At 42.8% G+C, this 55706-nt stretch overlaps 2 protein-coding genes and 1 pseudogene across 2 annotated transcripts in view; 1 reads left to right on the top strand and 2 right to left on the bottom strand.

The window, feature by feature from the left end:
• Positions 1-1755: 1755 nt before the first annotated feature.
• LOC115119303 (macrophage colony-stimulating factor 1 receptor 1-like) lies at positions 1756-14013 on the bottom strand. Its single transcript, XM_029648079.2, has 21 exons — positions 13849-14013; positions 10157-10417; positions 9695-9973; positions 9457-9593; positions 9164-9323; positions 8234-8444; positions 7999-8114; positions 7742-7853; positions 7399-7556; positions 7076-7203; positions 6857-6983; positions 6677-6784; positions 6371-6481; positions 6094-6256; positions 5132-5211; positions 4840-4949; positions 4615-4737; positions 4409-4520; positions 4104-4203; positions 3912-4017; positions 1756-3714 (listed from the first exon to the last, which is right to left on the bottom strand). The coding sequence occupies exons 1-21, from the start codon at positions 13895-13897 to the stop codon at positions 3562-3564; spliced, it is 2904 nt and encodes a 967-aa protein (XP_029503939.2). The 5' UTR covers positions 13898-14013; the 3' UTR covers positions 1756-3561.
• A 3912-nt stretch (positions 14014-17925) lies between these two features.
• LOC115119299 (platelet-derived growth factor receptor beta-like) lies at positions 17926-42915 on the bottom strand (annotated as a pseudogene).
• Positions 42916-53804: 10889 nt separating this feature from the next.
• Positions 53805-55706, top strand: part of LOC115119308 (homeobox protein CDX-1-like) — a 6302-nt gene continuing 4400 nt past the window's right edge. The window contains exon 1 of the mRNA XM_029648083.2: positions 53805-54356. Coding sequence (XP_029503943.1) covers positions 53939-54356 — 418 coding nt within the window. The 5' untranslated portion in view covers positions 53805-53938. The remainder of the gene's footprint in view (positions 54357-55706) is intronic.

Below are 55706 nucleotides of genomic sequence, written 5' to 3'. Positions count from 1 at the left end.
GCGGCGCAGGTCCTAATCCAGGCACTTGTCATCTCCCGTCTGGATTACTGCAACTCGCTGTTGGCTGGGCTCCCTGCCTGTGCCATTAAACCCCTACAACTCATCCAGAACGCCGCAGCCCGTCTGGTGTTCAACCTTCCCAAGTTCTCTCACGTCACCCCGCTCCTCCGCTCCCTCCACTGGCTTCCAGTTGAAGCTCGCATCCGCTACAAGACCATGGTGCTTGCCTACGGAGCTGTGAGGGGAACGGCACCTCAGTACCTCCAGGCTCTGATCAGGCCCTACACCCAAACAAGGGCACTGCGTTCATCCACCTCTGGCCTGCTCGCCTCCCTACCACTGAGGAAGTACAGTTCCCGCTCAGCCCAGTCAAAACTGTTCGCTGCTCTGGCCCCCCAATGGTGGAACAAACTCCCTCACGACGCCAGGACAGCGGAGTCAATCACCACCTTCCGGAGACACCTGAAACCCCACCTCTTTAAGGAATACCTAGGATAGGATAAAGTAATCCCTCTCACCCCCCCTCCCCCTGAAAATATTTAGATGCACTACTGTTCCACTGGAGGTCATAAGGTGAATGCACCAATTTGTAAGTCGCTCTGGATAAGAGCGTCTGCTAAATGACTTAAATGTAAATGTAAAATAATTTCAGCTGTTCCTGCCACAATATGGACTTGGTCTTTTACAAAATAGGGCTATCTTCTGTGTACTACCTTTTCACAACACAACTGATTGGCTCAAACAAATTAAGAAGGAAAGAAATTCCACAAATTAACTTTTAACAAGGCACACGTGTTAATTGAAATGCATTCCAGGTGACTACCTCATGAAGCTGGTTGAGAGAATGCCAAGATTGTGCAAAGCTGTCACCAAGGCAAAGATTGGCTACTTTAAAGAATCTGAAATATGAAACACTTCTTTTGGTTGCTACATGATTCCATATGTGTTATTTCATAGTTTTCATGTCTTCACTATTATTCTACAATGTAGAAAATAGTAAAAATAAAAGAAAAACCCTTGAATGAGTAGGTGTGTCCAAACTTTTGACTGGTACTGTACATTTCCTTAACTCTCATCCCTTTGGAACGAGCCAAAGCAAAACAAAACTAATCTCCAAAACAGCAAAACGTGTTCAAAATGAATTGTGAGCCAAGGCTACACACTGGCTAAACACAAAAGTTTGACTGCCCACCATAATATAAAAACCTTTTCGCAGTAACTATGTCTTGTGTTACTTAGGCATGTTGAAACGTCGATCTCAGTTCAGTAGACCTGGTGTTGAGAACTTTGAGTATTGGAAACAAATGAAACTGCATATGTAAGTGCCTCCATTCTCCAATCATTTTTAAAGAGATGCATTAAGCAGTGGCTCACTAAGCAGTATTCATGGCAGGCTTCACCAAAAAAAACGTACCAAGAAAAAAACATGAAACAATTTCCTTTCATCTGTCTGTGTTTCATCATTTTCTTTCCAGTCGCAAGAGGCTGAATGTGTCCCACCAGAGAAAGCATCCAAGCGAGTCAAACAGCGCCCCCTCTGTCTCTGTATGTGTAGCTCATCTATCTGATGCTGTCTGGTGAAGAAGACTATGACATTGTTGCCTCCCATAGCATTGAATACAAGGGAATACAGCAAGCAATTGACCTCTCTTGATAAAAATTCAAATGCAATAATAACCAATCAGCGGTGAGCTAAACTGAGTGAGCTCAACTGTGAATGGTCTTGGCACACACAAAAAAAAGCATCAAGGGAAGCCAGCTTGGATTTGCTTTACACAAATAACATCACATCAACAGCAAAACGTCATTGACAGAAACAACTTGAATTGTCATTGTTAGACTAGCGAGCAAACATTTTAGCCAGGTAGCCTAGAACAACTAAAAGCGTGTACTGTATGACAGAGTTATAGACCGTTTCCTCAACATGGAAAAGAGGAGGATGGTATTGGTGTTCTCTACAAGTAGGGTGAGTCAACATGTTTTTTTTCTAGTTGCACAAACAGAGGTTTTGTGATGAAACAAAGGTGTGGTTGAATTTATTCTGCCACTGTATCTTCTTATTGTCTCGGCCTCAGACCTATATATCACTGTGTCTTCTTATTGTCTCGGCCTCAGACCTATATATCACTGTGTCTTCTTATTGTCTCGGCCTCAGACCTATATATCACTGTGTCTTCTTATTGTCTCGGCCTCAGACCTATATATCACTGTGTCTTCTTATTGTCTCGGCCCCAGACCTATATATCACTGTATCTTCTTATTGTCTCGGCCTCAGACCTATATATCACTGTATCTTCTTATTGTCTCGGCCTCAGACCTATATATCACTGTATCTTCTTATTGTCTCGGCCTCAGACCTATATATCACTGTATCTTCTTATTGTCTCGGCCTCAGACCTATATATCACTGTATCTTCTTATTGTCTCGGCCTCAGACCTATATATCACTGTATCTTCTTATTGTCTCGGCCTCAGACCTATATATCACTGTATCTTCTTATTGTCTCGGCCTCAGACCTATATATCACTGTGTCTTCTTATTGTCTCGGCCTCAGGCCTATATATCACTGTATCTTCTTATTGTCTCGGCCTCAGACCTATATATCACTGTATCTTCTTATTGTCTCGGCCTCAGACCTATATATCACTGTATCTTCTTATTGTCTCGGCCTCAGACCTATATATCACTGTATCTTCTTATTGTCTCGGCCTCAGACCTATATATCACTGTATCTTCTTATTGTCTCGGCCTCAGACCTATATATCACTGTGTCTTCTTATTGTCTCGGCCTCAGACCTATATATCACGGTGTCTTCTTATTGTCTCGGCCTCAGACCTATATATCACTGTGTCTTCTTATTGTCTCGGCCTCAGACCTATATATCACTGTATCTTCTTATTGTCTCGGCCTCAGACCTATATATTACTGTATCTTCTTATTGTCTCGGCCTCAGACCTATATATCACTGTATCTTCTTATTGTCTCGGCCTCAGACCTATATATCACTGTATCTTCTTATTGTCTCGGCCTCAGACCTATATATCACTGTGTCTTCTTATTGTCTCGGCCTCAGACCTATATATCACGGTGTCAAGGCATATGAACTAACAGGTTATAGAGCAAATCATGCAAATATCACAACACACAGGTTGTAATGTGTTGTTTTTTCTCCCTGACTTGGGTTCTCCTAAGGATTTTCTACCCATGCATAGCTACCTGGCATTAAGTTGTCACAGTCCGATCAGAGTTTGTCAAATATCTTGATCTGTGTAAATATAAAAGTTAAATGGGTAGAATAATGTCTGGGGTTTATGGTCATTTTCTGTACATAATATGTTCAAGGCATACATGCTTAGTTCCTTTTAAAACGGTTGTTGCTGACTGGAACTGGACTTTGCACTTCGTAAAAAAGGTACTGTATGATACTAAAACCATGTTCTGTACAGTGAGAGTCAAGACATTTGGATTATTTGGTGTGTCTAGTCCATCCAACTCTTGGCTCTGACCGGCAGACAGTCATCTATGAACGTATAGTAATGGAGGATGGCCTGATGTGCTCTCAGCAGAACTGGTAGTTGTTATTCCTCATCATCAGGGGCTGTTCCTCTTCTTCGTGGTTCAGTGTCTGATCACAATCCTCACTAATCTTAGCTTGGTCACTCTGCTCTCCTGCCTCCTGCTGTGGCGTCTTATCCTGCACATTCCTGTAGGTCTGGCAGAAGAAAGGATACTTTGTGTCAAATTAAAAGTGTTGATGTCCCCAAACCATTTTACCCACAAAATGATATTATTCTTACTTCTAAATACATTTTAGGAGTACAGAAAGTCCTGTTAGCGGAATGCTAAGTGAGAGACTGTAAATGTGAAATGTAAAAAGACTCTACAGTGGGTCACTTAAGTCCATCTGACCTGGTCTGGCTGGTCAGGCAGTAGACTCTGGATAAGCTGACCAATGGTACTGAAGGTTGGACGCACTGTTGGTTCCATGTTCCAACACATCTTCATGATGGTGTATCTGAGGAGAACTCTCAGTTTCAGATACTGCAGCAGGTTGTCAGGTTACATCATCTCTTTTCGCCAATCTTGAGGTATAATACTCACATCTCTGGAGGGGCAAAGTCCGGCTGTGACATGTGGCATCCATCTTTGATCATCTTGTAAAACCGGGTGTCCACCACAATATTAGGATATGGGCTCTTACCTAGAAAGAACAACAAAACATTTATGGAAAAAAAAATATATATATATTTTCTAAAAGACTGATTCAACATAAGACATAATTTTTGTCATCACGTGCCAGAGTGACCTAGCCTGATCCCAGATCTGTTTGTGCTTTTACCGACTTCATTTTCATTGGCAAGCGAACAGACAGACTGGCACCCATGCTAAGTGCCAGAAAGACCCACCCAGAGAGAAGACCTCCCACAGCAGTATCCCATAGGACCAGACATCACTCTGCACTGTGTACACACAGTCAAAGATGCTCTCGGGGGCCATCCACTTCACTGGCAGACGGGCCTGGGAAGAAACATAGTTCACAATCATTGGAGAATCTGAGATTCCTTAACTAAAGTGATTTCTTTATTTCTTTATATTGTTTTTATTAACTCACATTTCCTTTCACCACATAGTTGGAGTCATTCTCGATGTCTCGAGCGAGCCCAAAGTCGCAGATCTTAGCCACGTGGCCACCGGTCAATAGGACGTTCCTAGCGGCCACGTCCCTGTGAATGCACTGCAAAGACAACATTGGTTTCACTCATATAGTCGTCATGTGTCAATCTGCATGTTACACTACACGCGTTGACTTTAAATTACAATGCCATTTTTCTATTACGTTTTTGGATGCAAGGAAGTCCATTCCCTGAGCCACCTGATAGGAGACCCTCAACAAGTCTTCTATGTCCAGCGACCAGGTGTCTGTCTCTGGATCCTCACATAAAGAACCTATGACGGAGAGAGAGAGAGGAAGAGAGAGACTATATGACACTTAACAGTGTATATTACCACCCTTCACTCCATAACCTAGCAGAGAGAGAGAGAGAAAGATGGAGGAAGAGTGTATAACGCCCTTCCACTCCACAACCCTCTCCGTGTTATACTGCAGTGTGTAGATGGATGTTAATTACCCATAGGGCAGTATTTGGGCCTCTGCGCTGGATGCATGTCCTGGTAGTTGTCTGAGCTGGAGCAGGAGATCCCACTGTCACTGCAGACACATAAAGGACTGAGAGGTTACTCTACGGTCTACACTAGACAGTTACACTGAGTGGACAAAACATTAAGAACACCTGCTCTTACCATGACATAGACTGACCAGGTGAATCCAGGTGAACGCTATGATCCCTTAGTGATGTCACTTCTTAAATATACTTACATCAGTGTAGATGAAGGGGAGGAGACAGGTTAAAGAAGGATTTTTAAGCCTTGAGACATGGATTGTGTATGTGTGCCATTCAGGCGATGAAGCGCCTTTGAACAGGGTGTGGTAGTAGGTGCCAGGTGCACCGGTTTGTGTCAAGAACTGCAACGCTGCTGTGTTTTTCACGCTCAACAGTTTCCCGTGTGAATCAAGAATGGTCCACCACCAAAAGGACATCGAGCCAACTTGACACAACTGTGGGAAGCATTGGAGTCAACATGGGCCAGCATCCCTTTGGAACGCTTTCCACACCTTGTAGAGTCCATACCCCGACCAATTGAGGCTGTTCTGGTGTTTCTAATGTTTTGTACACTCAGTGTATTCTGTGTAGAAATTAAAATGTACAGTCAGTGATAACGTAGAGACCATGACGTGCGTCAAGAGGCATGAATGCCTTGTTAGTATAGAATGTAGATTTTGATACGGCACCACAGAGAGCAATGCATAAAATGAGGGCAGGAGAGGTCACTGGCTAGATGAATACAAAGCGTTGTCACCTGGTTGACGGTATATAAAACATGTGTGGAGACTGAAACTTGTGCCTCACATCTATTTCTCATTTCTCGTTTTGGTGCACTTTCACTAACCCAGAAACCATGTCTCTGGTGGGAGAATGGAGAAAGGAGAGTGAGTTGAGACTAGAGGCATGTTAGTGATCGTTCAGCCCACCTCCTGACACGAGACTCCTGGCTACATGTGTTCTTGTAGTGATCACTATCCCCTGGAACCTCTGGTCCACTCAGGATGGAGTCCAGGAACAGCTTGGCCTTGCCACGCAGGAAGTTCAGCAGGTCGCCATGGCTACAGTACTCTGTGATCATCAGCATTGGGCCTGTGGTCGAACACAACAATGAGATTACCTATTTGGTTAACTAATGAAACTCACCCAACAAGTCATGTTACCTTCTTCTATGGAAATGCAAGTACAGAAAAGAGTTTGTCGCACCTCCTTGAGTACACGCCCCCAACAGGTTAACAATGTTGTCATGACATCCCAGGTGACTGAGGATCTTCAGTTCTGACATCAGAGCTTCTCTCTCCTCTGAGTGGGCGCTTGCTGAGGAGGAGTAGCAGCTCTTTCATTATTGCATTTACTGAGATACTGCTTCATCTATGATGGGAACTACTTTCATGCCAGCATGTATCCAATAGCAGTTATGTATTGTACAATCATTTTGACTTCCTTCTGTAAATTAAAAGCAATGCTGCAGGGTTAAAGATGTTTACGAACAGTATGAGGAGGCTAACTCACGCTTGAGCATCTTTACTGCCACACGGGTGGTCATGTTGTCATCGGTCCCCAGACCATAGGCAGTGGCCTCCACAACTTTCCCAAAAGCCCCTGCTCCCAGAATCTGGCCTGGAAGAGTCAGGCATTACTGTTTCATGTACTGATGTCTGTTTCAACCCCCAAAACTACAATAAAACATACCAAGCTTCAGCTTATCACGAGGGAACTCCCACTTCTTGTTATAAGGAAGTTGAGTAGGGTCAATAAAGGTGTAGTTATTCCCATCATTGGCCTCGATGATCTTCCACCGGACTTCATATTTGGGTTTCTATGAGAGAAAAACATATGTTGTGTAATGGTCTAACTGCAAATGTATTTGGGCAGTGAAAGCCAATGAACGAGTCAGTAAATGCAGCTCACCTGCTTGTATTTGTACAGAACGATGACAAGCAGAAGGAACAGAAGGGCTGATGTGCTGGTGGCTCCAATGAGAGTGGGGGTGAACAGCTCGGACATTACAAATGCTTTTGAAGTGGCAGCAACAACATCTAAAACAAACAACACAGTACATTTAAATGCCCTTGAAGTGATGACATTATTCAATACTGAACAGGGAAATGAGAAATAACACTACCGGTGGCTGTTTCAGTACTAGTCATAGTAAGAGACCACCGGCGCCACGTGAGAATCTCACTAAACGTTTGTTTGTGCAGTATACTATATAGCTGTAATGGCCGTCTTACGCGATATGAAGATGTCCCGATTTTTGCCAGCAAAGTTAAAGGCGACACACTCCACGGTGAACTCCTCAGTTGAGGGACTGAGGGTCAGCTCACTCTGCACCTCCATGGTGCTGGTGAAGAGAGGCTGCACCTCCACGGTGTCATTGTCCCCATCACACCTGAACACAGAGGAACGTCAAGATGAGCAGAGACAGTAGGCCTATTTCATTTAAGAGTGAAACAGCTCTCTCTGCATATTTTACTGTGCAAAACTCTTGGCTTATTGTTATCCAGTTAGAGAACCTACAATCAATCAAATTGAGTATATAGAGCCCTTTTTTACATCAGCAGTTTTTACACCTACGTGCTTTGTATTCCTGGGCACTGGTACCAGAGGATTGTGGGAGCTGGGTATCCAGAGGAGGTGCAGATCAGGGTGGTAGAATTCTTCAGGCTGAGCATCGCACTGGGTTTCTCTAATCAGTCAGAGAGGACAGACAGCATCACATTGTGTAAGTCATCATCACGTCACTCTCACAACACACGGAACAGTTTTGCTCCATAGTTTCTCTCTAGTTTGATAGTCGGTGTGACCGGTCACATTGGAATAAGATATTTTACGGTAGACTTGGATATTGAAGGTGATGGAGCTGTTGAGGCGCGTGCTCCTGGTGTGGAGGGTGTACTGGCCCCTCTCCTCAGACCTGACTCTGTGTAGCAGCAGGCTGCTCTCGTACCTACAGGATGACAGGACAGGATCAAATAACAGCACCGGCTCCTGTATTTATTCAGCATCTTTTAGAAATGATGTGGTATACACATTCAGAAGCAGGGTAATTATTGGGAAAATAATGACCTGTTATTGTCTTGGGCGGTCCATTTGTCACCATGAGTGGAGATGTTGTGACTGTGAGACATGGGCACGTCCCACCAATGCTTCTTGATTTGGGGATAGGCCTCGATCAGAATATTTATCTCAAGGTTCTCCCCTTCTTTCACATTGACTAAGGAGCCATTTTGGTATAGATTGGGTGACAGGCGGGGTATGAACCTAATGTAAGGCTCATCTGAAGAAGGGAGAAAGACAAACAGAGAGAACATTAAAGATAACATTATTTTGATCACAAACTTCAACAAAACTTAACATTTTAAATTATCACACCACAATTTCCTTTGAGGATGCTGAGCTGAGTTTCACTTTTAAAACAGGTTTCCATGTTTGGTGTTTGTGGAGATCAACACTAGCCTTGTACTACCATCCTGATCTCGTGGGCTTACATAAATATGTTCCCATGTAGCCAGACATATTAGATGCTAGCCAAACATATTAGATGCTAGCCAAACATATTAGATGCTAGCCAAACACATTAGATGCTAGCCAAACACATTAGATGCCAGCCAAACATATTAGATGCCAGCCAAACATATTAGATGCCAGCCAAACATATTAGATGCCAGCCAAACATATTAGATGCCAGCCAAACATATTAGATGCCAGCCAAACATATTAGATGCTAGCCAAACATATTAGATGCCAGCCAAACATATTAGATGCCAGCCAAACATATTAGATGCCAGCCAAACATATTAGATGCCAGCCAAACATATTAGATGCTAGCCAAACACATGACATGTTTGCCAAACATATTAGATGCTAGCCAAACATATTAGATGCTAGCCAAACATATTAGATGCCAGCCAAACATATTAGATGCCGGCCAAACACATTAGATGCTAGCCAAACATACTAGATGGTAGATCAACACCCCCTTTCCCTAATGCTTACCTACGACCTCCAGGTAGGTGGTGGACCTGTTGGCCCCAGCCTCATTGATGGCTGTACAGGTGAAGTTTCCTGTGTCAGACATGGTCACAGCCGGGATAGTCACAGTACTGGTGATGTGGACCTGCTTGTCCTGTATTACTTTATGAAAGACGTTCAATGTCTGCATATATAAAAAATATATAAAAAACAACATATCAGTTCAGATCTTCAGACATATATTGTATCATACAAGCTAATGGGAAACATATATGATTTAATGATAGAAATTGAGGACAGGTTACTGTTTAACTTACTTTGAGGGAGGAGTGTTTCCAGGTGACGTTGTAGAAGTGGTTAGGATTACTGGTGATGCAGGGGATGAGGAGCTCCTCTCCAACAATACTAACATACCCATCTACCTCAATTAACACAGACGGTGGCCAACGCAACCCTGGAACAGACACAAGTAGATGTGTTTAGATGCTTTGGGACTAATAACCTCAATGCAATGTCCAAAAAATACAAAATGCACAGACATCTACTTCATCTTACTTTGAACGACATTGATAGTGATGTCTTTGGAGCGTGTTGTGACCCCATTGACCTTTGCGCTGCATATGTAGTTTGCACTGTGGCTGGTCAGAAGGTGTCTGATGAGGATCCCTCTCCTGGGATTGACAGTGTAATTCATGTCGGGGGGTGTTGGGTCTCCGTTGGCCATATGGAGGGACATGTCTGTGGCACTGGGGTCTGTCAGCTGACAGAGGAGAAGATCCCCGCCCTCCTCAACATCTCTCATGTTGCGGGGGGTTACCAGGACGTTATTGGGATCTATAAGGAACATAACAGGTTGAGCAATGTTGACTTAATTTGTGACATATTAGCTGATAAACATACAATGTTGTGTGTGGCTTTGGCATCTGGACAGATAATAATAATGATAATTTATCATTTCTAGAGCGCGTTTCCCACTCTCAACGTCCATAAAAGATGTCCTGTCATGAAAACACTTACCTTTCACATAGATGTGGACCTCTGAGAACAGGTCTGGTTGGTTGTCATACACACACTTGTATGTGCCAGTGTAGTCTGCTGTAAGGTACTTGATGGTAATCATACTCCCCTGTTTAGAGTTCCTCCTTTTGAACGCTGTGGTAGACCAGGTGGCTGTGCTGTCCCCCTCGCAGGTCAAGGTGAATGACGTTCCTAAAAGCAAAGTCCTCTCAGCCTCCCTCAGCAACACAGAGTTCAGCCTGATTACTGGAGGACTTCGCTCTGTCAACAAACCAAAGACAGAACCAGGAATAAACAATAAATATTAACAATCCCTCACATGTCCATCACATGTTTCCTCACATGTCCATCACATGTTCCTCACATGTTTCATGGAATATAGACATAGACTACGGTAATAACAGATTTCAATGAATTATCACATTTGTAACTCTAAAACGGAGACCCAACACCCCCCGACATGAACTACACTGTAACTCTAAAACGGAGACCCAACACCCCCCGACATGAAACTACACTGTAACTCTAAAACGGAGACCCAACACCCCGACATGAACTACACTGTAACTCTAAAACGGAGACCCAACACCCCCCGACATGAAACTACACTGTAACTCTAAAACGGAGACCCAACACCCCCCGACATGAAACTACACTGTAACTCTAAAACGGAGACCCAACACCCCCCGACATGAACTACACTGTAACTCTAAAACGGAGACCCAACACCCCCCGACATGAAACTACACTGTAACTCTAAAACGGAGACCCAACACCCCCCGACATGAAACTACACTGTAACTCTAAAACGGAGACCCAACACCCCCGACATGAACTACACTGTAACTCTAAAACGGAGACCCAACACCCCCGACATGAACTACACTGTAACTCTAAAACGGAGACCCAACACCCCCGACATGAACTACACTGTAACTCTAAAACGGAGACCCAACACCCCGACATGAACTACACTGTAACTCTAAAACGGAGACCCAACACCCCCCGACATGAACTCCACTGTAACTCTAAAACGGAGACCCAACACCCCCCGACATGAAACTACACTGTAACTCTAAAACCTATCTTCTCAGGGATGAACATATCCAAGTGGATGCCCCACTGATTTGTATTTATTCAGTTTACATATTTCATCTTCAACTTCAATCATTACATTTTTTCTAAATATGTGAACAGTTTATTGTACAGATGGTTGTTTTTCAGGGTGTGGGTTGAAAAATATAACACTGATCCATCCTTGCATAAGGAGGGTGGAGTAATAGTCAGACGGAATTGAGTCATCAGCAGTAAATGCAGAGCCGGACAGATAGATAGAACAGGATCTACCTTGGACAGAAGAGGAAGAACAATTTAAAGCTACAATATGTAACTTTTTTGGGGCGACCCCACCAAACTCACAAAGAAATGTGAGTTATAGATCTGTAATTCCCATTGAAAGCAAGTCTAAGAAGCAGTATATCTGTTCTATGTGCTCTATTTCTATGCCTCCCATTCTTAAGTTTAGTTTTTGCGTCTTTTACTTTCTAATTTGTACACCATCTTCAAACAGCTGAAATTACAATATTGTTGGTTATTGAAAATAAATTTCACTGCAGTTTGGATTGTACCATGATTCTCTACATTGTTTGTTTTGCCACATTAACTGAAATTAGGTAAAGTATTAGAATTTTAGCAACCAGGAAATGGCGGCGCATCACAAAGAAGACCTGTAAAATAACTGTTATTTTGAATCTGTTTATTTGGTTTTTAGGCGATTCAGAGAGTGATACTATACATTGGTAATCAATCATGGATGTTATAATCTAAAACAGTAAAAAATAAACAAATCAGATAATGTGATTTAGTATTGGGATATCAGACTGTGATTGGTTCATCAGTTAATTGTTAAATCCATACAAGCAAATTGACTTGATCAATGCATTATATATTGTATGCCTTATTGACCAAATTTGGTTTAGTAGCATGTTATTGCCCACAATCTGAAACTGGATTGAACTGCTGCTTAGTTTGTTATGAAGCTTATTCCTCCTGATTGGACAGCCTGTCTCATGCAGGTTAAGATTTTAGCATCTCATTGGCTGGCAGCGTTGGGTTTCTTGGCCAGGTCCTGGAGGTGGGTGGAGATGCGGGACACCTGCAGCAGCAGGGCCTGGTGGTTCTCCACCAGAAGACTCTGGTGTCTGCCCAGGTTCTGCAGGTTATTCAGGTGCTGAGCTCCCTGGTCCTTCATGGCTTTCAGCAGGTTGATGACCTCCCTCTGGCCGCTGGACACCTCTCTGTGCTCCTGGACCAGCTGAGACAGCGCCTTGACCACCTCTCCTTTCCAGGTAGCAGCTTCTCGCTGGTCCTGGGTATGTTGGGAGAGTAACTGTTTCAGCTCATCCACTCCACAGCATAGAGACGTAGGGGCTACCACCGGGTCTGGGGGAGCCTGACTGAACTCTGGGTTGGCTGGGAGGAAGACTGGTTTAAGGTCCCCCATGGTCATGCCAACTGGTTCACTGGCAGGGGGTTCTTTGTCACCTGAAAGAGGGTGAAAACACATTGTCTCATTGTTGAGTGAAGACTTCCCATTTTAATACAAAGCAACAAACCTGCAAGAAAAAATACATTTTATTTGACTGTACAACACAGTATTTTACTTGTATTGTATAAAATACTAAAATGGACATCAAACAATCCACTTACTTTGAATCAGTGAAGTGCATCGTCTTGAATTTCTCCTCTGTCAGGCATGATGCCAACACTTCAGTACCAGAGTTATGTAATTTGCTGTTACTGACATATCATTTTATCATATGGTGAATTATGAGTTATTTCAATGCCTTAGGTATCATCGATAGAAAGGTGGTAATAAAAATAATTTTCTTGGTATACATCAACGTCACCAGAGATAATTATTTTTGCAATAAAGGGTTTTCTGTCTATTTCATATTTGAGTGTTTTTTTTTCAGGGAAAAAAGGGGAAATGAGAGTGTTCCTAAGAAGGGTTGAAGCATGTGTCTTCTTGTGTGTGGAATTATTTTTAACGGAACCCCCGATAGCGTCTAGCTCCAGGAAACACATTGTGCTCGGGACTTGCTGGACGGATCCAGGTCATCGGGGTGCCTGTTTCCCAATCCCACTCTCACTTCTGCTTTTTCTGGGGAGGCGGCGGAGTGGGGGGAACCAACAGGAGCTGGACATGTTCTGTTAGCTCTGTGTCTACCCCCCACCCCATGTGACCCCTCCTGTCCCCCCTGCTCTCAGATGCCAGAACCCACAAAGCTAAACACCTGCTCTCACTGTAACAGTCTTCACTATGACATTTTATCCATTTGAGTCCAAATTCTGTTACATCCATGGTTACATTTTGGGGGAAAAAAAGATTAATTGTCATAAAAATGTAATTAAGATTAAATCGCATGTATCTATTCTGTTAAATATTTTAAACAAATGTATTTGACTGTTTTGATGGCAATTTTATCAATACAAAATACAAAAAAAGTTGGTATTTAAAAAAAATATCAAAACAACTCATGAACATATGATACATTTGTGTGAATATTGACAGCACCATGAGGTCTCGTTGGTTAAAACAAATCATGACACATCCTCTGAACAATATTCAGAGAACAAAGGAGCTGATTTTAAAACACTTCCTACAGTCTCACATTGATTAATGTGCTTACCTTGTGCTGTGCAGAGCATGATGCCCAGGAAAAGGGCCAGGAAGAGCATATTCTGTCCCTCTCACTGTCTCTGTTGGTCTCTGTCTATATGTCTGTCCTCTGGGTAGTCTGTCCGCTCTACTCAAGGGTTGTTAAGGAACTGGTTGACTGGGGTGGCTTGTCAGTCTTGATATCATTACAACTTCCCCTAACTCACCTCCCACAGTGCTTACAGCCAGTACATATTAAAGTAGTTTGTGTGTTCTGAATTCTTTTGATGGATGAGTCGTTGTCTTTTAGTAAAGTATAACAATGTCTCTACAACGTATTTACAGACGGCCAGTTAAGTTAGACATGAGTGGAAATAAGAGTAAACATTTTTATGACATGTATTTGAAATAGAAATAAGTCAAATTCCACTGAAACACCTTGCAGTACATTTGCTGTGTAGCAATGTAGGCATGTCAATTAATATAGGGAGTTAATTAAAAATAGATATGTGTACTTTTCTTCCCATCTAAGAAGCTTAGATATCGACAGCATTCTTCAGCTTATTCAGAATGGTCCCTCACCGCGTGTTTTTCCATCTTACTATTACGTAGGTTACAATATTGCAAAGTGCATATATACCTTTCATTGCTTTGTTATATAGGTACAGTACAAACTATATATATATATATATGATTTATACAATACAGAGAGCACAAATTGAAAGAGGACACAATTCTGAACAATAAAAGCACTTCATTTGATTTTCAAAGACATTCGAAAAATCTTTTAAACATCATGAAAACTGTCATTTAATACATCTCAAGAAATTGCATGTGAAGTATCAAATGCCCTTTCAATGTGTTTGAGTTGACACTCAAGGACACTAGCCATAGACCTTTCAGTACAGAGCTGGAAGTTCAACAGTATTCTGTACAAGACAATGCTCTAGCCAGGCAAACAGATTAGGCACAACAAAGATATTTTGTACTATTTATGAAACAAATGAATTCTGACATTTTACAATCAGTGTCTTTAATATGCTACTGAAACCTGATGGAACATCCCTGACCAACAAAAAGCATGAGAACCTTTGGATTGGGTAGACCTGCTTCTAGTTTTGTTGCACCTTACGTGTGGAATGATCTAGAATACACTTTAGAATGGGAGGAACTGGTGCCTCTAGGTTGTTAGGGGACCTTTTCACTGAAGAATGTGTCTGTTTATGATTGTGTTTGCTTAACGTGTATTGTTGTGTATAATAACGTCTATTTTAATGTGTATATGAATGTGTCATTTAAGGTGCATATTGTATTTTGATGTGTATTGTTGTGCTATACAAGGCTCATCTATTAAATAGACCTTGGTCTCAACATCGACTCCCTGTCAAAATAAATGCTAAATAAAAATGTAGTGCTTAATGTTTTTAATCAATAATTCAAAACTTAATTTAGTTTTAAATTGGTAAGGCATTTGATAAGAATGAGAGGGGCAAATATAAGAGTTACATTACTGCAAACTTACAGAAAATGTGAACAGGAAATGTGAATTATTAGCAACAGGAAATGTGAATTATTATGTGGATTATAATTAATGGACATTTTTGTAAAGGGTTGATACATTTTTTTTGTATGGGAAAATCAAGTCTGAAATTTGAAGTGGAAATAAAAAAACTCAGATAAACCTCAAATACACTACAAGTTTTCCTGCAACAGGATGATCAAATTAAGATCCTACATCTGTACATTCTATATAAATTATGTATTCTCTCTTCAAATATACTTTTCTTTACAATTTGACAACTTCGATTAGATAACAATTGCATATAATAATGACAGTTTCCCTTGACATTTTTTTTTATTTTACTAGGCAAGTCAGTTAAGAACAAATTCTTATTTACAATTACGGCCTAGGAACAGTGGGTTAACTGCCTGTTCAGGGGCAGAACGACAGATTTGTACCTTGTCAGCTCAGGGGTTTGAACTTGCAACTTCCCGGTTACTAGTCCAACGCTCTAACCACTAGGCTACCCTGTTTTTGTAAATCATAAAATGAAAATGGAAAAAGTACCTTTTTACATTTTTTAAAATGTATTTTTACCCTTATCTTACCAAGTTGACTGAGAACACATTCTCATTTACAGCAATGACCTGGGGAATAGTTACTGGGGAAAGCAGGTATATATCCCTAATATACAAAAATAATGACGAGAAATATAATAACCAGATAATGTTTCCTAAAAGGGCCTGCAACATTCATGTTTAACTAACACACATTGTCATGTGGAACATTGTTCTGTATAATAGACTCCTCTAACATCAGCTCCCTAATGAGGCTACAGGAAACTCTCCTCCACTTCAGGGATGCATGGAGACTGGGGGAGACAATCTTCTTGTGTGAGTGTGAGGGCAGATACAGTTGAAGTCAGAAGTTTACATACACCTTCGCCAAATACATTTAAACTCTGTTTTTCACAATTCCTGACATTTAATCCAAGTAACAATTCCCTGTCTTAGGTCAGTTAGGATGCCCACTTTATTTTAAGAATGTGAAATGTCAGAATAATAGAAGAGAGAATTATTTATTTCAGCCTTTATTTCTTTCATCACATTCCCAGTGGGTCAGACGTTTACATACACTCAGTTAGTATTTGGTAGCATTGCTTTTAAATTGTTTAACTAGGGTAAAACGTTTTGGGTAGCCTGGCACAAGCTTCCCACAATAAATTGGGTGAATTTTTCAGCATTCCTCCTGACAGAGCTGGTGTAACTGAGTCAGGTTTGTTGGCCTCCTTGCTCGCACACGCTTTTTCAGTTCTTCTTATACATTTTCTATAGGATTGAGATCAGTGCTTTGTGATGGCCACTCCAATACCTTGACTTTGTTTTTCTTAAGCCATTTTGCCACAACTTTGGAAGTATGCTTGGGATCATTGTCCATTTGGAAGACCCATTTGCGACCAAGCTTCAACTTCCTGACTGATGCCTTGAGATGTTGCCTCAATATATCCACATAATTTTCCTCATGATGCCATCTATTTTGTGAAATGTACCAGTCTCTCCTGCAGCAAAGCACCCCCACAACATGATGCTGTCACCCCCATGCTTCACGGTTGGGATTGTGTTCTTCGGCTTGCAAGCCTCCCCCTTTTTCCTCCAAACATAACGATGGTCATCATGGCCAAACAGTTCTATTTTTGTTTCATCAGACCAGAGGAAAGTTCTCCAAAAAGTACGATCTTTGTCCCCATGTGCAGTTGCAAACCTTAGTCTGTTTTTTTTATGGCGGTTTTGGAGCAGTGGCTTCTTCCTTGCTGAGCGGCCTTTCAGGTTATGTCGATATAGGACTTGTTTTACTGTGGATATACATACTTTTGTACCTGTTTCCTCAAGCATCTTCACAAGGTCCTTTGCTGTTGTTCTTGGACTGATTTGCACTTTTCGCACCAAAGGACATACATCTCTGGGAGACAGAACGCATCTCCTTCCTGAGCGGTATGATGGCTGCATGGTCCCATGGTGTTTATACTTGCGTACTATTGTTTGTACGTGGTACCTTCAGGCGTTTGGAAACTGCTCCCAAGGATGAACCAGACTTGTGGAGGTCTACAATTTTTTTCGGAGGTCTTGGCTGACTTCTTTTGATTTTCCCATGATGTCAAGCAAAGAGGCACTGAGTTTGAAGGTAGGCCTCCAATTGACTCAAATTATGTCAATTAGCCTATCAGAAGCTTCTAAAGCCATGACATCATTTTCTGGAATTTTCCAAGCTGTTTAAAGGCAGTCAACTTAGTATATGTAAACGTCTGACCCAATGGGTAACGAGGTTCAGTGAATTATAGGTGAAATAATCTGTCTGTAAACATTATTGGAAAAAATACTTGTGTCATGCACAAAGTAGATGTCCAGATGTCAAAACTCTAGTTTGATAACAAGTCATTTGTGGTGTGGTTGAAATATGAGTTTTAATGACTCCAACCTAAGTGTATGTAAACTTCCGACTTCAACTGTACCTCTTCCTCTGTGCTGCCTACTGGCTCTTCTAGGAAGGTTTCTGGCTCAACTAGGGAGGCTGTATCAGTATTATAATGGTCAGTCATGCTATTAATGGAAGGTAGAAAAAAAATAGTGGTTTTACTTTATTACGGCTTTATTACTCTCAGAGGAAAATCAATAAACGGTGTTATCGTAAGCCTGAGTGTCACTGACCAATTATTGATAACAATAAGCAAGAAACAAAAACCCAACATCCAAAAAGCTTTGAAGGAAAGCTGCCATGACATGAGGCAGTGCAGAATTGGGCAATCGTCAAATTCTGCCCCTGACTCACACAGTCACACAGTCACACTTCCTGTGGCAAACTGGCAGCCACAGGGTTTTCAGATTAGACACACACTCTGTGGAGAGAACGTCCTATGTTACCTTGATGTACTCTGTGTGGCTGTGTTCAGCACCTCACCACCTCCTGCTTCTTCCTCTATGACTGCATGGATATCTGGGATGTTGATGATGTATTCAGTCTGGGAGGGGCCAGCCTCCTCCCAGGTCTCTCCTGTCTTCTGCCCTCCTAGATCCCCCGAGGAGACTGGTTCCCTGCTGGTCTAGGTTTGGTTTTGACTACAGCGTGGTCGCTCTTCGGGAAAGCTCTTATTCACCTGGGTGTATTTCTTGGATGGGTTTGGAAATTATATGTATCTACTAATTGTAGATATACATGAGAAATCAACATATTAAATCGCCATAGTGTTGAGGATGATCTATCATGGTTGTCTTTACCTTTCTGTAAGTCTTAGTCAGCAGGTTTCCCATCGAATGAGCTAGAGAGGAGAACTGTGGCCTCTTCTCCAATTTCTCATCAACACTTACACATGACATCATAGCTCATAGCTCACATCATCAAACTCAGAGTTAATGTCACCTTGTCCTATGTTTTACTTACAACCACAAACATTCCTACAGACAAAGAGAGACGGATGAGGCCTCAGATCTTGTCTGTAGCATGAGTGTATTTGGGCATCCTATAGCCTCTCTTCAATGCAGTGTAGAACTGTTGATTCACAGGAATGTCAGGATAGGGCATTCCTCCTGAAGTTAGGCAAAAACAGAGCACATACCTAATATCAAGACATGTATTCATAAATGATCTCTAGTTGCAATAAATTAAAATACATCCGTAATATGCAGAGAATATTCTATTTACCTAGGGTAAAGAGGGTCGCCCCCAGGTGATAAGGGTAGGTAACAACAAATCCACCACGCTGATCCTCAACACAGGGTCCCCTCAGGGGTGCCTGCTCAGTCCCCTCCTGCACTCCCTGTTCACTCATGACTGCACGCCAGGCACAACTCCAACACCATCATTAAGTTTGCCAATGACACAACAGTGGTAGGCCTGTCAACGACAACGGCAAGACAGCCTGTAGGGAGGAGGTCCGAGACCTGGCCGTGTGGTGCCAGGACAACAACCTCTCCCTCAATGTGATCAAGACAAAGGAGATGATTGTGGACTATAGGAAAAAGAGGACAGAGCACGCCCCCATTCTCATCGACGGGGCTGTAGTAGAGCAGGTTGAGAGCTTCAAGCTCTTTGGTGTCCACATCACCAACAAACTAACATGGTCCAAGCATACCAAGACAGTCGTGAAGAGGGCACATCAAAACCTATTCCCCCTCAGGAGACTGCAAAGATTTGGCATGGGTCCTCAGATCCTCAAAAGGTTCTACAGCTGCACCATTGAGAGCATCCTGAATGGTTGCATCACTGCCTGGTATGGCAACTGCTCGGGCCTCCGACCGCAAGGCACTACAGAGAGTAGTGCATACGACCCAGTACATCACTGGGACAAAGCTTCCTGCCATCTAGGACCTCTATACCAGGCGGTGTAAGAGGAAGGCCCTAAAAATGGTCAAAGACTCCAGCCACCCTAGTCATAGACTGTTCTCTCTGCTACCGCATGGGAAGCGGTACCAGAGTGCCACGTCTAGGTCCAAGAGGCTTCTAAACAGTTTCTACCCCCAAGCTATAAGACTCCTGAAGATCTAATCAAATGGCTCCCCAGACTATTTGCATTCCCCCCTCCTTCACACATCTGCTACTCTATGTTGTTATCATCCATGCATAGTCACTTTAATAACTCTACCTATATGTACATATTACCTCAATTACCTCGACTAACCGGTGCCCCCACACATTGAGTCTGTACCGGTACCCCCCTGTATATAGTCTTGCTATTGTTATTTTACTGCTGCTCTTTAATTACAGTGCCTTGCGAAAGTATTCGGCCCCCTTGAACTTTGCGACCTTTTGCCACATTTCAGGCTTCAAACATAAAGATATAAAACTGTATTTTTTTGTGAAGAATCAACAACAAGTGGGACGCCCAATTTTTCAGTTTTTGATTTGTTAAAAAAGTTTGAAATATCCAATAAATGTCGTTCCACTTCATGATTGTGTCCCACTTGTTGTTGATTCTTCACAAAAAAATACAGTTTTATATCAAATCAAAAATCAAATCAAATCAAATTTTATTTGTCACATACACATGGTTAGCAGATGTTAATGCGAGTGTAGCGAAATGCTTGTGCTTCTAGTTCCGACAATGCAGTAATAACCAACAAGTAATCTAACTAACAATTCCAAAACTACTGTCTTATACACAATGTAAGGGGATAAAGAATATGTACATAAGGATATATGAATGAGTGATGGTACAGAGCAGCATAGGCAAGATACAGTAGATGGTATCGAGTACAGTATATACATATGAGATGAGTATGTAAACAAAGTGGCATGGTTAAAGTGGCTAGTGATACATGTATTACATAAGGATGCAGTCGATGATATAGAGTACAGTATATACGTATGCATATGAGATTAATAATGTAGGGTAAGTAACATTATATAAGGTAGCATTGTTTAAAGTGGCTAGTGATATATGTACATCATTTCCCATCAATTCCCATTATTAAAGTGGCTGGAGTTGAGTCAGTGTCAGTGTGTTGGCAGCAGCCACTCAATGTTAGTGGTGGCTGTTTAACAGCCACCACTAACTTTATGTTTGAAGCCTGAAATGTGGCAAAAGGTCGCAAAGTTCGAGGGGGCGGAATACTTTCGTAAGGCACTGTACTTGTTACTTTTATTTCTTATTTGTATTTGTTTCATATTTTTTTAACTGCATTGTTGGTTAGGGGTTTGCAAGTAAGCATTTCACTGCAAGGTCTAAACCTGTTGTATTTGGCGCATGTGACTAATAACATTTGATTTGATTTGATCTCCCAAAGAAGAATGCCAAAAGACCAAACATCACTCAAGGTTCTGTAGTGTCACGCCCTGGCCTTAGTATTTTGTGTTTTCTTTATTATTGTGGTTAGCCAGGGTGTGACATGGGTGATTATGTGTTTGTCTTGTCTAGGGGTTTTGTAGATTAATGGGGTTGTGTTTAGTATAGTATTCTAGGTAAGTCTATGGTTGCCTAGAGTGGTTCTCAATCAAGAGGCAGGTGTTTATCGTTGTCTCTGATTGGGAACCATATTTAGGCAGCCATATTCTTTGAGTATTTCGTGGGTGATTGTTCCTGTCTCTGTGTTTGTTGCACCAGATAGGGCTGTTTCGGTTTTTCACGTTTCTTGTTTTGTAAATTGTTCGTATTTTTCATCTTTCATTAAAGATATATAAAGATAACCACGCTGCATTTTGGTCCTCCTCTCTTTCACCAGACGAAAACTGTAACATAGAGGTTCTGGAAGATACTCTCTGGAGCCATCCACTTCAGTGGCAGGAATGTGTACAATATCAGAGACATACATTAATATATGCCATTTAGCAGATGCTTTTATCCAAAGCGACGTATAGTCATGCGTGCTGTTAGGTAATCCACTGAGCTGCAGCAGACATTAGGTAACCTATTGAGCTATAGAGGACATTAGGTAACCTATTGAGCTAAAGAGGACATTAGGTAATCCACTGAGCTGCAGCAGACATTAGGTAACCTATTGAGCTATAGAGGACATTAGGTAACCTATTGAGCTACAGAGGACATTAGGTAACCTATTGAGCTATAGAGGACATTAGGTAACCTATTGAGCTATAGAGGACATTAGTTAACCTATTGAGCTATAGAGGACATTAGGTAACCTATTGAGCTACAGACGACATTAGGTAACCTATTGAGCTAAAGAGGACATTAGGTAACCTATTGAGCTACAGATGACATTAGGTAACCTATTGAGCTATAGAGGACATTAGGTAACCTATTGAGCTATAGAGGACATTAGGTAACCTATTGAGCTATAGAGGACATTAGGTAACCTATTGAGCTAAAGAGGACATTAGGTAACCTATTGAGGTACAGACGACATTAGGTAACCCATTGAGCTAGAGGACATTAGGTAACCCATTGAGCTACAGACGACATTAGGTAACCTATTGAGCTAAAGAGGACATTAGGTAACCTATTGAGCTAAAGAGGACATTAGGTAACCTATTGAGCTATAGAGGACATTAGGTAACCCAATTTAGGTCAAGACAGGTGTAATATAGAATTACAGATGTATTTGTGGCAAATGACCTTCTGTTTGTGGTACAGTGACGCAAATTGACATTGTTTTGGTAGTCTGACCAAAGTCTTGTAACCGTCTATACCATAAAGACTCTGGGAAAGCTGTTTCACATCCTCTCCTGATCTACCGCAAAAAAAAAGCCAAGAGAAAAACCTCAGTTGAAAAGAGTCCGCAGCCCAGATTTCCCATAACTCAACCATATTCTGGCAACAACAACTTCAATCCAGTGGGAACTTTTAGTGTTTAAAAACCCTCAGAACATTTGATGCCAGCTTTTTTACCTAAAACATATTTTACATTCAGGATGTACAGAACCAACAAGACAAAAACAATATAATAGTTTGCGCAAAGTATGTGACATTAACCCACTTCTGGAAGTTCCTTATAAAAACAGTGTTTCGGTTTCAATCACTTTCACCTCAGAACATAATGGCTGTTTGATGGTTTCTTCCCCTCCATTACTTAGTACAGACTGGGGGGGGGGCGACGACAACATAATATATACAGTACAAGTCAAACGTTTGGACAGACATACTCATTCAAGGGTTTTTCTTAATTTTTACAAAGTGCCAAGGATGTGCAAAGCTGTCATCAAGGCAAAGGGTGGTTACCTTGAATAATATCAAATATCAAATATATTTTGATTTGTTTAACACTTTTTTGGTTACTCCATGATTCCATATGTGTTATTTCATAGTTTTGATGTCTTCGCTATTATTCTACAATGTAGAAAATTGTAATGAATAAAGAAAAACCCTGTAATGAGTAGGTGTGTCCAAACTTTTGACTGGTACCGTATTTTTTTAATCCAGTCGGATAAACACTCCAAACAGTCATTCCGACCCCTCGGAGGCATCCGCATGGTCCTAAAGCACACCGTCTCCTGGTTTTGTATCACATTCCCCAGTTAAAGTTGTGCCCCTGCTACACACACTATACTTCTTTAAATGGCCTGTACACAAATACACTACAATAAAAGCTAAACAAATGAAGTCAACTTACCTTGTAGGCTACGGTAGCTGGTCTGGCGGGATTTCGGCAGCCTCCGACACACGTCTACACTGTTGGCATAGGTTCAAATCCAGCCTACTTGTCACGCCCTGACCGTATAGAGCGTTTTATGTCTCTATTTTGGTTTGGTCAGGGTGTGATTTGGGTGGGCAGTCTATGTTCTATGTTCTATGATTTTCTATTTCCAGGTGGTTGGCCGGGTATGGTTCTCAATCAGAGGCAGCTGTCTATCGTTGTCTCTGATTGAGAACCATACTTGGGTATTTTGTGGGAGGTTAACTTTGTAGTTGTTCAGGGCACATGGCCCAAAGCTTCACGGTTTGTCTTTGTTCAGGGCACATGGCCCAAAGCTTCACGGTTTGTCTTTGTTCAGGGCACATAGCCCAAAGCTTCACGGTTTGTCTTTGTTCAGGGCACATGGCCCAAAGCTTCACGGTTTGTCTTTGTTCAGGGCACATGGCCCAAAGCTTCACGGTTTGTCTTTGTTCAGGGCACATAGCCCAAAGCTTCATGGTTTGTCTTTGTTCAGGGCACATGGCCCAAAGCTTCACGGTTTGTCTTTGTTCAGGGCACATGGCCCAAAGCTTCACGGTTTGTCTTTGTTCAGGGCACATGGCCCAAAGCTTCACGGTTTGTCTTTGTTCAGGGCACATGGCCCAAAGCTTCACGGTTTGTCTTTGTTCAGGGCACATGGCCCAAAGCTTCACGGTTTGTCTTTGTTCAGGGCACATAGCCCAAAGCTTCACGGTTTGTCTTTGTTCAGGGCACATGGCCCAAAGCTTCACGGTTTGTCTTTGTTCAGGGCACATGGCCCAAAGCTTCACGGTTTGTCTTTGTTCAGGGCACATGGCCCAAAGCTTCACGGTTTTGTATTTGTTCAGAGCACATAGCCCAAAGCTTCATGGTTTGTCTTTGTTCAGGGCACATGGCCCAAAGCTTCATGGTTTGTCTTTGTTCAGGGCACATGGCCCAAAGCTTCACGGTTTGTCTTTGTTCAGGGCACATGGCCCAAAGCTTCATGGTTTGTCTTTGTTCAGGGCACATGGCCCAAAGCTTCATGGTTTGTCTTTGTTCAGGGCACATGGCCCAAAGCTTCACGGTTTGTTTTTTTGTTCTTCGTTTTGTCGGCGTCATTTTTAAATAAAGTTCAAATGTACGCTTACCATGCTGCCCTTTGGTCCAGTCCTTCAGCCAGCCGTGACACTACTGCCCTTCGACACAACCTCTTTCCTCACTCTCATCCTCTCTATCTCTGTTCAATAAATTAAAATACTTATATATATATATATATATATATATATATATATATATATATTAAAGTACTCATTCTGCGTTTGGCTATGTAGTTGGAGTTGTTCATGACGTCATGGGCCAAGCCAAAGTCACAGATCTTAACCAGCTTTTCCTGGCAGACGAGAGCGTGAGGACAGGGACAACAGTTCAGACAAGCTGTTATTGAAGTGTCTTGTGGGTTCACTAAGATTATTTCCACGCGGCATCAGTAATGAATGAATGATGTGACATGGCATGATCCGGTATTAATGAGATCGGATTGTGAATCAATCTGTTAAAGCGGATATAAGCCAGCTGTAATGAGTCATATGTTCTTGGATGACAGGAAGTCCATGCCCTTAGCCACCTGGTAACGGAACCCCACTAGATCAGTGCATCTCAGAATAGGGGAGTCACTGATAACGCCATGTCTGCTCTCTCTTGGCCTGAGCAACATAACAGAGAACAAACAATAGTCACAAACTCTGAGACAAGCTGATGGTTTTGATCAAAGTACTGTTTAAAAGGCAATGTCTGGTTACACAAGAGGTTGAAACATTAACAAACCTTTTATGGAAGCCGCTTGCATGTCAAACAGCAAGGTGGAGTGAGAGGCTTCCCTATTTTGGTCTCTTCAGCAGCATTTCAACATCAGAGACAATGTCTACCCACCATCTGTCTGACAGGGAAGTTTAAATGTTTCCTACACGATATCAGGCTGAGGGTTAGTCTGTTTCCACTATATCAGGCTGAGGGTTAGTCTGTTTCCATTATATCAGGCTGAAGGTTAGTCTGTTTCCATTATATCAGGCTGAAGGTTAGTATGGATCACACTATAACAGGCTGGGGGTTAGTCTGTTTCCATTATAACAGGGTGAGGGTTAGTCTGTTTCCATTATAACAGGGTGAGGGTTTGTCTGTTTCCATTATAACCGGCTGAGGGTTAGTCTGTTTCCATTATATCAGGCTGAAGGTTAGTCTGTTTCCATTATATCAGGCTGAAGGTTAGTATGGATCACACTATAACAGGCTGGGGGTTAGTCTGTTTCCATTATAACAGGGTGAGGGTTTGTCTGTTTCCATTATAACCGGCTGAGAGTTAGTCTGTTTCCATTATAACAGGGTGAGGGTTAGTCTGTTTCCATTATAACAGGGTGAGGGTTTGTCTGTTTCCATTATATCAGGCTGAAGGTTAGTATGGATCACACTATAACAGGCTGGGGGTTAGTCTGTTTCCATTATAACAGGCTGGGGGTTAGTCTGTTTCCATTATAACAGGCTGGGGGTTAGTCTGTTTCCATTATAACAGGGTGAGGGTTAGTCTGTTTCCATTATAACAAGGTGAGGGTTAGTCTGTTTCCATTATAACAGGCTGAGGGTTAGTCTGTTTCCATTATAACAGGGTGGGGGTTAGTCTGTTTCCATTATAACAGGGTCAGGGTTTGTCTGTTTCCATTATAACAGGGTGAGGGTTAGTCTGTTTCCATTATAACAGGGTGAGGGTTTGTCTGTTTCCATTATAACAGGTTGAGGGTTAGTGTGGTTTCCACTATAAAAGGCTGAGGGTTAGTTTGGTTCACTCTATATCAGGCTGAGGGTAAGTGTGAGGACTGTTGGTAACATGGAAAAATGCAGAGTCAGGTGCAGGACAGTTCTTAGTAATCATCCAAAATGTTCTCCAAAATAAGTGAGATTCCAACAGGGAACAAATTCAATAATCCCAAGCACGAACAACGAGAACCCGCATGACAAACAATAACGCACAAAACAGAGAAGGAAATCAGAGGGTTAAATAAGGAACATAATTAATGAAATAGAAACCAGGTGTGTATGATCAAGACAAAAAAAATGAAAATGAATCATAGATTGGTGGTGTCTAGAAAGCCGGTGACATCTACCGCCGAACACAGTGACAGTACCCCCCCCCTTGACGCGCGGCTCCAGCAGCACGCCGACACCGGCCTCGGGGACGACCCGGAGGACGAGGCGCAGTAATGATGGATCCAGGATTTCCTCCACCGGCACCCAGCATCTCTCCTCTGGACCGTACCCCTCCCACTCCACGAGGTACTGAAGGCCTCTCGCCTGACATCTGAGTCCATGATGGCTCGCACAGTATACGCCAGGGCCCCCTCGATGTCCAGAGGGGGCGTAGGAACCTCCCGCACCTCAGACTGCTGGAGCGGACCAGCCACCACCGGCCTGAGGAGAGACACATGGAACGAGGGGTTAATACAGTAATCAGGGGGAAGTTGTAACCGGGTCTGACCCGAAACCTGCCCCTTTGCCTGCCCTGCCGGAAGCTGGGTTCGCGGTTTGTGGAGCCATTTAAAGTCCTGAGGAGATTGAATGAGGTTTGTTATAGGTTACAACTTCCTGCGGTGTCGGTCGGCACTCGCCTTCTGCCGCCTGATGGTCCATTGTAAACGCACATGAGCAGCGTCCCATGTCGCCTCCGAGTGCCGAAACCATTCATCCACCGCAGGAGCCTCGATCTGGCTCTGATGCCAAGGTTTCAGGACTGGGTGATAACCTAGCACACACTGGAAAGGGGATAGGTTAGTGGAAGAGTGGCGAAGGGAGTTTTGGGCCATCTCCGCCCAGGGGATGAAAACCGACCACTCCCCTGGCCGGTTCTGGCAATAGGACCGCAGAAACCTACCCACATCCTGGTTTACTCTCTCCACCTGCCCGTTACTCTCGGGGTGGTGAAAACCCGAGGTGAGGCTAACCAAGACCCCCAGGCGTTCCATAAACGCCCTCCAGACTTTAGACGTGAATTGGGGGACCAGTACTTCCCAGCAAGACAGCGCACTGTCCAACCGATGCCAGGATGACCCGAGGAGGGTGACGTGTGGGCCCAACAGATCAAACGATCCCGGACATCAAACGGAACGTACAGACACCCAACTGGACACTGTGGGGGAGTGGGCTCTGCACGTGACGCCTGCTCGATGTCTGCGTCCACCTCCCATACCACTGGTGCCACCAGGCAAGAAGCTGGAATTATGGGAGTAGGCTCTGCGTACTGCTGCTTCGTGTCATACATCCTGGACAGTGCGTCTGCCTTAACATTCTGGGAACCTGGTCTGTAGGATAGAGTGAAAACAAAGCTGGTGAAAAAACATGGCCCACCTCGCCTGGTGAGGGTTCAGTCTCCTAGCTGCCCAAATGTACTCCAGATTGCGGTGGTCAGTCCAAATGAGGAAAGGGTGTTTAGCCCCCTCAAGCCAATGTCTCCACGCTTTCAGAGCCCTGACAACAGCCAACAGCTCCCCCACATCATAGTTTCGCTCCGCTGGGCTGAGCCTCTTCGAGAAGAAAGCGCAGTGGTGGAGCTTTAGTGACGTACCCGAGCGCTGAGACATTACAGCCCCTATCCCAGCCTCGGACGCATCCACCTCAACTATGAACACTAAGGAGGGATCAGGATGAGCCAGCACGGGAGCCGAGGTAAACAGAGCCTTCAGTTGACAAAAAGCCCTGTCCGCTGACCACTGCAGTCGCACCAGTCCCCCCTTCAGCAAGGAGGTAATGTGAGCCGCTACCTGACCAAAACCCCGGATAAATCTCAGGTAGTAGTTGGCAAACCCTAAGAACCGCTGCACCCCCTTTACTGTGGTTGGAGTCGGCCAATTACACAAGGCTAAAATAAGGTAATTCTCCATCTCTACTCCTGACGCGGAAAAGCGGTACCCTAGGAAGGAGAAGAACAGACATTTCTCAGCCTTGACGTACAGGTCATGTTCCAACAGTCGACCAAGCACCCTGCGCACCAGAGACACATGCTCGGCGCGTGTAGCAGAGTATATTAGAATGTCATCTATATACCCCACTACACCCTGCCCGTGCAGGTCCCTGAAAATCTAATCTACAAAGCATTGGAAAACTGATGGAGCATTCATCAACCCGAACGGCATGACTAGATATTCATAGTGCCCAGATGTAGTGCTAAATGCCGTCTCCCACTCATCCCCTCCCTTGATACTCACCAGGTTATAAGCGCTCCTGAGGTCCAATTTTGTGAAGAAGCGCGCCCCGTGCAATGACTCTGTCATACTGGCTATGAGAGGTAGTGGGTAACTGTATTTTATCGTGATCTGATTCAAACCTCGATAGTCAATACACGGACGCAAACCTCCATCCTTCACAAAAAATAAACTTGAGGAGACCGATGAAATGGAAGGCTGAATGTATCCCTGTCCCAGAGATTCGGTGACATATGTTTCCATAGCACCGTCTCCTCCTGTGACAGAGGATACACGTGACTCCTGGGAAGTAAAGCATCTACAAGAAGATTTATCACACAATCCCTCGGTGTGATGGGGTGGTAATTGAGTCGCCCTCTTTTTACAGAAGGCGAGTGCCAAATCGGCATATTCGGGGGGAATGTGCATGGTGGATACCTGGTTTGGACTTTCCACCGTACCGCACTGACGAGACCATCCCTTGAGAGCCCTCTGTTGCCACAAAATAATAGGATCATGAGAGGCCAACCAGGGAAGGCCCAACACAACAGGAAACGCAGGAGAGTCGATCAAAAAGAGACTAATTCTCTCCTCATGATTCTCCTGCGTTATCATACGGAGTGGAGCTGTGACCTCCCTGATTAGCCCTGACCCCAACGGACGACTATCTAAGGCATGTACAGGGAATGGGACATCAACAGGAACAATAGGAATCCCTAAACTAAGTGCAAATGTACGGTCAATAAAGTTCCCAGCTGCACCTGAATCTACTAGCGCATTATGCTGGGAATGCTGGGAAAACTCAGGAAAGGCTACCCACAACCACATGTGTGCAACGGGGAGCTCTGGGTGAGGTGTGTGCCTACTCACCTGAGGTGATCCACCAGTGGCCTGCCACTGTGTGTGCCTACTCACCTGAGGCCTGCCACCTCGATTACCTGGGAAACCTCCCCAGCACCGACCAGAAGTGTGTCCTCTGCGGCCACAGTTGGTGCAGGGAACGGTCCCCCCTCCGGTCCCCCTCATAGCATCACCTCCAATCTCCATAGGGGTAGGATCAGAGGTGCTGGGGGATGGAACTGACGGACCCCGATCTGGACGTCCGCGGGATGCCAACAGGTTATCCAGCCGGATGGATAGGTCCACCAGCTGGTCCAGATTAACGGCGGTGTCCCTGCAGGCTAACTCCCTACAAACGTCCTCGCGTAAACAACACCTGTAGCGATTGTTCAGGGCCCGCTCATTCCATCCTGCGCCCGCGGCCAGAGTTCTAAAATCCAGAGCGAACTCTTGAGCGCTCTCCATCCCCTGTCTTAAATGGAACAAACGTTCCTCTGCCCTCAGGAGGATGACGAAAACTGCCTGGAAGCGGCGGGGTGAAATCTTTGTAATTGTCCAACTTTGGGCCTTCTTCTCCCCAGATGGCGTTGGCCCAGACCAATGCTTTTCCAGTCAGACAAGAGATGAGGGCGCTCACTCTCTCGCGTCCTGAGGGAGCTGGCTGAACAGCTGCCAGGTAGAGCTCCAGCTGGAGTAGGAACCAACCGGGAGCGAGAGTTGAATCCCACTGGATTCTGATGAAGGAAGTGTGGATCTCTGGATTGGTTGTTGTGGAAGCTGGGAAGGTGCTGATGGGTGAACCGGAAAACCACCTCTCTCCAATTGGTCCATGGTTTGCAGCACGCGATCCGTGGCTGTACCGAGACTCTGTAGCATGGTTGCGTGCTGCTGAACAGGCTCCTCATCTCTTCCACCATTGGGAGAGGAGGGCTGGCTGTACCTGCTGACTCCATTTGTTGGTGCGTTTTTCTGTGAGGACATTGGTAACATGGAAAAATGCAGTCAGGCGCAGGACACAGTTCTGAGTAATCATCCAAAATGTACTCCAAAATAAGTAAGATTCCAACAAGGAACAAATACAATAATCCCAAGCACGAACAACGAGAACCCGCATGACAAACAATAACGCACAAACAGAGAGGGAAATCAGAGGGCATAATTAATGGAATAGAAACCAGGTGTGTATGATCAAGACAAAACAAAACGAAAATGAAACATAGATCGGTGGTGTCTAGAAAGCCAGTGACGTCGACCGCTGAACACTGCCGAAAGAAGGAGAGGGACCAACTTCGGCAGAAGTCGTGACAGTAAGTATTGTTTCCACTATATCAGGCTGATCGTTAGTATTTTTCCCAATATATCAGGCTGATGGTTAGTATGGTTTCCACTATATCAGGCTGATCGTTAGTATTTTTCCCAATATATCAGGCTGATGGTTAGTATGGTTTCCACTATAACAGGCTGAGGGTTAGTATCGCCCACACTATAACAGGCTGAGGGTTATAATTGTTTCCACTATATCAGGCCGAGGGTTAGAATGGTTAGCTCTATATCAGGCTGAGGATTAGTGTTGTTTCTACTATATCAGGGTGAGGGTTAGTGTGGTTTCCACTATAACAGGCTGAGGGTTAGTATGGTTAGCTCTATATCAGGCTGAGGGTTAGTGTGGTTTCCACTATATCAGGCTGAGGGTGAGTGTTGTTTCCACTATATCAGGCTGAGGGTTAGTGTTGTTTCCACTATATCAGGCTGAGGGTTAGTATCGCCCACACTATAACAGGCTGAGGGTTAGTATGTTTCACAATGTATCAGGCTGAGGGTTAGCATGGTTTCCACTATATCAGGCTGAGGGTTAACATGGTTTCCACTATATAAGGCTGAGGGTTAGCATGGTTTCCACTATATCAGGCTGAGGGTTAGTATCGCCCACACTATATCAGGCTGAGGGTTAGCATGGTTTCCACTATATCAGGCTGAGGGTTAGCATGGTTTCCACTATAACAGGCTGAGGGTTAGTATGGTTAGCTCTATATCAGGCTGAGTGTTAGTGTTGTTTCCACTATATCAGGCTGAGGGTTAGTATCGCCCACACTATAACAGGCTGAGGGTTAGTATGTTTCACAATGTATCAGGCTGAGGGTTAGCATGGTTTCCACTATATCAGGCTGAGGGTTAGCATGGTTTCCACTATAACAGGCTGAGGGTTAGTATGGTTAGCTCTATATCAGGCTGAGTGTTAGTGTTGTATCCACTTTATCAGGCTTAGGGTTAGCATGGTTTCCACTATAACAGGCTGAGGGTTAGTATGGTTAGCTCTATATCAGGCTGAGGGTTAGTGTGGTTTCCACTATATCAGGCTGAGGGTTAGTGTTGTTTCCACCATATCAGGCTGAGGGTTAGTGTTGTTTCCACTATATCAGGGTGAGGGTTAGTGTGGTTTCCACTATAACAGGCTGAGGGTTAGTATGGTTCACTCTATATCAGGCTGAGGATTAGTGTTGTTTCCACTATAAAAGGCTGAGGGTTGGTATTGTTTCCACTATATCAGGCCGAGGGTTAGCATGGTTTCCACTATATCAGGCCGAGGGTTAGTATGTTTCCACTATAACAGGCTGAGGGTTGGTATTGTTTCCACTATATCAGGCTGAGGGTTAGCATGGTTTCCACTATAACAGGCTGAGGGTTAGTATGTTTACACTATAACAGGCTGATGGTTAGTATCGCCCACACTATAACAGGCTGAGGGTTAGTATCGCCCACACTATATCAGGCTGAGGGTTAGTATCGCCCACACTATAACAGGCTGAGGGTTAGTATGTTTCCACTATAACAGGCTGAGGGTTAGTATGTTTCCACTATAACAGGCTGAGGGTTAGTATGTTTCCCAATGTATCAGGCTGAGGGTTAGCATGGTTTCCACTATAACAGGCTGAGGGTTAGTATGTTTACACTATAACAGGCTGAGGGTTAGTATCGCCCACACTATAACAGGCTGAGGGTTGGTTCATCCACCTCTGGCCTGCTCGCCTCCCTACCACTGAGGAAGTACAGTTCCCGCTCAGCCCAGTCAAAACTGTTCGCTGCTCTGGCCCCCCAATGGTGGAACAAACTCCCTCACGACGCCAGGACAGCGGAGTCAATCACCACCTTCCGGAGACACCTGAAACCCCACCTCTTTAAGGAATACCTAGGATAGGATAAAGTAATCCTTCTCCCCCCCTTAAAATACCTAGATGCACTATTGTAAAGTGGCTGTTCCACTGGATGTCATAAGGTGAAAGCACCAATTTGTAAGTCGCTCTGGATAAGAGCGTCTGCTAAATGACTTAAATGTAAATGGTATTGTTTCCACTATATCAGGCTGAGGGTTAGCATGGTTTCCACTATATCAGGCTGAGGGTTAGTGTGGTTTCCACTATATCAGGCTGAGGGTGAGTGTTGTTTCCACTATATCAGGCTGAGGGTGAGTGTTGTTTCCACTATATCAGGCTGAGGGTTAGTGTTGTTTCCACTATATCAGGCTGAGGGTTAGTGTGGTTTCCACTATAACAGGCTGAGGGTTAGTATGGTTCACTCTATATCAGGCTGAGGATTAGTGTTGTTTCCACTATAAAAGGCTGAGGGTTGGTATTGTTTCACAATGTATCAGGCTGACGGTTAGCATGGTTTCCACTATATCAGGCTGAGGGTTAGCATGGTTTCCACTATATCAGGCTGAGGGTTAGTATCGCCCACACTATAACAGGCTGAGGGTTAGTATGTTTCACAATGTATCAGGCTGAGGGTTAGCATGGTTTCCACTATATCAGGCTGAGGGTTAGCATGGTTTCCACTATAACAGGCTGAGGGTTAGTATGGTTAGCTCTATATCAGGCTGAGGGTTAGTGTGGTTTCCACTATATCAGGCTGAGGTTAATGTTGTTTCCACCATATCAGGCTGAGGGTTAGTGTTGTTTCCACTATATCAGGGTGAGGGTTAGTGTGGTTTCCACTATATCAGGCTGAGGGTTAGCATGGTTTCCACTATAACAGGCTGAGAGTTAGTATGTTTACACTATAACAGGCTGAGGGTTAGTATCGCCCACACTATAACAGGCTGAGGGTTAGTATGGTTTCCACTATATCAGGCTGAGGGTTAGCATGGTTTCCACTATAACAGGCTGAGAGTTAGTATGTTTACACTATAACAGGCTGAGGGTTAGTATCGCCCACACTATAACAGGCTGAGGGTTAGTATCGCCCACACTATATCAGGCTGAGGGTTAGTATCGCCCACACTATAACAGGCTGAGGGTTAGTATGTTTCCACTATAACAGGCTGAGGGTTAGTATGGTTTCCACTATAACAGGCTGAGGGTTAGTATGGTTAGCTCTATATCAGGCTGAGGGTTAGTGTGGTTTCCACTATGTCAGGCTGAGGGTTAGTGTTGTTTCCACCATATCAGGCTGTGGGTTAGTGTTGTTTCCACTATATCAGGGTGAGGGTTAGTGTGGTTTCCACTATAACAGGCTGAGGGTTAGTATGGTTCACTCTATATCAGGCTGAGGATTAGTGTTGTTTCCACTATAAAAGGCTGAGGGTTGGTATTGTTTCCACTATATCAGGCCGAGGGTTAGTATGTTTCCACTATAACAGGCTGAGGGTTGGTATTGTTTCCACTATATCAGGCTGAGGGTTAGTATCGCCCACACTATAACAGGCTGAGGGTTAGTATGGTTTCCACTATATCAGGCTGAGGGTTAGCATGGTTTCCACTATAACAGGCTGAGGGTTAGTATGTTTACACTATAACAGGCTGAGGGTTAGTATCGCCCACACTATAAAAGGCTGAGGGTTGGTATTGTTTCCACTATATCAGGCTGAGGGTTAGCATGGTTTCCACTATATCAGGCTGAGGGTTAGCATGGTTTCCACTATATCAGGCTGAGGGTTAGTATCGCCCACACTATAACAGGCTGAGGGTTGGTATTGTTTCCACTATATCAGGCCGAGGGTTAGCATGGTTTCCACTATAACAGGCTCAGGGTTAGTATCGCCCACACTATATCAGGCTGAGGGTTAGCATGGTTTCCACTATAACAGGCTGAGGGTTAGTATCGCCCACACTATATCAGGCCGAGGGTTAGTATGTTTCCACTATAACAGGCTGAGGGTTAGTATCGCCCACACTATAACAGGCTGAGGGTTGGTATTGTTTCCACTATATCAGGCTGAGGGTTAGCATGGTTTCCACTATATCAGGCTGAGGGTTAGCATGGTTTCCACTATAACAGGCTGAGGGTTAGTATCGCCCACACTATATCAGGCTGAGGGTTAGTATTGCCCACACTATAACAGGCTGAGGGTTAGCATGGTTTCCACTATATCAGGCTGAGGGTTATTATGGTTTCCACTATATCAGGCTGAGGGTTAGCATGGTTTCCACTATATCAGGCTGAGGGTTAGCATGGTTTCCACTATAACAGGCTGAGGGTTAGTATCGCCCACACTATATCAGGCTGAGGGTTAGTATCGCACACACTATAACAGGCTGAGGGTTAGCATGGTTTCCACTATATCAGGCTGAGGGTTAGTATGGTTTCCACTATATCAGGCTGAGGGTTAGTATCGCCCACACTATAAAAGGCTGAGGGTTGGTATTGTTTCCACTATTTCATGCTGAGGGTTAGCATTATTTCCACTATCTCTACCTTGTCCTTGGTTGCTGTCCTGATGGTAGGTTGTCTCATAGGCCGACAGCTCAATGCCTGCATACTTGACGTTATCGCTCAGCTCTTGCACGGGGACATAATTTAAAGAATCATCCTTAGTCATGTCCATGTAACCCCCATTGCTCTCTCTGAGAAACACGAAGGGGCACAACAGTAAGTGCCAGTATGTCTTTGATTGTGAAGTGCTGCACATATCAGCATCCCTGCATTTTAAAATCTGTGTAGTACTGCAAGAAGGTGTGCCTTTTGCGGTGGAGGTAGTCAACCAAGTCGCCGTAGCGACAGTACTCAGTTATTAGGTATATAGGACAGTTGTTAATACACACACTTTGACTGACGTGGTAATTATGTTAAGGCTGAGATTCAAACCTGAACTGTGGAAGATCTGCATTCCGGTGCGCTTGATTGACATTTAAATAACATTTCCATTTGAGCTGACATATGCAGCGTTTATCATGAATACGGTCTCCAACAACACAAAAACATTGCCTGTAAAAGGTGCACAGATGAATAAAGGTAATTGGATAGAATCTAACCCGAAGTCGTTAAAGTAGTGGTATGCTTCCCAGTTCCCACCTCATTTGGTACAGGTCCCAAGTAGGTTGACAATGTTTACATGGGGCCCAAGGGGACTCGTTATTTTCAGCTCAGATATTAGAGGCTGAGTCTCACTTCTCCTTGCTGTGGTTGTCCGTCAAATGCAATAGGAGAACACACAGCATTGCAATATTATTCCGTGGTAGAGAAAGAGGACACGGGTCTGTGGTTTGCGTGTACATTTTAGGATTTCGTTTTGTTTTGAAGTTGTTGGTGACGCATAAAGCACTTACACTTGAGCATCTTCACAGCCACTTTGATGGTGGACTGGGTGTGACCAAATCCGTATGCTGTGGCCTCCACGACCCTCCTGAACGTGTGACCTAGTGTGACAGAAAATGAGGTGCACTGTTAGCTTAGCCAACGCCAAATCTATCAATAAAGCATGACTTATACAGTATATAGGCTACGCTATTCACATAATTATGCTAAAACATATTCACTTACTGAGTTGTAATATTCCCTCACTCAGGACCATGCTGTCTCGGGGCACCTCCCACTCACAGTCATAGAGCAGGTGCATAGGGTCGATGTAGGTGCACTCGTGGTTGTCTGAGCTTACTGACTCCATCACCTTCCATCAAATCTCATAGCGGGGCTTCTGAAGGCAGAGAACAAAAGCCTGTCAGAGTTTTATAAATGATATATATATATATATATGATATACTTAACTGTCCCTGACGGGAGATATGTCTTGGACAATTAAAGAGTGCTGTTGATTCCATGTAAATACATAGAATCAGATTGATTCAACGTACCTAGAATAACTAGGCCATCCCACACCCACACAAATGTTTGTTATGACATCAAGGCTGTGACTTAGGTGGCAGTTCAGTTCCACATGAAGGCTCTTTAGAACTGCTAGCCAGGCTCCAGTCCGTTATCGTCATCATCCCTAATGTTACAGTCTCATCTTCAACAGTAGCATCACTATCAACACAAATGTGATGGGAAGAGACGTTGAGTCCTTGAAAAGCACTATATACGCTAGGGCCCATATGTTAGTATTAGGAGATGGAGATAGGTTTCTGTGTGCGTGTCACCTTTCTCCAGAGGGCAATGAGGAAGACGACAGTGATGACTACGAGGACTAACACTGCAGCCAGCACAGCCACCTGGGAGAACAGAGCTGCAGACACACACACAGAGATAGGAGCTCATACAACAGGTGGTCCTCTGTAGCTCAGTTGGTAGAACATGGCTCTTGCAATACCAGGGTAGTGGGTTTTGATTCTCAGCACCACCGATACTTAAAATATGTATTTGGATAAAAGCTTCTGCTAAATGGCATGTTATGTACTCTTTTAGCCACAGAGTATTTTCATCAGTTAATCAAAAATTATTTTACATCAGTTGTTGATAGTTACTGTAAATACTTATTTTCATTGTGTCATAGTCCTTGACTTCAATCCATGCTGAGTCAGTGCTTACAGTTGGAGACGAGTTTGATGTCCCAGGCCCTGTGACCTCTGTCGTTGCGGGCTTCACAGCGTACTGACATAACACTGTTCATGGCCTGAAAGGTCAACAGGCTGCAGACCTGGTAGACTCCTGAGGTCTCAATGTGTCTCACGCTCATCTGGATGCTGCCGTTGTCTGGGTCAGCCAGAAGAGTGCTTCCATGCTGTGGTCTTACGACTGCATCTGGGTGATGAGGTCATAATTGTGGATTCTCTTGGTGATGATAGAAAAATATCAGAGTTGGGGTCAATTCCATTTAAATTCCAGTCAATTCAGAAAGCAGACCAAATTCCAATTCCCCTTCCAAGTTTTCTTCATTGAAAATCATTGAAGAGAATTGGAATTCTACTTCTTGAATCAACTGGAACTGAAATGTAATTGACCCCAACCCTGGAAAATATTATTGTTCTGTCTATGAGACTTTCTATCTCAGTGAAATATTGGGTGACTGAAAAAACAACTATAGACTATTGAGTGTCTAAAATAAGCAACAGGTCTAACAATTATGACTAATATTTACGAATGTGGCCCTAGCGCTGCACTACCCTCTACATTTTGAGAGGAGAAAGTCGCAACACAACTGAAGAGGCTGAATATGCTTCATTGTGTTGGTCAGTATTTATTTCCAGGGTTTTTCCCTCTTACTTTACCATGGTTTCACAGCTGTACCAGTGAACAGTGGGTGTGGGGGCCCCATCTGTGACACAGAGCACACCGTGGCCCTGGTCCATGTGCTGGTTAGACAGATCTACTATCTTCGGGGGAGCTGCAGGGAGAGGAAATATCCCATGAGAATGTGAAAAGTAAGTATGGAAACATATGTAGGCCATTGTTTTATCACTAGAAAGAAACTATTCACCATTCTTTATATTCCAATGTGATAACTCAATAAAGGAAAATGTATGACTGAATAGTGACCCCGTCTGTAATGTAGACACGTCTAATGCTCCAGAGCGGATAATTATATCTCAGCTGTGTATTTATGTATCTTACCCTTGATCTGCAGGTCAAAGGTGATCTCTTTGACGTCATCTCCATCGGCCACCTGGACGGTGTAGAGACCCATCTGTCCATCCTGACCCTTACCAAGATAAGAGTACTGTGGTAACTGGAAGTCAAAGGTCAAAAGGAAAATAACACAATCAATATCAATACAACTTTATTGTCCATGTTAGTGAACAACAGAAATGTGTCTGCTTCTAGGTATTTATCATGGGGCTTATGCATTGATTGTCATCATAATCAAATATTTTATTCTGTTGGGATGTCAATGACATGTATGATGGGTACCTGGTCTTATGCACGTGTTTGGTGTCAAGGATACCGTGTCCCCAGCGAGGGTGGTGTTGTCTCTGGTCCATAAACACCTGAGGTCCACAGTGAAAGTTGCGCCTCTGTATATAATCCTTCACCCATTAGTTCACTCATCTCTTTACGAGGAAACTCCCATGTGAAGTAAACTATCTCTGCTTTGCTACAGTACAATTAACCATCAAGGCCTTGCCTTGTTTCAGCACTGTCTTTAAGAGACTCATAAAGGTGTTCATGGACTTCTGGACTGTTAAGAATAAAACGCAAAGACAGAGGACATCATAACAGGCCCAACGTTCATGCGGGCTGGTCTTCAAAAGCATTTTACAGCTAGCTTTTTAAAGGCAATTTTAAGACATCTGTTGAGACACTCTTCCTTTTGGTTGAAGTTTCACTTTGTGGGTTGTGTTGACACAGAGCCTTACCCACAATGCTGTAGACATAATACACCTGGGGCACCTTCTCCTCTCCGTTCATGGCACCTCGGCAGATGTAGGAGCTGTCTTTCAGGATGTCGGTGATCCCTTTACTGGGATGATATGTTCCTTCCACATGGGCCCGGCTGCCCAGCTCATACAGGGTCACGTTAACGCCGGGGTCAAACACCACACAGGGAATGGTACCTTCCTCTCCCTCCTTCATCATTACTCCTGGCCCCAGGGGAACAAACCATTTGTCTGGGTCTGAGGGGAGGACAGAGATCAGGTACATGTCCACCACATGTTAGACTTTGAAGAAGGGAAGTAAATTCTGAAACCAGCACTGATTTGTATTAACTTTGAAATGTCACAGTTTGTCCCTCCATAGTCCTCCTATAATAGAAGAGATTGATGGTCTATGATGGCCTAGGATGGTATAGGATGGTCTATGATGGCCTATGATGGTATAGGATGGTCTAGGATGGCCTAGGATGGCCTAGGATGGTATATGATGGCCTAGGATGGCCTATGATGGCCTAGGATGGCCTAGGATGGTCTGATGGCCTAGGATGGCCTAGGATGGCCTATGATGGTCTATGATGGCCTAGGATGGCCTAGGATGGTCTGATGGCCTAGGATGGCCTAGGATGCTCTGATGGCCTAGGATGGCCTATGATGGTCTCATGGCCTAGGATGGCCTAGGATGCTCTGATGGCCTAAGGATGGCCTAGGATGGCTTTAGGATGGTCTAGCAGTCTAAGCCGCTGCCTCTGGATTACATCTAATAGATACTGCTATTTCAGAACACTGACTCCTCTCTATCTCTGTGCCATCCAATACAAAATGTACAAATACATGAGTGGAACTGCCCCACTCCTTTAAAAAAATACAAATAAAATATAAGGTTCATACATGGTGTTAAGTCTTACTCGGTACAAAGACTGCTATGTCCTTGGTCTCCTCTGTCGAGGGCTCCTCACAGACGTGGTTCCCAGAGTGTCTCCAGGTGACGTTGTGGAGGACCAGCACACTGGGGGTTCCTCTGTCCTCCACAGACAGTCCCTCCAGGCTGGGCTCGTGAGCAGACTTCCAGGTCACCTTGCTCCAACCAGAACAGATCACTGTGAAGGAGAAGTTGGTGCTCAGTACTTTTCACTTGGGCTGAAGCTCCAGACTGAGGCTCTCTGGACAAAACTGCAGGAGCACTTGGAAATAATGAGAATAACAACACAGACACAGTCTTAATCGATTACAATGTAACTTGCAGTATAAAAACACAAAGATGGCCACCAAAGATAGAGCCTTTGCCAAGCCCACCTCTTTACAAATGTGAAAGAGTCATGTTAAATAAAATACAAAAATGTGATGGAATTATGTTAAATAAAATACAAACGTGATGGAGTCATGTTAAATAAAATACAAACGTGATGGAATCATGTTAAATAAAATACAAACGTGATGGAATCATGTTAAATAAAATACAAACGTGATGGAATCATGTTAAATAAAATACAAATGTGATGGAGTCAGTAAAATTGTGTAGAGAGAGGACTTTGAAGTTGAGTGCACGTGCTTAGCGTCATATCCAGAGGTTGTCTTTGGGAAATAGACGTATGAGTGCTGCCAGCATTGCAGCAGAGGTTGAAGGGGTGGGGGATCAGCCTGTCAGTGCTAAGACCATACGTCGTACACTGCATCAAATTGGACTGCATGGCTGTCGTCCCAGAAGGAAGCCTCTTCTAAAGATGATGCACAAGAAAGCCCGCAAACAGTTTGCTGAAGACAAGCAGACTAAGGACATGGATTACTGGAACCATGTTCTGTGGTCTGATGAAACCAAGATCAACTTATTTGGTTCAGATGGTGTCAAGCGTGTGTGGTGGCAACCAGGTGAGGAGTACAAAGACAAGTGTGTCTTGCCTACAGTCAAGCATGGTGGTGGGAGTGTCATGGTCTGGGGCTGCATGAGTGCTGCCGGCACTGGGGAGCTACAGTTCATTGAGGGAACCATGAATGCCAACATGTACTGTGACATACTGAAGCAGAGCATGATCCCCTCCCTTCGGAGACTGGGCCTCAGGGCAGTATTCCAACATGATAACGACCCCAAACACACCTCCAAGACGACCACTGCCTTGCTAAAGGAGCTGAGGGTAAAGGTGATGGACTGGCCAAGCATGTCTCCAGACCTAAACCCTATTGAGCATCTGTGGGGCATCCTCAAACGGAAGGTGGAGGAGTGCAAGTTCTCTAACATCCACCAGCTCCGTGATGTTGTCATGGAGGAGTGAAGGAGGACTCCAGTGACAACCTGTGACGCTCTGGTGAACTCCATGCCCAGGAGGGTTAAGGCAGTGCTGGAAAATGATGGCCACACAAAATATTGACACTTTGGGCCCAATTTGGACATTTTCACTTAGGGGTGTACTCACTTTTGTTGCCAGCGGTTTAGACATTAATGGCTGTGTGTTGAGTTATTTTGAGGGGACAGCAAATTTACACTGTTATACAAGCTGCACACTCACTACTTTACATTGTAGCAAAGTGTCATTTCTTCAGTGTTGTCACATGAAAAGATATACTCAAATATTTACAAAAATGTGAGGGGTGTACTCACTTTGTGATATACTGTACATATGTACCTCAATGACCTCGTACCCCTGCACATGGACTCTGTACTGGTACCCCGTGTATATAGACAAGTTATCCTTTACTCATTGTGTATTTATTTGATTTTCTCTCTCTGGATTGTTGGAAAGGACCCGTAAGTAAAGCGCATGAAACTGCCTTGGGAGCCCCCCCCCCAAATAAACCTGATAATATTAATACAACTAAATAATCTAGTGCCATATGATGAAGGCAGTTTCCATGACCACACATGGAAGGGGGGGGGGGTCACAGATAGCCAGACAGCCAATGAGATCAGATAGGAAGCTCTTTTCTAATTATAAGTATCATCTCGGGACTCATTCTCTTAGAGGAATTCAAACAAATATAGATTATTTGCCAGAAACCACAATCTGACTTTGCAAAAGGTTTGCAAGTGTAAAAGCATCAATAGCTTGTAAGCCTATTGGCTCAGGTCCTATAATGTTAGTTGCTAACTGCCTAGAGGTGCTGGCTGGGAGTCAACATTTCTAATAAAACAAAAGAATCTGGCACCCTATGACCTCATAGATCAAATAAAAACTGTTTCCATGAACACACACACACGACCTCCCTCACCAGGGTGGTACCACTGAGTACGTGTGTAGGATCTTAATTTGATCAATCTTTTGTTCCTGATAAATTTCCTGCACCACAGGAAATGAAGATGAACTTCTTGATTTACATAAATTCACTGAAAACCCACACTACCATATGGTTGTACTAACAGTATTGCACTTTGCATGTAGCCTACTTTTAGCCAGCTAATAGTCTAACCACAGATTAAGCAACATTATGGACTAAATGTAAAAATCCTGTTGCTACATGATTATTTTGCTGTGACAATATAGGTCAAATTAAGATCCTACATCTGTAAATGAGAGATACTTTATGTACGGAAAGTCGGCATGAGAGTAAATTCCTAACAGGCCTGATCTGGGCATCGCCTCATCTGTTCCATCAGTAATGCTCTGGACCATGGTTGTATTTATGAAACTCTCTGGGCTGAGCTAAAAGCCTCCTAGCTGTTTTCTTATAATTGTGAGCGAGGCAGAGCCTGAGCCTGGCTATCACATGCTCTCTGTGACGAGGAACACTGGCCTCCCTTGTGTGGCGGCGAGGGATTGACACACCAGACGTAACCAGCCAACAGACACTGAGCCTGTGGCACCCTACCAACTAATGTTATTCCTATTGGAGAGGCTGCAAAAGAAACTGAACCTCTGTTTCATATGGCTTACACTCACGTATCCGATCTAGCACTGCAATGACTCCATTACTGGGACATTTCCAGTCCATGTACATTTTTCTTTGCTGAGGTTAGGAATATGCTGTTTCAATAGCAGTCTGCAAACTTTCTCATGGGGGTATGGCACATTTCCCACAGGCTAAATAGAAGTGAAGAAGGCTATTTACGGGACAACATTCCATGGCTCACATTTACTGGGAGTTTCATCAGCATAGAGTCCTCACAACATTTCCATGAATACTTCAGAACAGTATATATACATGGGGTATGGCACATTTGTAGTTTTCAGTAGTGAGCATGTGTTAATCTGTGACTCAAACAAGGCCTTAATTAATTTGGCACATTTTTCATGCAGTGTCTGGATTGAAGGAAGGTGTAGGTGGTGCTTTTACAGAAATGGTTTGTTAGTATACAATGCAGTATACCCAGTTCTGGGGGAGAATAGTATTTTAAGCCATTGTTTTTAGTTGAGTGAAGTCTTGTCCCCCCCCAATTGAGGTTACTTCCTGTGAAGGAAAGTAAGTAGCTAGTAAAGATAGAAGGGTCTACAGAATAATAAAATGTTGGTCAGTTATGCAATTGAAATCGCAGTTGAATAGTCAATCAGTGGTGGTCAGTGCCGTTTAAGATGAGGGAGTAGCATGGCCTTATTTATATTACAGCATATTGGATGACTGTCATTCATACTCCATTCACCCAGTTCAATGTAACATCGATAGGTTAAGGCTACTACACAACACTCAAATTTTCCCTATACCCATCATGAGGTTGCTACAACGTAGCTTATGAATGAATGAATGTTTACAGGTGCACACAGGTCGAGAGACAAATCTGAGGGGACAGACAGTGACATTCAATATCGGCTTTCACACTCTTGTCTGTGTCTAGCTGATATAGGGTGTAATCATTAGTCCAACAGTTGCAAACAAAGTTTCTATTGGACAAATTCAGGTATGTTTATCCCCGTTTTGTTCAATTTTCCTGCCGTTTAAGAACATTTTTTTCAACAGAATCGGCGGAATGAATACACCCCTGATAATGGGTAAACACAGTTCACGTTCATAGCAGCCACGTTGTATTACATTTCTCACATTTATGCACTCACCTCTTCCATTCGCTTGTGGACTTCAATGCACAACACATCAGCTGAATGTGACCAGGCAAAAAAAACTTTCCAAGCCAAACCGCTACACACAGCCCACACCGTTGTCACCATATTAGCTAAAGTAACATCCTAGTCCGCATAGCTAATAGAACTAATGCGTTAGTAAACCGCTACAATCATGCAGTAACGTTACAGTGTACAGTCAGTTAGCAGTTACACGGCGGGCCCCGGTGGCAATAACGTAGTTAAATCAAAAGCTTACCTTGACTTGGAAGAATTCCAGTGTTGTGTTGGAAAGTCATAGCCAGCTAGCTAACATAGCATCCCTCTGTTTGAGCAGGGTGTTTGAGTAACTGAACTAGCTAGCTAAATAAGTGACAGTGAAAGTGAAAAACAATGTCGAAATCTATTTCTCTTTTGCCTAGGAGCATTTCTCTCTTTAATTTTAGAAGAAATTAATTTGTTCTGCTCACCACATTTTATGCACTGCAGTGCTAGCTAGCTGTAGCTTGTGCTTTCGGTACTAGATGGATTCTCTGTTCATTTGATTGGGTGGACAACATGTCAGTTGCTGCAAGAGCTCTGATAGTTTGGAGGATGTCCTCCGTCATAATTACTGTGTAAGTCTATGGAAGGGGGTGAGAACCATGAGCCTCCTAGGTTTTGTATTGAAGTCAATGTACTCAGAGGAGGACAGAAGCTAGCTGTCCTCCGGCTACACCATGGTGCTACCCCACAGAGTACTGTTGAGGCTACTGTAGACCTTTTTTGCAAAATAGTTTTTGAATTATGTGTTTCAATTATTTGGTGACATGTTATTATATTTAGTATAGTTCTATCTAAAAAGGATAACTTTTTAAATGTTTTACAATTGAATTTTTATGAAATTCACAGAGGAGGATCGTCCTCCCCTTCCTCCTTGGAGGAGCCTCCACTGTAGTCAATATATGTAATGAGCTCTGTGTGACTTATGGTGAATTGTGCAACAGTAGGGTAACGTACTGTAATCTACGTTTTCTTTGACCATTGTGGCGTTGAAATTAAATCCAAGCATGTGTTATTGACCAGCCCCCATTGCAGAAGGGGAGTGATATGCATAGTGGGTCAGTAACTCTTCAACAGACATTTGTGTTTGTCGTGGTTCTCAACCCACTTTATGCTGTTTTCCTTTCATCCATCTTGGGAAAAAAGTTTGACCATCTTGTCAATGTAACTTAAATAGTTTTTACTCATGTCTGGAAAAAAACACTTGTCAAAACCCTCCTGTTATCATTTAGCTGCCTTGCCTGAGGCATAGAAATGCACAGCAGAGGATACGTATCCCAGCTGCACTGAGAGACAAGTTATTCGAAGAAAAAAAAATCAGAGTGTGACAATACCACAAGAGAGACGGATCAGGATGTGGATAGCATGTCACCCATCACCGGGTTGGGGATTTTGTAATGCCGAAAGCAGAGAAACCAGTACTGTCTCACAGACAAATGTGTGGGTTGGCAGTTGCAAACTAGTCTGGGCTGGTTGCAGACAGAGAGAAGCAGCCGTGAACCCCCCCTTGTTGTGTCATGTGTTAGAACAAGAGAGAGAACAAGAAACAAGAAATATGATAAGGACAATATGGCCGTCTTTCAACACTTTGTCTTGTCTGTTGACCAGTAGGATAGCTATCTGTGCTCCTGTATCCTTTCTGAGTTGGAGAGAAATGCTTGATGTTGATATTGAGTGAACTCCTTCAATCTGCAGTGAGATACAGGTAGAAACCTTCAGTCAGGAGTGTTTCTCAGGAGAGTGTATGGGAAGTAATCTCTTATGCGTTCATAAAAACTCCCGCAATATCCAACAATCTTCTTGAAGCCATTAGGGTCAACAGTTTCTCCTCGTCCTTGAATCGTACGGCGGTTCTGGCTAGACTGCTGTGTCCATTCTAACAAAAAGAGGACAAGAAATACATCGATATAAAAAGGCAAAGCTTATCTATTGGCAGAAGTCTGATGTCGCTTTGATAGTCCATACTCTTCCATTCCCATAGAGTGTGGGAGAAGAGAAGAACGCCTGCTTTTCTTTGAGGGTCCAAGCTCTACTGGAAGGTGCTCTCTGCATCTGTTTTCAATCTTGGCTTTTCTCCCCTTCTTTTTACTCTCCCTTGTCAGGATGTGAGTGGATGCCTAGAGAATGAATGGCTCTCTCCAGCACAGCTGAGCTTTCTTTTTTATATGTGGGATTTTTTTTGAAGTAGGCGAAGGGGAGGTAGGGTCAGTGAAGGCATTTAACTGGTCTCTGTAAAGTCGGCCTTGGACAGACAACGTCTAAATGTTCAGTGTGTGTGTGTGTGTGTGTGTGTGTGTGTGTGTGTGAGAGAGAGAGAGAGAATTAGGTTTAGGGTTAGGAGCCAGGGTTAGTTTTAGGGTAAGAGGGTACGTTTACAGTTAGGGTTAGGAAAAATAGGATTTTGAATTGGACTAAATTGTGTGTCCCCACAAGGTTTGCTGTACAAGACTGTGTGTGTGTGTGTGTGTGTGTGTGTGTGTGTGTGTGTGTGTGTGTGTGTGTGTGTGTGTGTGTGGCGTATGGCGTGTGTGTGGCGTGTGCATATGTATGTATGTACAGTACCTGTGTGCGTGTGTGTCTTTTCCCTCCTCCATTAGCTAATATAATAGAAACCGTGACACTAGATTCAGTACTTCAATACTTATGACTTTTTGGAGCTTCCACTTCAAACTAATTTACCTGTACTGTGTATTGGATCATATTCATGTGGAATTTCCCCCATAGCACTGCTGTCTGGAGATGTTAGTAATGGTTAGTATGTTAGCATGTTCCTGTTGTCTCTGACAGAGCAGTGTTTGTCATGGCTCTGCTCTGTGGAGGACACACAGACAGGAAATGAGGCAGACCCCGATTGCTGACCTGACCAGTTTTAGACCCGTGTGTGGGGGGTAACGGTCACCTCCCTACTCAGCATGCAGACAGAGGCCAACATATTCTACGGCTGCCTTTATGGTGGGTATGTTACATGTCATCCAGCATAAAGGTCCAAAGCAGACATTTTTATCTCAAGATCAGATCATTGCTAGGTAACAATTAAGTACCTTACTGTGTTTTCTTTGGGGAAATAAAATAAACAAAAATGTGCTAAATCATTCTTAGCTAAATGCAATTTGTTAAGCAATAATTTAGTTAGGACTGTCGGGAAGTCGTCTGAGGGACCTAATTGGAAGAGCCATGTGTAACCTGTAAACTAGCTGTTATTGGCAGAGATGAGGGCAAACTCTCTGTTATTGGTGATGTCACCAGGCGGTCCACAAACCCCACCCCAAAACCCTCAAACAGCTCTTAATAAACAAAATATGCATTTTCGTAATTTTCCACATTTCACAGTGTTATTCCAATGTCATAGTGTGGGAATATATATAAAACACAGGATAATCACGCTTATGACTGCACTGCACCTTTAAATGATAGTGGTGACATTAGTCTTACTTTTGTCCCACCCTGTCACGCCCTGGTCTAAGTATTTTGTGTTTTCTTCATGTATTGGGTCAGGCCAGGGTGTGGTGGCATAGAGTTTTTGTATTGTGGTGTGTTTTGTCTTGGGATTTTGGAATGTGTGTATAGCGGGATTGTAGCTTAGTGGGGTGTTCTAGGAGAGTCTATGGCTGTCTGAAGTGGTTCTCAATCAGAGGCAGGTGTTTACCGTTGTCTCTGATTGGGAACCATATTTAGGCAGCCATATTCTTTGGTTGTATTGTGGGTGATTGTCCTGTGTGTCTTGATGGCCTTGTTTGAGGTTAGTAGACACTTGTATAGGCTGTTTTCGGGTTTCGTTTCGTTTATTGTTTTGTAGTGTTAGTGTTTTGTCGTGTGTTACGTTTGTTTATTAAAGATGAATCGCAATAGACACGCTGCAGTTTGGTCCGACTCTCCTTCACCATTAGAAAGCCGTTACACACCCCCCCTCAGTTTAACCAGAGAATAATGTATGACTTTAATAAGGAGTGGTAGAGATACATGTCATTTGGATGGCTCAAAGCCTGAAAAGACATTGGTGTGTCTAGTACCAGAGCATGTTGTAGTAACATACAAATCAAAGTGAAGCAACACAAACATAGAGGCAGACACATGCATACACACACCATGATAACATATGCACTATACACACACGTACACATGGGCTTTCTGATGTAAATACAGTATGTGGTAATGGAGTACGGGCCTGAGGGCACACACTTAGTGCGTTCCAAAGGGAAGCTAACAGAATCAAACGAAAACAAAATTGGGAGTTAACTACCTACATTTGTCCAATCCACTACATTTGTTGCTACAGTGCAAAACATGTTGCTACGGCTTGTGTGTAATAAATACACCCCATTTAATGTGCACAATTGAATGGTTTGCTCCTCATTGATGCCACTGGGGGGAGACAGAGGGAGGTTCACATGATAAAGCCTTCACATAGGGTCATAATGACCGCAGACTATTTTTATGACCACAACCATAAAATACTCCATCTACAACTGTGTGGATATAGTTATAAATTAAAAGATTAGTAAATGTGATGACATTATCATTTAAAATTGAGGGACCAAGCAATAGTTGATAAAAGATTAACGTAAAACTGACAGCAGAATGTTTGAAGTGTGGATAAAATAAATCACCATTGCCCTTGTTTGGAGAACACTGCTCTGAAAGCAATTCTCACATAATTTATTTAAATTAATAAATTGATGTCCAAGATTTAGTTATAAGCATAAGCAACAAATGAAGCTTAATAATAAAGTTGTCCTCTGATCGTGTGTCTTGAGTGAAAATAACTAATATACTATAAAATGTACCGTGTGAAAATGGAGTGTATCCCTCTTTATTGTATCCAAAGTATAGAAAATAGCACAACTACATGTCTGAAAACCTGAACATTAAATCTCGTGGAAATGAAATAGTCACATGCCTAACTAAACCAATACCATTGTACAAAACACTTTTGCACACAATTGAAAAATACAAATCTGAGTGATTATTGTAATTATAAACTGTTACTGGTCCCTAATAAGTCTTTGACTCAAATTCATATTTTAAAACCATTTAATCTCTCTCTCTCTCGCTCTCGTTACATTGTATTTGGAATAGTCATGGAGTACGCCATTCAGAATGAATTAAATGTGGAAAAATGCCCAAATTATGAATTACAAACATGATACAATGTGAATTCTCCCACTGCTGGTGTTCTATTGAATTACATGTATGTATTGGCTCTACACTCATTCCTCCACCTGTTCCATTGTACTGAATCAGCAGCCAGTCAGCAAGCCAGTCAGTCAGCCAGCCAGTCAGTCACCCAGTCAGTCAGTGTGTCAGTGAGTCAGTCAGCCAGTCAACCACCCAGCCAGTCAGCCTGTCAGTCTCCCAGTCAGCCAGTCAACTACCCAGTCAGTTGGCCAGTCGGCCACCCAGTCAGCCAGGCAGTCACCCAAACAGTCAGCCAGTCAGTCAGTCAGCCAAGACTTCACTGTCTCCATTCCCCCTGACTGGCTTCATGACACTGTGATGTTGACCAGGAAGTGACACCTAGTTGTGAAGTGTGACCTAACACTTTCAAGTCCTACTTTGAACTTAATGTTTTACTTTGTCTTACCTCTTCCAATTTTCATGATTCTTATTCATTTCTAATACCATAAAAAAAGTACATCTAAATTCACAATAAAAACATTTCAGAGCAAGAAAAAGTATGAAACATACATCTAAATCAGTACCATGTTTTTAAATCAGTAATGTATTTCAGAAACACAGAGGGAGGCAGACTACTAGTTTGTGAGAAGCAGTGGGAGATTGGCAAAGAGGGATGCATGTTTACCATGAGGGGCGGGAGGGAGGGGAGCATCTTCCTCAGGTCATTGTGCCCAACAAACACTGTGCCAGACAGTGGCCCTGAGCCTGGTTGAGGAACCCCCTCAGGGTCCAGGCCAGACAGAGGTCACCTCACAGCATAGCAACAATCCTCCTTTTCACACAGCTCAGGTGAACACAGCACCAGTCCACACAGAACACAGTGCTCCCAGACGGCTACTCAGGTGAAAAAGAGCAGAGAGAGAGAGAAGGGAACAGTAGACTGCTGCTGTGAGATACAGGGGAGCTCAACGTCTCTGTAGCACTATACTATATATAATATACTGTAATATACTACACTATAATATACTATATTATGAAATACTACACTATAATATCCTGTACAATATATATATAATATACTATACTACGCTACACTATAATTTAACATGCTATAATATTCTATACTATAATACACTACACTATAATTTAACATACAATACTATAATATAATATACTATACTACACTATACAATACAATACTATACTATACTATACTATACTATACTATACTATACTATACTATACTCTGCCCCACCAATTCTTCATCAGAGTGCACAGTAGGCTCCCACTGTTCATATACAGATTATTGTCAGATTATTATCAGATCATTAACTGGTCCAAACTGGTGAAACTGTTTCAAAATGACTAGTGCTGGATGTTAAACTGTTTTGAAATGACTAGTGCTGGATGTTAAACTGTTTTGAAATGACTAGTGCTGGATGTTAAACTGTTTCAAAATGACTAGTGCTGGATGTTAAACTGTTTTGAAATGACTAGTGCTGGATGTTAAACTGTTTCAAAATGACTAGTGTTGGATGTTAAACTGTTTTGAAATGACTAGTGCTGGATGTTAAACTGTTTCAAAATGACTAGTGTTGGATGTTAAACTGTTTTGAAATGACTAGTGCTGGATGTTAAACTGTTTCAAAATGACTAGTGTTGGATGTTAAACTGTTTTGAAATTACTAGTGCTGGATGTTAAACTGTTTTGAAATGACTAGTGCTGGATGTTAAACTGTTTCAAAATGACTAGTGTTGGATGAAATGACTAGTGCTGGATGTTAAACTGTTTCAAAATGACTAGTGTTGGATGAAATGACTAGTGCTGGATGTTAAACTGTTTCAAAATGACTAGTGTTGAATATTAAACTGTTTCAAAATGACTAGTGCTGGATGTTAAACTGTTTCAAAATGACTAGTGTTGGATGTTAAACTGTTTCAAAATGACTAGTGCTGGATGTTAAACTGTTTCAAAATGACTAGTGTTGGATGTTAAACTGTTTCAAAATGACTAGTGCTGGATGTTAAACTGTTTCAAAATGACTAGTGCTGGATGAAATGACTAGTGCTGGATGTTAAACTGTTTCAAAATGACTAGTGTTGGATGTTAAACTGTTTCAAAATGACTAGTGCTGGATGTTAAACTGTTTCAAAATGACTAGTGCTGGATGAAATGACTAGTGCTGGATGTTAAACTGTTTCAAAATGACTAGTGCTGGATGTTAAACTGTTTCAAAATGACTAGTGCTGGATGAAATGACTAGTGCTGGATGTTAAACTGTTTCAAAATGACTAGTGCTGGATGTTAAACTGTTTCAAAATGACTAGTGCTGGATGTTAAACTGTTTCAAAATGACTAGTGCTGGATGTTAAACTGTTTCAAAATGACTAGTGCTGGATGTTAAACTGTTTCAAAATGACTAGTGCTGGATGTTAAACTGTTTCAAAATGACTAGTGCTGGATGTTAAACTGTTTCAAAATGACTAGTGCTGGATGTTAAACTGTTTCAAAATGACTAGTGCTGGATGAAATGACTAGTGCTGGATGAAATGACTAGTGCTGGATGTTAAACTGTTTCAAAATGACTAGTGCTGAATGTTAAACTGTTTCAAAATGACTAGTGTTGGATGAAATGACTAGTGTTGGATGTTAAACTGTTTCAAAATGACTAGTGCTGAATGTTAAACTGTTTCAAAATGACTAGTGCTGGATGAAATGACTAGTGTTGGATGTTAAACTGTTTCAAAATGACTAGTGCAGAATGTTAAACTGTTTCAAAATGACTAGTGCTGGATGTTAAACTGTTTCAAAATGACTAGTGCTGAATGTTAAACTGTTTCAAAATGACTAGTGTTGAATGTTAAACTGTTTCAAAATGACTAGTGTTGGATGTTAAACTGTTTCAAAATGACCAGTGCTGAATGTCAAACTGCCATAAAGTGTGATATAAATAGCCTACATTATATTATATTAAATTAAATTAAAGGTAGGTAGGCCTACTTTTCGGTTGATACTGACGGAATGATAAAAACTGTCACCTGAACTGAAATACATTGAATTAATTAATTATTACTGTATTGTTATCATTCTAATTATTTGGTGACATAATTATTCTGGTTTGTAGTATTTATACCTGTTGAAGCTGTTTTTATACACTTCTGTTTTATGGTAGGATATAAATTAAAGTGACATATGACATAATACTTGGAATCTCCTTCATCAATCATAAATTATGTTTTTTAATAAATAGCTATTTTCTAAATCGCTTTAGTTATTTACATTTTTTGAATAATTGATCTAAAAACGTTATTATTTAAATACTTCATCTAAAGAAAAAAAAACATTTCATATTATATTTTGTAATATCAGATGCCTCAATGAAATGGCCCATACAAACTTAATTCTAGATCTAAATAAATAATAGAAAATGTAAAGAAAACTTGAAATATTATGTTCTATTTCGTTAGTAATTATTTTAACAACATGAACAGTAAGGTCTGAATCAATTACAATGACCTGCATGGACCATTTAATGTTCTCTTTAATTATTCGAAGTTTAGGCTACAAAATCAACTGTATGATTTGACTGTGGGAGTTGGCTATGAAGTCTTTTTTCGTTTTAAATTCAATGTATTTCAATGGTATCGAAATGTAGACACAAAGTATATGTTAATTGTGTGACCCTCATTAAACCTGGCTAAAAACATGCAATGTTTCTTGATCCGACTGGTTCAATTCCGTTTCTAAAGCACAAGAGAAAGATGACTAACAGCGGAGAGGCATAAACTGGGGGCATCGAGAGGGCAATGAGTTGTATTAACATTCGAAATATCCCACGAGCCACTTCCTCCTGGTTTAGAACCCCCAGCCAACACCCTCTCAGATTGGGGCCTTACAGAGAATGTCGTGAAAAGGTGGGCACGATACTAGACCGACATATCACCTCGGAGATCTGTTTGAAATTCCCCTCAATACAGCCGTGGAGCCGCGCTGTCTGTTTCAGCCCAGCATAGAAAAAAATAGGCCTAGATTACTTAACCCCAAAGAAGCAGGCCAATTCCATGTTTTATATAATCATACAAGTACATTTGAATTTAAGGTCACCTGAAATATTTCTAACTGCAGTGGGAGAGTAAAATATAGGTCAACTCTTGAAATAAAGATAAATATATATGCCTAATACTATAAAGATTATATCACACAAAACAAGTAAAGGCATGAGGAATTTTGAAGGACAAAGACAAAGACATAATGTATCTAAGGAAATATAGGTATTTTAAAGAGGGCAGTATTACATTTAATAAGGATTTATTGGGGCACATGTATATGCACAACATGATTTTATGCTATCTGTTCATTTGAAAAAGGCCATGGCCACTCCAGGGCTCTCTACCACGTTCCTCGACCCTTCCCCATTTTATTCCACAAGTTATGCGGGACACGGCAGTAGCAGGTTCTCCCGTTGAGAAAATCAACATGAACTCATGTTAGTTTCTCCTGTGCGATTTGTAGCATTCTTCTAGACGCCCAGGACGGCTTTGATGCTGGTGCTCGGCTCCCTTTGAAATGCAGGGCCTTCTCTAATGCAAATCCGCCCTGATGGGATAAGGCGAGGGAGGGAGATGAGGGCTATAAAATGTTGACGTCAGCGCGACAACTCCTAACCCGCAGCGTGTCTAGCAAACAATAAGTTAAAGAGTATAGGTGGAACAGCCAGGTGGAGGAGGCCTTTGGTTAAACAGAAACCCGGGGAAGAGGAGGCAAGAGTAACGCACTGGACGCACACTATGCGCAGGAGTTACCATTCGGAAATATGTACGTGAGTTATCTTTTGGAGAAGGACACCAGCATGTACCCAAATTCAGTGCGACATCCCAGCCTAAACTTGAACCATCAGAACTTTGTTCCCGCACCTCCGCAGTATTCGGATTTCAGCGGATACCATCAAGTTCCTGGGATTAACAATGACCCCCACCACAGCCAGACTGGGGCCTGGAACCCCGTTTACGCACCGCCGACCCGGGAAGACTGGTCGCCCTATGGGCCAGGTACAGGACCGTCCACATCGAATCCGGGAGCAATTGGCTATAGCCCCCCAGAGTTCTCTCCAGTCCCACAACCCGGGCTTCTCCCGTCGTCTATCAACTCATCTGTAGGTCAGCTCTCTCCCATTTCTCAGCGCAGAAACCCTTATGATTGGATGAGGCGGAGCGCGCCACCGGCAAATTTAGGTAGGTTATTTCATACATCTTTGTAATCAAGGAGTGTATAATGTTGTTGTCCATAAGACCATAGAAAATAAAGCGTAAATCATAAAATATGTATTAAATTAAACGTACCTGTAGCAAAGCACACACTTATATGAAATAATGTGTCAAATTCAGTGTCTTTGGTCCATTTTTTTCTGAAACCACAGATACTGAAATAATGTAGGCTATACGCAGTCTTGAGTGGAAAAAGCTCAACCAGAACAACTGCGCTTCCAAATGCGTGCACCTGTTCACTGAATTCAGAGACGAATTCATGATTCAACTCAGAAAGAAGGAATACCAGGTTACCTGGCTGTCGCTTGGTTGTTCATAGCTGATTCATTCGTTAGTATTTGTTCAATCCCATCAAGGTATTGGACATTGCATATTGTTTACTGACATAAACGTTATCTTGCGCGGCCATCAGCCCAGTTGGTCCTCTCATGCTCACTATTATTTTGTGAACTCATGAATCACACCTCACATGCCGTCATAAATTAGTGGTATTATCTCGTGAGTTTTATGGTTATAATATGGCCTATGTAATGTATTTACAAGTTGAGGGTAAACCAGGGTATGCAATTTAATTGCATTACATTAAAGTGTTCAATGATTATGCTTATGATTATAATTGCCTATCATCGTGCAGTAAAAAGTAATAGGCTAGTATAGCTTATAACAGTCATAATATAGTCTAGGCTATATAAATGACTTTATTACCATATTTATGATACTCTTCGTATTCATCTTTGATTTTGTCTGGTGTAGCTTATAGACTTCACAATTATGTTATTATGTTCCTCCTATTATGTGAGCAATCCCTCGTCCCCCGATACATGTTACGGGATTGTTTCATAATATCAATAAGAATTCTCTAGTCAGTTGAGACTGCTTAACCTGGAAGTGATCAGATGAAAGAAACCATCTGGGGTTTTGAAGATCTTGTTATGCAAATTAGGCCGTTGGTTTTCGTCTTGTATGTCGTAGGGCTCTAGAATGGTTTGCTATGTTGTAATTCTTTGTTAGCCATTATGTCTCTTGGCAGGAGTTCTTGTTGTCGATTTACTTTGATGTCGCTCGCTTTGTTCACGCTTGTCCTCCACTAGACCTTCCTTATGCGTCATAATGGCCTGCTGATATAATACGTCATAAATTGACATCATATGACATGACATTTATGAAAATACATATTTTACCTAATTCAATTGAATGGGCATGGAAGCACATTGGTGTACTGTTCCTACAGATTTATTAACTCACTTGCTGTATATGCCTGTATTTAAGTTTGATCCTCTACGCCCTCATACTCAACTCTGGGTCTTCAACTCAGTT

Source organism: Oncorhynchus nerka, linkage group LG19 (assembly GCF_034236695.1).
Source record: "Oncorhynchus nerka isolate Pitt River linkage group LG19, Oner_Uvic_2.0, whole genome shotgun sequence".
Taxonomy (NCBI): Eukaryota; Metazoa; Chordata; class Actinopteri; order Salmoniformes; family Salmonidae; genus Oncorhynchus; species Oncorhynchus nerka.
Note: the sequence above shows the minus strand (reverse complement) of the source record. Positions and strands in the feature narration are given on the sequence as shown.

Coding starts and splice junctions, on each gene's coding strand:
- LOC115119303 (XM_029648079.2), bottom strand. CDS start 13,897: ATGCTCTTCCTGGCCCTTTTCCTGGGCATCATGCTCTGCACAGCACAA. Junction 6,257..6,370: donor GGGGGCGTGTACTCAAGGAG/GTGCGACAAACT, acceptor GTTCGACCACAG/GCCCAATGCTGATGATCACA. Junction 5,212..6,093: donor CAGGAGTCTCGTGTCAGGAG/GTGGGCTGAACG, acceptor ATGTGTCTGCAG/TGACAGTGGGATCTCCTGCT.